This window comes from Helicoverpa zea, chromosome 11, assembly GCF_022581195.2.
Source record: "Helicoverpa zea isolate HzStark_Cry1AcR chromosome 11, ilHelZeax1.1, whole genome shotgun sequence".
Lineage (NCBI taxonomy): Eukaryota > Metazoa > Arthropoda > Insecta > Lepidoptera > Noctuidae > Helicoverpa > Helicoverpa zea.
The window spans coordinates 8,919,807-8,991,895 of NC_061462.1; the positions used below are offsets into that span (position 1 = coordinate 8,919,807).

The 72,089-nt window shown below is 36.9% G+C and overlaps 5 protein-coding genes, 1 long non-coding RNA gene and 1 pseudogene across 6 annotated transcripts; 5 read left to right on the forward strand and 2 right to left on the reverse strand.

Annotated features, from left to right (window-relative positions):
• The first annotated feature begins 4,130 nt into the window (after nucleotides 1–4,130).
• Nucleotides 4,131–5,128, forward strand: LOC124634509. The gene is made up of 3 exons (XR_006984877.1): nucleotides 4,131–4,714; nucleotides 4,922–4,984; nucleotides 5,071–5,128. It is a non-coding gene; the product is annotated as an uncharacterized LOC124634509 (long non-coding RNA).
• A 4,227-nt stretch (nucleotides 5,129–9,355) lies between these two features.
• Nucleotides 9,356–24,024, forward strand: LOC124634739 (trypsin-1-like). The gene is made up of 8 exons (XM_047170399.1): nucleotides 9,356–9,534; nucleotides 15,686–15,818; nucleotides 16,501–16,536; nucleotides 18,857–19,019; nucleotides 21,915–22,123; nucleotides 22,653–22,813; nucleotides 23,127–23,217; nucleotides 23,739–24,024. The coding sequence occupies exons 1-8, from the start codon at nucleotides 9,391–9,393 to the stop codon at nucleotides 23,858–23,860; spliced, it is 1,059 nt and encodes a 352-aa protein (XP_047026355.1). The 5' UTR covers nucleotides 9,356–9,390; the 3' UTR covers nucleotides 23,861–24,024.
• Nucleotides 24,025–28,268: 4,244 nt separating this feature from the next.
• On the forward strand, nucleotides 28,269–45,164 carry LOC124634704 (transmembrane protease serine 9-like). The gene is made up of 14 exons (XM_047170364.1): nucleotides 28,269–28,527; nucleotides 29,945–30,059; nucleotides 31,195–31,357; nucleotides 33,593–33,798; nucleotides 36,374–36,579; nucleotides 36,867–36,927; nucleotides 37,921–38,041; nucleotides 40,310–40,385; nucleotides 40,918–40,999; nucleotides 42,266–42,428; nucleotides 43,121–43,326; nucleotides 44,191–44,396; nucleotides 44,573–44,630; nucleotides 44,865–45,164. The coding sequence occupies exons 1-14, from the start codon at nucleotides 28,471–28,473 to the stop codon at nucleotides 44,984–44,986; spliced, it is 1,842 nt and encodes a 613-aa protein (XP_047026320.1). The 5' UTR covers nucleotides 28,269–28,470; the 3' UTR covers nucleotides 44,987–45,164.
• An 839-nt stretch (nucleotides 45,165–46,003) lies between these two features.
• LOC124634705 (trypsin-1-like) lies at nucleotides 46,004–49,189 on the forward strand. The gene is given in 7 exon segments (XM_047170365.1): nucleotides 46,004–46,082; nucleotides 46,533–46,695; nucleotides 46,932–47,137; nucleotides 47,351–47,556; nucleotides 47,760–47,779; nucleotides 48,034–48,056; nucleotides 49,044–49,189. Coding segments are annotated over 7 exon segments (843 nt in total).
• A 1,299-nt stretch (nucleotides 49,190–50,488) lies between these two features.
• On the reverse strand, nucleotides 50,489–52,380 carry LOC124634706 (acyl-CoA Delta-9 desaturase-like). Its single transcript, XM_047170366.1, has 6 exons — nucleotides 52,140–52,380; nucleotides 51,930–52,060; nucleotides 51,649–51,854; nucleotides 51,375–51,560; nucleotides 51,091–51,286; nucleotides 50,489–50,916 (listed from the first exon to the last, which is right to left on the reverse strand). The coding sequence occupies exons 1-6, from the start codon at nucleotides 52,378–52,380 to the stop codon at nucleotides 50,689–50,691; spliced, it is 1,188 nt and encodes a 395-aa protein (XP_047026322.1). The 3' UTR covers nucleotides 50,489–50,688.
• Nucleotides 52,381–56,507: 4,127 nt separating this feature from the next.
• LOC124634735 (acyl-CoA Delta-9 desaturase-like) lies at nucleotides 56,508–64,416 on the forward strand. Its single transcript, XM_047170395.1, has 6 exons — nucleotides 56,508–56,669; nucleotides 62,722–62,852; nucleotides 63,207–63,412; nucleotides 63,510–63,695; nucleotides 63,808–64,003; nucleotides 64,084–64,416. The coding sequence occupies exons 3-6, from the start codon at nucleotides 63,213–63,215 to the stop codon at nucleotides 64,237–64,239; spliced, it is 738 nt and encodes a 245-aa protein (XP_047026351.1). The 5' UTR covers nucleotides 56,508–56,669; nucleotides 62,722–62,852; nucleotides 63,207–63,212; the 3' UTR covers nucleotides 64,240–64,416.
• Nucleotides 56,851–61,099, reverse strand: LOC124634734 (annotated as a pseudogene).
• Nucleotides 64,417–72,089: the final 7,673 nt, after the last annotated feature.

The window sequence follows — 72,089 nt, forward strand, 5'->3', positions numbered from 1 at the left end:
CTTCGTCTTAGCTCTATCTTCAAGGTTTGTTTAAGCGGATTCTTATTATATTTTGTACACAGTGCCGGTTTTAACTCTATCAGCGCCCTGGGCGAGATTTCTACGGCGCCCTCCAACTGCAATTCAGATCCATACGAAAAGCAGAGACATTTGTAGTTACCGATTGCGCGAGCGAAGCGAGCGCCAATTTTTTGTTTTATAGTTGACAAGTCAAAGTAAAAATTACGTAAAATATAGCCCAACCGTACATAAGTTATTGCTGGTTGGTGAATGCAACCCACGAGAACAGAGCTTCTGATTGCGCGAGCGAAGCGAGCGCGAAATTTTTTGTTATATTTTGGAATTCAAAACAAAAATTACTTAAAATGTAGCCCAAACGTACATAACTCTTTGCTGGTGTTGGCGCCTATGTATTAAAATTTTGGGACTTCAAGTAGTACCGTAAATAAGAAAGTTCATATGGGAACTAGAATTTACTTTCTTATTAATAAAAGGACTTAAAAACGACGCTACCTTTTTGCTAGGGTAGACTAAAAAAATTTGAAAAATAAAAACAACTGTAAAATGAAGCAAGCCCGAAAATGTTTGACTTCTGGACCAGTAAAAGTCCTAAACATATAATAAAAGGCAACCGTGAAGTAAAGAAATCGCGAGCGGAGCGAGCGCGAAAATTTTTGAGTTTTGGGACATAATAGTAGTGTTTGTTCGAGAATTTCTCAAATTTAACGCGAAATTAAACACAAATTAAAAGAAACCGTGACTGGATTGACAGTCAGCTGTATGTGTTTGTTTCTTCGGTGCTCCAACTTTTTGTTAAATTGAGAACTTTAAAGTAAACGCAGAAGAAATTAGAAATAAAGAAGAAACCGCGAGCGAAGTGAGCGTTTTTTTTTCTTCGAAGTCTGCAGCAAAGCTTGTCTATTTGACATTTTACAAGGCAAAACTTCCATATAACGCAAGCAATCTCACTTTTATTATTTTTACTGGCTAGGAATTGCCTTGGTTGGTGGTTTTAAAGATTGTTATTGAAAAACCTATTTGACTTCTAATCCTCTCAAGTTGAGTGATCGTCTTATGGAATCTAATGTCCTAGGCCTGTATGGCCTTTGGACAAATCTAACGCGCCCGGCATTATACGACAATACATTAATGTAATTTAAATTTCTTGGTCCAGGAGCATACCGCGGCGCGGGCGCCCCTGAGCCCGCGGCGCTCGGTTTAATCGCACACTCTGCACCATAGGTTTAGACGGCCCTGATGCTATCCATACATTTGGATACAGTTCTTGTAGGTTGCGATCTTTGATGAAATAAAAATAAAAATAGGAGTAACATTCTGATCAAGGATTGGTTAGGGCGCTTGTGGCGCCCACTGTGGCGCCCCTTACATCCGGCGCCCTGGGCCGTCGCCCAACCGCGCCCTACCCTAAAGCCGCTACATGTCATGTCATGTTTGTACATGACTTCCTAGGACTTAGTTTAAATTTGTTCGGCAATAATAAAACCAAAATAATGCATATTGGTCCCAGCACTCTCAATAAGAAGTCTAAAGACTTACTTTAAACGTTATTTTAAAGCTTGTAACTGCCTTCAAATGTATGTCAAGTATCCTGTAAGTATTTAACAAGTTATGATGATATTCAGTTCTTCACGAGCACGGTCTTGATGCGCCCGGTATTATTTGGCCACTGGATATATGAACTGAATGTTATGTCAATAATTAGTTATATAGATCAGTCGTATGTCAGTAAAATTCCAGCTCAGTACATTGGATAATTAATGAGATAATACGATTAAAGTCATTAGGAAGTGAATGACCGTGGTAACCCGACCAAGTTTAGGTGGTTACGAAAAAGCGAAAACGCAGAACATTATACTATCTTTTGAAATGTTTAGTATAATACACCTTACAATTTCGGTACAGACGCGTACACTGTTAAATACATAATAATATAATATTATTGTTAACTGAAAAAAAACATGTATATTATTTATTGTCTGTGATCATTACACATTCCAATATGTGTATATTTAAATAAAAACTGTAACTGTAACTGTGTATCGATACCTCCTACGTATATTATCGTAACCAACAAAATGAAGATTTTGCTTTTTTTACATAAAACGACTTATTTTTATTTCCATTTATTTATTTTTAAAAATATATTTTACATTTCAGTTCTTATTTGTGAAAAAAAAAACAAGTGTTTTTGACTGTTGTCGATTTTGAGCAATGAAAAATTTCACAACTACCAGATCTATTTACGAAATAGTATACCAAAATATATCCACATTAAAAAAATATGTCCATCAGGATTGAGGAGCCAGTTTTTGTATCTTAATGAAATTTTGTACTTATTTAGTAGAAAGTTAAAAAGTATTGTAGGCTCAATCTTGGAATTTGTAGTATAATAGTTCAAAAGTTATATGAACATAAAGGTGGCTCCTCAATCTAAATATTTGGACTGAGGAGCCACGTTGGAACACAGAAAGTATACGATGTACATTCTTGAAAATTTTGTATGATTTAGTAGTAATTGAGCGCAATGCGTACTAATAATTTAATTCCAGTACCTTTAATATTTAAGAAGATACAATACTTTTAATGTGGCACCTTAACCCATACAATGAAAGTGTGAATTCCCATGAATCGTAAGTGGCAAATTCAAATTACACCCCATAAACATTTAGTAGTAAGTGTGTCTGAATTTGTAGTACATAAACAAAGTAGTAAAACAGTGAATTTTGTAAAAATACGTATTTTAAGTGGCTCCTCAATCCTGACGTTTCTGAAATGAGAAAATGCTTGGGTTACCTGAAATCGGAATGGAATTAAAAAAATAAAGACACTAACATTTAGTATAAACTACTAAATATACATGCACAAATGAAAATTGTATGTATTCAATATCTGATAAAAAATCATCTTTTCCATTTTCCTTAGGACGTCGCCATTAAGGGTGACCATGTAATGTGAATAAAAATCAGGATAAATAGGTAGTTCTTAGCTTTGACGCCAATTTTTTATGAAACCTCTGTAGACAAACGCATTTATGGCTATTCCGCAAAGTATTTAATAACGTGATTTTTATTCACATTACATGGTCACCCTTAATGGCGACGTCCTAAGGAAAATGGAAAAGATGATTTTTTATCAGATATTGAATACATACAATTTTCATTTGTGCATGTATATTTAGTAGAAATTTATACTAAATGTTAGTGTCTTTATTTTTTTAATTCCATTCCGATTTCAGGTAACCCAAGCATTTTCTCATTTCAGAAACGTCAGGATTGAGGAGCCACTTAAAATACGTATTTTTACAAAATTCACTCAATTTTACTACTTTGTTTATGTACTACAAATTCAGACACACTTACTACTAAATGTTTATGGGGTGTAATTTGAATTTGCCACTTACGATTCATGGGAATTCACACTTTCATTGTATGGGTTAAGGTGCCACATTAAAAGTATTGTATCTTCTTAAATATTAAAGGTACTGGAATTAAATTTTTAGTACTCATTGCGCTCAATTACTACTAAATCATACAAAATTTTCAAGAATGTACATCGTATACTTTCTGTGTTCCAACGTGGCTCCTCAGTCCAAATATTTAGATTGAGGAGCCACCTTTGTGTTCATATAACTTTTGAACTATTATACTACAAATTCCAAGATTGAGCCTACAATACTTTTTAACTAACTACTAAATAAGTACAAAATTTCATTAAGATACAAAAAGTGGCTCCTCAATCCTGATGGACATAAAAAAATATATATTTCAATTCTGTTTCTAGGATGACAATATCAACTGTGACAACAAAAGGGTTGAAAAAACCTAAAATATTGTCAGTAGTACCACGGGTAGTTTTTTCTTGCCCGTGATACTACCAGACCGCTTGGTAGTACTACGGGAAGAAAAATTTACCCGTGGTACTACTGGTAGTACTATTGGTAGTACCACGGGCAACAAACGGAAGTTTCATTAGTATCCTGTAAGTATTTAAGAGGGCTATCACAAATTTTCGCGAATTTAAACGTTTTATACGAGTTTTGATGCTTTGGATATAGTCACAATAAAAAAACAAAAATAAGATTAAGAAAGTTTGATCATTTATCTTGAAGGTGTTTTAAATAAATATTTTAATTTGTCCACGTACATCAGTAAAATCTTTGTCTCTGCAAAGAATGTTTCATAAAATGTTGCTTTTGGGTATCTTTTGATGCTTTGGTACTCCGAGGATATAGCAATTTAACCATTTATAAAAATGTTCAAGATACAACTATATCTTGTACTTTAAAGTGCTTAAATCAGTTTATTACAATTCATACAGTTACACCAAAAATAATTCTATAAAACTGAGAGTTACTGACAATTTTCCGTACGAAACTATATTTTTTATCTATGAAAGTATAATCCAAATTCAAATAAAAAACATTTAATAATTAAGGTGGTATTGTTATTGTTAAGGTGGTATTGTATTAAAGCTTGAAAAAAAAAAATTAGTCTATTTAAAAGTAAAACAATACTTTAAAATAATTTTTGTTTGCAATGCAAAAATCAATATAAATCTTGTGACGCGCGGTGTTCAACTGTAGTCAGCGCCAAGCGCTTACCGAGGAAGGACGTCGCTCGCTGTTGCGCCGCGTAAACTCGCCGGAGGTCGAAAAATATAGCGCAACCTGCGCAACTAACACGTTTTGATACTAGTGAGTTTTTATTTTATTTATTAGTTATAATGATCTGATTGAAATGTAATATACATAAGTATTAGCCCATGATATTCTAATGCGAAAATGTTATAGATAGGCTTCTCTTTTTTTGATGTTGGTTATAAAGAAATATGTACGTAAATGTCATCGTCGTTAGTTTCGCTGTTGCATAATAATGTAATTGGACTTCTTTGATTCTTGCAGGATAATGAAAGCATATTTAATTCAGACTATCAGACTCAATTGAATACCAGTACAAATAATATGGTAAGTATTTTTTGTCACCCGCAAAAGGTATACGTGACATATTTGTTTTAATAAACTATCTACATTCCTAGTTTTCATTGTTGCAGGAAAATGAAGATACAATACATGGAAGACGAATTATAGATTTTAGTTTTTTTATAAATCAATTACTTATAATTGATAAACATGGTGAAAAGTTTGGTTGTCGATTAAATAATTTAAAAATTGTAAACGATTACTTGTTTATTGTAACTCAATCGAGCTATTCTAGGTTATAAAATTCATCGGTACAAATAATATTTCATAAACTATAAAAACAAAAATTATTTCGGAAAAAAGTGGCAAAGTCTCAAGTTTGTTTGTGCCGCGTGGCGGTCCGCAGGTGTGCGTTGCGTATTTCACTAGACGCACACATGCGCAAGTGCTGCCGGCTATCGTCTAATTTACCTACAACTGAGCAATTCGATTTTGTAATAGCGCTCTTAACAAGTTATGATGATATTCAGTTCTTCACGAGCACGGTCTTGATGCGCGCGGTGTTATTTGGCCACTGGATTGGATATGAACTGAATGTTATGACAATTATTAGTTATTTAGACCAGTTGTATATCAGTAAAATTTCAGCTCAGTACATTGGATAATTAATGAGATAATACGATTAAAGTCAAGGAAGTCAGGAAGTGAATGACCGTGGTAACCCGACCAAGTTTAGGTGGTTACGAAAAAGCGAAAACGCAGAACATTATGGTACCTTCTGAAATATGTAGGATAGTGTTACAAATTTAGTACAGACATGTACAAAAGTAAAAAAAAAACTTAAGTACATAATTTTTTAAGATTTTTTATTGGCAGGTAAAATAATCTTTTCAATTGAACTTTTAAAGTATTATTATACTTATACTTAAAAACAATCACAGATAAAAATTACAGATGGTAATTTTCCTTTTTTAAAATTTTCTTTTATTTTTTACTTTTTCAGTATACACAGTACACAGTTACAGTTTTTATTTAAATATAGGTACCACTGACCTCTATAAAAAACGCGGTCAGTAGGTATAGAGGTCAGTGATAGGTACACATTGGAATGTGTTATGATCACAGACAATACATAATGTACAATGTTTTTTTCAGTTAACACTAAACTTACGTATGTCTTATTTAACAGTGTACGCGTCTGTACCGAAATTGTAAGGTGTATTATACTCAACATTTCAAAAGATAGTATAATGTTCTGCGTTTTCGCTTTTTCGTAACCACCTAAACTTGGTCGGGTTACCACGGTCATTGACTTCCTAATGACTTTAATCGTATTATCTCATTAATTATATATCCAATGTACTGAGCTGAAATTTTACTGATATACAACTGATCTAAATAACTACTAATTGACATAACATTCAGTTCATATGTCCAATCCAGTGGCCAAATAACACCGCGCGCATCAAGACCGTGCTCGTGAAGAACTGGGGCCCGATTCTCCTAATTTTACTTAAGCGACATACGATTCACGTTCGACTCGATTCGACTGCGATCCGATCCCGACTCGATTACGATTGAAGCGTATGTGGCATTCCGCTATTTTTTCTTTGAAATAAACGTTTTTATCCTTTTCTGTCATTCAATAATGAATCATTTTGTCTGCAAATGATTTATGATTGCAAAATGATTGTAGAACAAACTACCGTATAGACCAAAATTACCAAAATAGCAGACCAATCGCACACCAATCAAATGTCAATCGAATACGATTGGTCTTTTATTAGTAGCAGAATGCCCGATATGGTTAAAACTGGTATTGCGATCATATTGCGATTCGATTTCTATTCGATTTTGACAATATTAACTTAGGAGTATCGGGCCCCGGAATATCATCATAACTTGTTAAATACTTACAGGATACTAATGAAACTTCACATACATTTGAAGGCACTTACAAGCTTTAAAATAACGTTTAAAGTTAGTCTTTAGACTTCTTATTGAGAGTGCTGGGACCAATATGCATTATTTTGGTTTTATTATTGCCGAACAAATTTAAACTAATTCCTAGGAAGTCATGTACAAAATATAATAAGAATCCGCTTAAGCATTTCAGAGATCTAGCAAAACCAAAAACGTTACCCCAGCAAAATCTCGAATAACTTCGCAACCGAAGAAAGAACAAATACAAAATATGGCACAACATTTACTTTATCTAGACAACTAATTTTATAGGTAATATTTATTTAAATATTCCCATTAGAAAGAAAAAGGTCTGGTTGGCGTAACGTTACGCCAGCAGGAAATTTTTTAGTGAAATAATTAAAAAACTATAAGCGCAACAAATTTAAAAATGTGCGCAACAATTACAGAAGCCGCACAACTAATTATCTATAAGATTAAAATGACCATTTTCGACAACATCTGGCCTGGGTAAACCACAGTGTAGAATTCAGATATCTAGAGATATTGTGTAAGTAATAGGAAGATCTAACCAAACCAGCGAATCACAGATCAATGTAAAGAAATCAAACACTAGGTAGGTACGGTCAGCATCAAAAGTAGCTGAACAAATCAACATATTCAAAACTGTCTAACAATTTAGAGTTAATAATTATATATAATAATTACATAGAGATAATTTTTTAGTAACACAGACGACACTTGCTTAACGTCATAAGCTTTTAATAATGTACAAAGATTTGTTCAGCTAGTTTTGAAGCTGACTGTGCATAAAGAATGAATGCTTATTATTATACAATATAAGAGAGTAGAGGTTCATAATCAGAAATGCTACTTGTATGGCTACTGACAAAAACAACAATTTTTACACAGTCTGAAACTTGATCTCGAAAATATAGGAGCAAGACTACCAGCCTCGATGAGAAGGGATATTCACTAGTACCTAAGTACTTAGGTAAATCTGCTATTAAGTGCTACCTACTGTTTTTTTATATATTTGGTTGGCTGTTTGGGGTTATTCCCGCTCGGTAACACCCTTTCGTCGACACTGTGGACGATCGGGAGAAAAAAGTTTCGTTCGTTCACAGTGTTGACGAATGCTACTTATTATTTCGGGTAATTCCCGTTCGGTAACACCTTTCGTTCCTGTCGTCAACACTGTTGACGATCGGGAAAAAGAAGTTTCGTTCGTTCACAGTGTCCATGAATGCTGGTTTTTATTTTTAAAATATAGAAATAAAAATAAAACATGTCATGGATTTTTAAAGTGTAAAATGGTTATTATGAACATGATAAGGCCATTTTTTTATTTTCTAGTTAATTGTGTTTTAAAAGTTCTAACATAATCCATTAAAACATTTTAAAAATTCAAACAAATAAAAACCAGCATTCATGGACACTGTGAACGAACGAAACTTTTTCCCGATCGTCAACAGTATTGACGACAGGAACGAAAGGTGTTACCGAACGGGAATTACCCGAAATAATAAGTTGCGTTCGTCAACACTGTGAACGAACGAAACTTTTTTTTCCCGATGGTCAACAGTGTTCACGAAAGGGTGTTACCGAACGGGAATAACCCGCTGTTTGATGCCTGTAATACCTGCATGACGAACGTTCTTTTTTTTAGAAAAATGGCTCCCTATTCTATAATAAAGACATTGGAGGTAGCAATGAAACTTCTCAGCGTCCTGTAGCATTGTAGCGGTTGTATAAACATCACGATTACGTGTCGGTGGAAGGCACGCTTGCGGTGCGGAAACGGCGCGACCGTTGATTTCACTTTCATTTTATCAGTGTGGAAAATCCAGCGCTATCCGCTGTTGATTCCCACAGCCGTAACTTTTTTATTTTAATTGTATCTGTTGCGTTTTTGTTAGTTTATGGTGGGTTGTGGTGGTACAAGTAGGTACTAGGAGCTACCTACTCATTGAACTACCAACCGTCTGGTTGTTCTACAGTTCCAAGGTCTATAAAGAATACCAAATTAATTCTAACAAATAGCAATGTGGGCCTAAAGAACAGCGTAGCTTTTAGTTATCTGGTATTTCTCTTACCTTTACACATTCAGATCAAACTTCAGTTTCTCTATCGATAACTAAAGTTGATTGTAAATTAGTTACCAAATAATTATTTCTGCCAAGATGAACAGCATCTTCCTTCTAATAACTATGGATAGGACTGTCAACACGGCTGCCTTGAACACAGCAAAGTGCACGTGCTATAGCATCGCTGCAGCTGAGGTTGGCGCGAGTGGGGGTTGGATCTCGGCAATAGGTTTTTGGTGCGGAGAGAAAGTACGGTTGGTGGTGGCCGAAGACCCCTGCTCGGCGGCACTCGGTGGACTCCGCGCGGCCGCGGCCGACACTCGGCCGGCGTTTCATGGGCAGTCTGTTTGCGAAATAATGCCATTGAATCGCTGACGCCGAATTTGCCAGTGAACGCGCCGAGCGCGGAGATGCCGCGCAAATAAATAGTGGTGCGCACCAATGATAACGACAAGCTCTCGACCCAGGATACCCACTAAAATGTGCCAATGGAGTATTGTGACTATAACTTACGTGGTCCTTGCGTTACAATCGTACGATGCCAGGGAGATAAGTTCGCCGGATGCTGCTACTCTCGACAATCATGTGAGTACGAGGCTGATTATCATAGTAACGTCACTATCAGACCGTGAACGGTATCGGTCACAGCTGCATGTGCTTCGGTGCAATGACTTTGAATATGCACTTTTACTTTCATTAGTAGTCGTTTGCTTCGAACGTTTTGCCTGTTTATCAACAATCGGCGGTTTCATCTAAAGGCGCTTTTCCGCATTTTTCTTAATCGTACTGTTTCCAACTTAAATAAGCATTTATATAAAAGTCTATCTATTTTGAAAATACTGTTAAGATACCTCGTAATGATGATGCCTTTATAAGTTTTTAGGTCTTAGACCATTCTCCCAGTTATCGAGTTAGGTACTGCAGTTAGGAAGCAGGGCGAAAATTTGGGTTCTGATGGAATTGTTAGTGATTTTGTTAATCTCCTGATCAGAAAACATTACAACTCGGTTAACACGATAGTAAACAGCTCAGCTCTGAAAAATATTGTTTTGATAAGACGTAAGAAACTAAGAAGATTCCAATAGTTATTATGCCTTCACTGATATGTTGTCCACTTCTTGTGTTGTCGTTTCTGAAAATCTGAAGATTTGTTGTCATCGGATATCTATCTACAGTGTTAGGTGTTGAAAAAGATTGATGACCCTTAAAATGAAGGTACTTCTGAAGTGAGTCATGAAAAGGAATGAATTTCATACTCTGGTGCTAAGTACGAATGTGGATGGATGGAGATTAATCTATATAGAATAATTGCTTAAGTAGGTACTCTTTTGTAACACAAGTATTACCTACTAATAAGGTACTTACTGGGGTTATCTTATTTACAAATTGTGACTTCTTTGAGACGAACAAACGATGAAGAGGTATTATACTTCCTTAATAATTATTAAAGGTAATTGTTAAAGCTCTTATAAGAAGAACAATTTACACAATTCTATCATGTAACTTATAATGCTTCGTCATTAAAGTTATTGAATTATGTTGGTTACAACTGAGTAATAAAACATGTGTTGTGTGTAAAGCATACATGGATACCTATACTATGGTCAGCATGTGGTCGCATATAATATAATAGTTGTCATTTTCGTCCGATTGTCACTGGTGGCATTCAACTGTTTATTTTGAAAAGTAATAAAAAAGTGATTTGTTATTTTTTAAAAACATCAGATAAGATAGCGAAGTCAGATAGGTACGTTCCGACTGCTCAACGGTACCCCTTATAATGGCCCTTGTCCTAATTTCTTATTCACTTCTTCCATGCTTCTCTGTCATTTCACAAGCAACACTCAATCCAGCCATACCTATCGTATTTATGTCTTGTCACTCAATCGATCGTTTCTTTGGTCGTTCCCTTTCTCTGTATCCATCTATACTCATGCTTAATACCTTGCTCACAACATGCCCCTCATTCTTCCGCATCACATGCACTCCCATGACAGTTGTCCATCAGCTCTGTTGCCGATGGTTCCTTGGAAACTTCCTCTACACATGTATAAGTTCTCCACTTATTTCTTATTTTATCTATTCTTGTAACACCTTAGATTCTTCTTAACATTTTCGTCTCCACTTCGTACAGTTGTCTTTCATTGAATTCTTGTTGGGCTCAGCACAAACCTGCACAGGACAACAGATCAAAACATGGTATGAGACGCGTTAATTCTGGTAATGTTATCATGTAGTTACTACCTAGCTACAATGTGTATAGGTTCCTAAATATGTTCATCCAGAAGACATGATACTTAAATGAAATGTCAAAGGACCGTGTTGTCTGAATGAATGTAAAAATTTTATTGATGATTTACCAGTAATTTCTGCCTGCAGAACATAATTAACACTCGCCGTTGATCCGTTCTAGGTAATATCATTATGTAAAATATAATACCTTTCTGCGAAGATAGCTAATTAATTAACCGATGATGCGGATGTGCACTGCTTTCGCCGATTACGCTTGCCTTTCTTACATCATACTTAATTTGATTGCCATTTGCGGTAATTTGGGGTTGCCATTCAGACCATCTTTGCCTAGAGAACAATGGTAATTATGCCTAAGCTGAAAATAATTGCATAGAAATAGAAACTTACATCCCGGAAGCTTATCTTCTACAGAGAAAGCATTGCAAACGCTATTGGGTGATTTAGGTGCACCAGCCAATTTTAGCAACAAGCAATTAAGTATCTGCTAATCTATACAATATTGTGATTAGCAATGCAATGTAGGTTCGATTTTAGTTTGTTAAGTTCACGGGGGTACGTTAGAGGTATTGATAGATCTATACCTCTAACGTACCCCCATACATGTTTTATGTTTGCTTCTGCCAGAACGATTCTGTCCAGGGGCCCGATTCTCCTAAGTTAATAATGTCAAAATTGAATAGAAATCGAATCGCAATATGATCGAGTCGGGATTGGATCTCAGTCGAACCGAGTCGAACGTGAATCGTATGTCGCTTAAGTAAAATTAGGAGAATCGGGGCCCAGCATGCAACATCTTATACAATTTGGCAAATTGTAAAACCCCACGCGAAATTCCCCACGTCTTTCAGTTGTTTGTTTGTTTCATAATCTGTTGCGAAGATGGATGCTATGAATGGATATGACTAATGAAGTATGTTGATGAAATAGTGAAGCGACGGGATGTCGTGTGCAATCCGGAGACAACCATTTTAGGAATGTTAAGATTGTATATTGCTTTATTATTTTTTATTAGCTGCCTTTGTCACGGATGTGATGGATTAGCTTTTTTAAGCAACGTGTTACTAACGAAGTTATGGATATGTTACTCACTTCCTTGTTTTTGAATACTGAGGTCATTAGGTTTAAGCATAAGTCTATCATTGTTGTTTGTATCTTATTTTACTTAAAGATATTTAAGCGAACTAGGTACCTACATTATGTATTAGGTTGCACAATTTGGGAGTTGCTGTAGGTATAATTATTTAATTTAATTATACTGGTTATTTGGTGTTTAGATGTCTATATTTTTGTTTTGCATTTTGACTAATCGTTTGTTATGTTCTAGATATGTGTTTGGTGTCTAGAGCTTACCCTACCTAATCTCGTAGCTGGCTAGATTAGACAATAATGTATAAGAGAACCAAATTTTAGGATCTTGAAATTCGTTGTGAATTCTTAAACTCGCTCAGAATGTCTATACCTAATTAACGATAGGTTTATTCACGACTTAAACACTCTAAGACCCAACACTAACATAGTTAGTACATAATCCTGCTTCAGTATGTAGGTACACTAGATAGATACTTACTGAGACTGTATAGAACCACACTCCAAGCCCATAATCAACATAAATCGGTATCATTAACTAAAGGCGCTCATTGTTGGGCTACTAAATACAAAATCGCAATATCGATACAATGGACAAAGGTATTTCCATTTTCCTTATTATTAACAGCCAGCATATAAATCCTGTTCGCTGGAAATATATCGGCGTGACTACTTACTTTCTTACATTTGATAAACGGCTGCGGATAACAAAAACGAGAGCACTACAACAATTACCTCGTGAAAGGCGCCTCGCAATCATACTTTGGAAAGTAGTCTACTTGCTGACCTTACGAATTCACGGGTATCACACAATAAAAGCGAATGCGGTGAAAATCACGCCAATCAGCCGTAACCACCTATTTTGCTGACTTTGATTGTGTCAAACCAGTTGTTTTGGTTTAGATAACATTCTAAGAGCCGTTTTATTTTCAATGGCATGTAATAAATTGAATTCGGAAAAGTTTTTGTACTTCTCGTTTTGTTGCGTTCTTTTCTCCGCATCCGTCCCAAGCTTGCAAAGTTGTTTATCCACTCCTCAGTTTACAGAGTTGTCTGGAGAAAACGGATTATTATAGTGTTCTCTGATATTATGAATATTCTCGGCGATGAGACCTTTGGAAGTCTTCAAGATGTACAATGACCTTACGTTGGTGCAGCCTCTCTAGACGTAATAGTTCCGAGGGCATAGTACAATGAACTGAGACTGCTAGGCAAAAAGGAAAGCCATATCATAATGTTAAACGATGATGATATATGCATCTATGTTACCTAAACCAGTTACATAAAAACCGTGTTAAGATTTTCAAATAATAGCAAAGTTCAAAATTATGTAACACCAAACTTTAAATCTATGACTTTTCAGTTGATAGTAGGTTGTAGAATGGTTTGAGGTAGCTGGCTCTAAACTTCTAAAATAAGAAACAACTGACGTTCTTATTTCTGTTCGGCAATCTCAACGAATTTCCGCACACTTTAATTAGAAGAGTGATTTGTTTATGTATCCTTATCATGACTAATCACCGGTTACTTGTTGACTGCTTCTAGTATCTTGTTTAATTTGGCGTGCAGTATTAGGCAACACGTCATTGTCTCAGTCCCATTGTCCGCGGCCCTCGCTACCGACATTGAACTTCAGCCGTCAAGTAGACCAGTAATCGCAGCCATGGTCAATTACAAAACCTATTCATCACTAATAGGGTCACGGAACAGTATTTCAGGCGAGTGTGTAGTGGTTTCTAGATTTTATTCATTTTCAATTCACACCTTGACATTATTCGGTTATTTAATAGTTTTTTCGATTGTATGTACAAAGTTTCTGTTTGGTTCTGTTCATGTTATCAGGAATTGTGACTTGCTTTAAATCTGATCTAGTTATGTCTGAGATTATTTTCTCATTTTATAATTTTCCACGATTAATATCTTTACCTTGGCAGTTGCAATATTTATAAAGCGTCCGACCTCATCTTATCTGTTCCTTGTGGTTTACATTGAAATTCTTATAGTGACTTTGCTCTAGTTTATATCATTCGCAGCAATCGATACTTAATCCTACTTACAACTACGATGTAACTTCCTACTCAGTGGCACGGATGGCCTTATTAGTGACAATGTCCTCATGGTATATCGACAACCTTAGCCTCATAAGTTGTTATTATGTCACGATATATAGTTAGCTAATGCTGGCGACAAACAACGCTATCAGTTTCGTCATATGATTACATGAGTGGGTCAATAGAGGGAAAGTAAGTAGGCACATCATTGTGCATTCCTCACTCGACTACATGCAGTCGTGTAGGCATGCTATTCGTACTAACGCGAGAGATACCCTTTTTGGCAAATGACACAGTTCTGCTGCGTATGGCAACGGGTATTTCCAATTTGGAATTTTGTTAAAACCAAATTATTATCCATTTTGGGAAGGTTACGAAAGCCTGCGGACTTTGGAGTAACCAAATCTCCAATTACATCTTTGGAGTTAGGCGAGTATTCAAGTATGTTTCTAGGTCTCGATTTCTTTTCCAAATTAAATACTTATACCACTGTAAGGTATAATTTATTCAGCCAGACATTCAAATACATTCGTCAGAACTAACGATTTCCTAATGTACTTCAAATTACCTGCCATCGTGAGTCGTGAGATCGGCGAAAGTTTAAGTGCGTCTGAAATTAAAATGGAATAAAAAAAGGATAATAACGTACCGGAACATGGCTGTTAAGATTGTGAAAGCAACATTGACATTAGTCGCCAATTAACATCAGCGATTGCGTAACTATGGCGTGCCAGCCATCCGCGAAAGTAAACCGCGCTACCAGCATTAAAATGGTAAACAAAACTTATGTAAGTGCATTTCCGACGGAACAATCTGATAGGTACCAGTTTTATTATTATGTAATGTGCACAAAAGTCAACATTAATTTACATGAATCTTTACGAAATTTAGCACGATTACCTACTTCCGACTGCAGTGACACGCAACGATGATAGATGGTTTAAAAGCTTAGCATGTTACGACGTAACGTCATGCTATATTGTGAGCGTCATAGGTTGAGTAGAATGTGTTATAATCGCATCGTCGGCTAGCTCGTTACATTAGCTTCTTTTGCCATCATTGCTATTTACGTAGACATGTCACCAGTTGTCAGTAGCTTATTGAGGTAGGTAATAGATTATGGTCTTTATGCCGCAAGGCATCATTTATCAATCAGGTAAAGCCTAGTGATTTAGCTCGAATAATCTTTGGTCTGGATTGGAGAAATGAATTTTGCAAACAAATCTCATACCTGGTTTAGAACAATTGATGTCAATTAACTCAACAGTCCAATACGAGTATACGAGTGTACCTGTATATAAATTGCATAGAAGGGGTCAATTAAGAAGTTCTGCCAATGTTTCCAGGTACGGGTGTCATCAGGTAACAGGACGCAGCGGTTCCTGTTCGACGCCATATTCGGGCTGGAGGTGCCGATCCTGGAGGAGCAGAGCGTCGAAGATGAAGAGGAGGATAACCAGATAAAAAACTGCTCCTGTGGTATGTAGACAAAATATTAGTACATAAATGTAGATCAATTAAGTCACTTATAGAATAGCCATTTGAAAATATGGGTTCCTTCACCACCTATCAAATTTTCGCCAATCTTCAGCCTGAAAGCATCCCCTTGGGAGCAATAAAACATTGTATGAGAGAAATTTCAAACTAGTTCGTGTAAAAGCAATGAAAGGCTTTTCTTACGTTTATGCGTGTACACCCGATGTAAAGCAGGCATAATTAATTAGAATAATTTAGCACACTAGATAGCTGCAGTTTCTAGTTTTCCAATCTCAGTCTTCTAGTTAGCACTGCATTACCTATTAGACACCCTGAGGGCCTGAGGTGACGATCGAATAAGCTTAATGGGCACATCATACCGTCCTACATGATTTACAGGACCTGTTGTGGATAATTGGCAGGATAACATAATATACAGAACCACAATATTTTGGTTTCTATGTTTGATGTCTAGATATGACCAAAACAATGACATAGAACCAAAATATTGGAGTAAGATTTAGGGCATTCTCAACGTAGGATTCACTTTCATTCCACGGTGGTCCTATTGCAATGATACACATAAATCATCTACATAAAATAGTTGCCCAAAAATTCGATCGTGTGCCTATGCCTTTCTAATTTCTAGCAATTCTAATGTTCAACATACACATTTACGTTTTAGAGTGCGGCAGGGCAAACCCACTCCCTAGAAAGATGGGTAAGTTTCATCTGTGTACAGCACCTGATATCTATGTGCACCTGTAGATAGTACAAGTAGAGAGCACTTTATGTAGATCTATGTATCTTAGTTCCTAGATTTAGTTTGCACGTTTTACACGTTGGCGATTATTTACCAAATTATTGCCATCAAGTATTTTATCATCTGCATTGTTGTAGTGCTACCGTGTTTCAGCTTTTCTTAAGGGACCTGTAGTATCATACCGTGGAAGAATTTGAAGATCCTTAATTACATTTTTGTACAATTGGCTACTATTAAAGATCGCTGATGTGTATTTGAAACCTTTAATTAATATGTTTACTTTAGTTTATGTTTCCCAATTACCTAACATTTCTTGTAGTTATTATATTTTATCTTCCTTTGCGTGTATTTTTGTTACCCTGACCTTTTACCCGTGAATATCTACGCCAACTACTACTTATATGTATACAAGCTGTTGATTTGCATCCGTGCCATATTCAAGGACGTAATTATGCTAATGATTCTCGACCCAAATCAACAAAAAAATTGGTACGTCATTTTTTTTTAATCTTTTTTTTCGGAATTCCATCAATGTCATCTAGCCGTATTTAAACTTGGCGCGTGTGTTACTGGCCTTAAAACCGTGCTGCGCCCTCACACAAACGCAAACACAAAGCATACGCAACGATTATTCATAAATTTCATTCATAAAATTGGATTACTTCTGAAATACTACGACATTACAATGACAAAAAAAGCAGCGCATATTAGCCATTTCCCGTCTACTGTAATTCCAATCGATTATTTACGTATTTTATGTCCTCCTCCTGAAGTATGGCACAAATGCAAATCAACACCTTGTATATGCATTTATTTAACCAATGTTATTTGTTAATATCGTACAATTTCTTGTACCTGGAGCTTATTTTATCCATAGACTGTTCTCAGTTCCTCGGTCGATTGTGTCGTCCAACCTAACGCCTGATTCTGATCAATGAGACATTAGTGTACCTAATATCTTAGGTCTTTTATGTAGCTTTTATGCACCGCACCCACTACATTTACTACATTGAAATCTGTAAATCATTTATCTATCTATTCAAAGATTTTATCTGGCTTTGATATAGCATCTATTGAAATCGATCTGTGTTTGCAAACAATAGGCCTTCTATCTAATCATTATGAATTGATGAAAACGCCCATAATATGATCGATAGACTTTTGAAATTAAAAAATGGAACTTTGAAGTTTCATTTATGGCTTGAGTTTACGTATTGACCTGTAGCTACCTACAAGAAACTAAGCTAAAATTAGATAGGAAAGCTAGAATTAAAATATGATGATTAATAAAAGCGTTTCAAGTTACACAATACCCTAAGTCTCACCCATAACTTATTGCATAAATACTTTAGACAGCCTTTCTTCCTGTTCACAAGTGCATAGATAAGTAAAGTACGTTTAAAGCCGCCATTAGAAGCATTAGTGTTAGTATTTACACGTAAACAGCTGTTGTGTGGTAGCTGTGAGCGTTGAACCGTCGTTCATCACAGTGAAAGTGTAATGGACTCGATCTGCGCCCGCGCCGGATCGCGACCAACTCGCTATTAACTGCTATAACTTGTTATTTATACACTATTATTTCCCGTTCCTGTCAGTGTACAGGCGGGAATAAAATAGCTTTAGAAGATTGATTGTAGAATGTGTGTATAGTAGGGTGGGTCGTGGACCTCTGTTTAGCATAGATCCTCATTTGCTTAACGTATATCCGAGTTTATACGAATGGCCTCCTCTTTCCAGGAAGAATAATACCTACCTTACCTGCCTATTTATGATTTTCCTCTTCCGAAGTAATTGCAAATTTTCTTTACAACATTTCTAAGGTGATTCGCTAGATAATCCCAAGTCGTAAATTATAGTTTAGTGTAGCTTGTTGTAATTAACTTAATTGCACCTCGTAGATCATTAACTTCACGCTTGTCTAATTCACACTTGAGTATACCTACTGACCAACCATATTGATATAATTTATTATGACATTGAATTTGATATTTTGTAAATTGTATACTTTTATGTAGATTTTAATCAGCTTTGAGAAAGTAGATTTTATTTTAACGATTCGAGTAACTTTGTAAGTATTTTCAATACGATAGTTACTGTAATTTAAATTGCATATTTCACTACGAAAATATAAATTCTCCATCAAGGCGAAATCCTCAACAAATATTATGTAAAACAGACCGTATTGAAAACATAAACAAACAATCATTTAGCATGAGTTAACAGGAAAACTGTATCGTGTACCGCCAAGCCAGTTCAACAAACTGCGTTCACTTTCTAGAGTGTGGCGGGTCCAATCAGGAGAACCGCATCGTCGGCGGGATGCCGGCCGGCGCCAACCGGTACCCGTGGATGGCTAGGATCGTGTACGACGGACAGTTCCACTGCGGAGCCTCACTCCTCACCAAGGAGTATGTGCTCACCGCTGCTCATTGCGTCAGGAAGTAAGTGCTCATTTTCGTTGTTTTTTTTCCCCTCAGTTTTAAGAGCAGATAAATCAGGCGTTTGCAGGGATGTCTAATGTTATAATACCAGGAATTACTATCCTATTTGTATCGGAAACAAATGCCTTCTTCTAGATAAAACTGAAAGTAAAACGTGTGTATGTTTTTGAATGGATTAGGGAAGCCATGGGAAGTCCTATGCATTCATTTTATTGAAAGATGAGTGATTTCCTGGAGAAGCTTTTCACTATAACATTGTATCTACAACTACATTGTCATTACCAAGGTTCCGTTTCCAAGGAATTGGATAGCTTGCACAACGCCATTTATGATAGGTAGTCTTAAAGGTTAAACTTCTAGTTCAACCAGGAAGTTTATAGGAAGCATGTAATCGAAATGATAGGTTTGTTGCAACCAACTACGGTTTAGAAATCGAAGCGATAAGCAATGTGATTCTGTAAGGTATAAACTTTGTTATTTGTAAACCTTCAATTTAAGTAAACTACTGAAGTTAACTTCTAAAAAGTATGTACCTACTGCTGCTTTAGCGATTGAATTATTGATAGACCATACTGAACGAAGGAATTGGTAAATGAAAATAATTTTATTCTGTCTCCCAGATTTTTTAGCCTCTTCCTAGCCATGTGAAATAAGTACCTAGGTATCCTTCTATAAATGGCTGTTGCAACAACAATTTTTGCGTGTCATGACATTTTTATGCTATGCTATTTTTATAAATGACAGCATCTTTATTTAGCTAAGTACCGAGGCTCCTTACTGTGGGGCCTTTTCCCAACTTATCTTCCAGTCTAAACCAGCGGTTTACACGATACGACAACCTATCTGACCTCTTCAAGTCCGGGCAGCCCAACAGACTGTCTGTCTTCTGACTACCTGTAATGAGCCAGGATCCACCAGCTTCTTTGTTACACTTTAAACCATGCTGCATCATTCGTCATGTAACCTCACTGGTGGGAAATGAAATGAAATGCAATATTAGTTATATAATGTTGTTATATCGTCGCTGCGTGGAACGCGAAGTGAGCTCGTGGTCACACGCAATGTTGCATTACCTACGATAATTTACATTGGGCCTATTTGCTATTTAAAACACTTCTATTTTTCCGGTTGATATTTCGCCTATTCGTGTATTTTTACGTAATTTTTTAAATGGGTAAGTCTATAAAATGGAATAAATAAATTACAGTTTTCATAAATCTCCCGTGTAAAATGTGAAGTGCGTTTAATTAATGAGACATTTCCATTCAATTTGATCTGTATCTATTTTAAATATCTTACGTGTTAGCCACATTATTTGATCTTTAACATTCGACGTTGTATGAATTTCTACCTGATTTAAATGTTATTATCATGCGAAAAACTACATTAATAACATTCAATAAATCATATTGTATAATGGCGTGTTAGGTAGATAACGATGTAAGTTAAGTCATAAAATATAACGTGTGTTAAATGATAATATATTTAGGTAATCTTTAATAAAAAATAGTTACGATTCAATTATTATTGTTGCTTACACAATTTTTCCTTATACATATTTATTATAAGCACCAACCGATATATTTAGGATAATACATAGTTATTTGTTATACAAGAGTGCAAAGTTGCTTTTTAACGGCTTATGTTTAACTGATCACCAGATATAGTAACAAATAGCAGACATAAATAGTAAATGATCACCAAAATGAAACTCGCATTTTAATGCAAAACTATAACCAAAGTTTTAACACTTTGCTATCCTATTTAAGTGAAATTACTCCAAAATAAATCATGCGAAAGCCAAAAATAGTAAATGATCACCAAAATTAGACCACCATTTTAAAGTAAGATTAATTTAAGCAAAATGAGTCGAAATAAATCATTGTTATCCCAAAAGTAGTAAATGATCACCAAAAGAAGTAAATGATCATCAAAATTATACCAGCGTTTTAATATAAAATGATAATCAAAGTTTTTACATCTTGCTATCCTGTTTTAGTAAACTGACTCCAAAAAAATAAGTTCGGCCCTTTTCCTGCACTAGGGTGGAAAATTGTCTATTGCATGCCTCTAAACAGTACGATAAGAGTGTGTTGTCGAGGAAGTGTATTGAGAAACACATTCTTCTTCTTCTTTCTCCAGCCCTGTTCCCAATTTTACTTGGGGTCGGCGCAATATGTCATTTTCTTCCATTTTCCCCTGTCACTCGTCATACTGACACTCACGCATGCATTGCAAGCCGGACACATAACTTAATATGGCACCATAATACTTTATTTGGTAATAAGCCTACATTTTATGGCAATCACAGTGACTTATTTAGGAAAAAATAATACATTAATTTGGTCGTCAAGAGTTGGTGATCATTTACTAAATTTGGTGGTCGAATACAATTTAAAGTGAAGTCGTGACTAAAATAGCTGGTACTATTACATTTTTAGACTTTATTTTTCTGGTGTTCAGTAATTATTTCTGGTTACAAAACTAAGGGTATCAAAGCATTTTATGGTGGTCATTATATTTGTTCCCCTTTTTAACCGCGGGCTCAATTTTGATGACCGTTGTTTCAAGAATTAGAATCCTAATCCGAAATTATTTTAAGCAGTATTTTATTTGTTTAATATGTATTTGTTTGAAAAGTCTTATTAAGATTGTCACAAATGGAGTATTGCACACGATGTTCTAAATTCAAATCACATTGCCGCTCTAGAGGATAAAAACGGCTTTTGCGCTCAGATATCAAAGGGTAAAACTACTCTTTCCGAGATGGTGGGATGAAATATATATTTTTTTCTGAATTATGTATTTAATGTTCATACATTACCAACACAATACAGTAAATATAAACTTATTATCTGCAATGAAATAAAAATAATATTTTCTTAAAAATTCCAGATTAAAACGCTCAAAGATCCGCGTGATCCTGGGCGACCACGACCAGACGATCACGACCGAGAGCGCAGCCATCATGCGCGCTGTCACAGCCATCGTGCGCCATCGCAGCTTCGACCCTGACTCCTACAACAACGACATAGCACTCCTCAAGCTGCGCAAGCCGGTGAACTTCTCCAGGATCATCAAGCCTGTTTGTTTGCCGCCTTCTGGTGAGTTATGGACATAGTTGCATAACTGAGAACGTAGATCTGTAGGTTACCCAATATTCTGTAAAAAATCCTTTAAAAGAGGCGAAATGTATAAAAATAATAAAAAAAAATCTTCATCTTCCATTTCTATCATAAAGTTGGTTCTAGTTATTTTATGATATGGTAGTAAGTATTAGAAAAAGTTGAAGGAAGGTGGATCAATGAAGAACCCATCAAGTGGCTATGCTGATTAGTGTAATTCTCGTGAGAATAGAGACTAGTCTTATCACAGCATTGTTTCAGTTAGGTAAGGTCGACGATAAGTTTTAGGCACACTCCTAGACTGAAATACTGAAATTACTAAACTCTTCGACCCAGTTACCTGGACGACCCAATATCCCTAGTAATACTAGTTGTCTACTGGCTTCAGACTACCCGTAACTACTGCCAAAGATGTTCAAATAACAGTCGGGACCTACAGTTGAAAAAACATAACGATACAAAACAAAATGGAAGTCTATGTAACAATGAATGTAATACTCCCTTCCAGGCATAGATCCATCAGGCAAGGAAGGCGTGGTGGTGGGCTGGGGCCGAACATCGGAGGGAGGACAGCTGCCTGCCATCGTGCAGGAGGTACGGGTGCCGATCCTCTCGCTCAACCAGTGCCGGGGGATGAAGTATAGGGCCTCGCGTATTACTAACAACATGGTGAGTTCAAATTTATCTATTGTAGGCTGTTGACTTGGATAATTAAAAAAAGTCGCACTAGAAAAGATAATGGTCAGAGTTATGAAATCCCTCTTTGTGGTAATAAAAAAATTAGGAAAGATGTACGCCAAAGAAAGATCATACTTAGTTCCTGACGGCATTTTTTAAGTTTTACACGAATACCTAAGTACCATTTCTAAGGTCACACTCATACTGATTGCATAGGTAAAATGTCTTTTCTGGAAAAATGCTACGACTAATGTATCTAATTAAGTGGTCAAGTTATGTATAAAGTCTGCTGTTTGATTTTCAGTTATGTGCTGGCCGAGCATCGACAGATTCGTGTCAGGGCGACAGTGGTGGTCCCCTGCTCCTGCAACAGGGAGATAAATTCCAAATTGTTGGTACGTATCAATTGTGTTCCAGTTCTACCAATCCCGTTATCTTGGACACCGCATTTATAAATATGTATGACCAATGTTTTGTCATTCAAGAGAGATTTTCCACTTATCCCTAAATCTGCTTTCCACATTTTAATGATTGTTCATTAAAATTATTCTTCAGTCCAGTTTGGAGAAGTCAGTAGCAGTGCCATCTCTTAAAGTTTACTTACTACGTCAACATACCTACTTTGGTATTCCTATGTATTTGAGTGCCGCAACTTAGACAGATGGCGCTTGTGTACATTCAAGTTATTTTCAGGTTTTCATCGATCGATTATTAATTTAGCTTAAATAATTATTTCTGCCTGTAAGCCTTTTTTGATTTTTTTTTAAGGGGATATACTCCCGAAAATCTTAAAGTTCCTCATCTCAAGATATTGTATGAGGATGTGACGTGAAGCATCAACATTTTATTCTTAAGTGTATTTTATATAGTATCTAAATATTACTTAGGTATTATCTCGTTTTGTCCTTTTTTACAGGTATCGTGTCATGGGGTGTAGGATGCGGTCGACCCGGCTACCCGGGAGTATACACGAGGATCACTCGATACTTACCCTGGCTTAGAGCTAACTTACGAGACACCTGTCTTTGCGGCAACTAATTAATGTCACAAGCAAAAGAACACGCTGAACAATGTCCTTTTACTGGAATACAAATCGAATAACTGATATTTCCAAATTATTAGGCTACATATTTTTTATTTATTTAACACGCAAATAATGATTAGATCTTAACCGTCTTACCACAAAAACTTTTAAACGTCAGTTTAAGCCTTGTCTAAAAAAATGTCAAATTATGACGTTGACATGATGATGATGATGATGATGTCCTCCTAGCCGATTATCGGCTACGGCGGCTGTTCTCATGTAAGGAGATTAGCCAACTACGCAGGACATATTATAGTGCACGAGCATTTGCGCAGACACAGGTGCACTCACTATTCCTTAACTCTCATAGCCCGATGGGACGGTAATCCGACACGACCGGAGAGAGATCAGGCGCAGGACCGACATTTACGTGCTCTCCGATGCACGGGTGTATCAATCACCAGCTTCCAGGCTCCGGGCTGCTTTGTGAAAGTCTTCTAAAACCCACAAAGCGATTTCGGCCCGACTCGGGAATCGAACCCGAGACCTCATGCTCAGCAGCCGCACTAGCGACAGCTAGACCAACGAGGCAGACGAGACGTTGACATATGGCTCATTTTGCAGCCACAATTTTTTTAGACAGGTGTAAATCAGGTGTTTAAGTTTTTGTAGTAAGGCCATAATAGTTTAGGAATGTTTATTGTACATACACAAATCGACATTTAATTTATAAGTCTAAATAGCTAGACTAACGTTATTTTATTAATGCTATTTGTACATATTGTACCTATAAATAATAATTTAAGTGCCAAGTTATTATAATTAAGTTATTATAATTATGTTCAAATGTAATGAGTACCTAACATTCACTAATAAATATAATTTAGTGTCAACAAGAGCCAAATCTGAAATAATACTCTTAGTTTAGAAGTTCCATATAGATGTTACAAGATTTTAGATACGATAGAATAGTTTCGATATCAAAACTTTGCTGTCGTAATAATCATATAGGCACTTATTATTCACAATGAAAATGCAAAATTCATATCTAAAAATAGAATTGTAACAAATAATGGAGTATGTAATTTAATTCTCATGGAAAAAATGAGGATTATTTCATGATCGATATTAGATTGCCAGTAGGCTGTAGCAAATTAGAGAAAATAATATCATTCAATTGAGTCCTTGGTCTCAATTGATTCCGAGATAATTAAGATCCCAAAATAAGTGTTTCAAAATAGCCTTCTCATTTAAAAATACCTCTGTTTCATGTTCTTTAGTCTATAGCTCTTTATGTTAGAACTTTTTTATACCTCCTATAGCTAAACTTAGGTAGTACCCATATTCAGTAAATAATGGTTCTCATCTTTAATCATTTATTAACAAATCATTTTCTGTTTTCATTAGGCTATAAACTTATGTTAAAAAATGATATTTAATACATCGCGTGCCAAACGTAAGTGTATCAAAATATCGCATTTTGTGACAAAGTCATGACATTTATTAACACTATTTTTAATTACTTTAAGGCCCAAATACATGGCAACATAAACTTCAGTTTTCTTAAAACAACTGTTTACTATGAATTTTCACGTTCAGTTTTCAAAGTAGTAAACATTTGTTTTAAGAGAAACAGGCGTTTATGTAGTTGATGAAAAGGGACCTAAATTAACTTGTTTTATTAATCGTAAGTTAAATTACTTCGGACAGGCCGGTGGTGCAGATTACCATTAGAAATTAAGACGTTATTGCTTTAGTGTTTATTGTACTTTTTTGTACATAATGTTCTATTTTTATGAATAATTTAATTTTGTAATAATCGATTTGTTAAAAATAATTATTAGTCCTAAAGTGTTATCTTTACTTTGTTCCCAGAAAAAGACAAAATATTACCAATTTAGTTTTTGTTCTGACTTGGTTTCCATTCAATTGCAAAAATTCTTGTTTTTTTTTTCATTCTGAAAGATATTGTATTTCACCATACTTAACGCCAGAAAAAAAATCACGCGTAGCTATACTCTGAGACAAAAAACGCAGTTTATTTTTAATTTTTGTTGGAAACTTTCGTATTCACATGTTTCGTTCGAACTCTGCTCAAATCCGTGATGTGAATGTGTCAAGTGAACAGTGAAAGGATAACATCGAAGGAGATGAATGTTTTTGTTTTTAAAGATTTATTTCTAGTTGTCTTTCGAAAACGTGTTACACCTACTTTTGTTTTTGGAGAGGCGCCAGTGATTTTGCGTCTTAATTTTTCCTCCTTGATAATTTCTAAACTGCCAGCATTAGAAGCCAACTGTATGATTCACATTTAATAGATGACATATTTGTTTTTTTTTTGCAGAAGTGTTTTTTCTTACTTATTAATGTTATTATAGTTCTTAGGAATCAATGCTCTTTAGGCTACATCTGTGATCGCTATCACGATAAAATTGTTGTTGTTATAAATAATTTATTTTAACGTTATAATCCCTACTTTAAGTTAGTTAATAAAACATCTAAAATACAAATTATTTCTTAATTACTAATTTAATTAACTTATTAATAACTTGTGACATGTGATTTTAAATTTTGCAAAGATGTTACTACACTTTAATTGTTATCGAGGTGCTCTTATACATTAAACAGATTTAAAAAATGTTTATGACTTTATTTTTGACCGTCATCTTTTTACTGTAGGGTCCAAAATTTTATTACAAAGTCGTGATATTTATGTGATGAGGTGAAGATCTTAAAGGTTGTATTAAGGAAAAACACGAGCTTTTGGGGATTTATACCTTCATATAAGCGGTTTGAGAGACAAACAACAATTATAAATTCTTCGCTTGATTCTTAAATTCGCGTATCCCTAATTTCACAGATAATCTTAACCGCAAAAGCTTTTTAGCTCTTGTGATTCATCACAACAAGAAATACAGGTGCCCTCTAGGTACGAGTATGTAGGTACATAATACATTGATTCGGAGAATCTGCTCAGATGACAAGCTTTATTTCTCTCTACAAACTCGTTGTCATAAAAGCTAAAACAAGAAGCCTAAATCATGTTTCAAGGGGTGTTCTCGAAAGCAACTTTTTAGAACTGCGTTAAAATCCAACTCATTGGCATAATTAAGCCTCTTTAGATGTACGCCTTGCCGGTGAATGTGCAAAAAGACAGCGGACCATTGTGACGCGGTTCGAAAGTGACACTTTCGCTGCAAGCCAACCCGTCGGCGCCGAAACCGTCTCATGTGTCCATCTCCTTTATCACTTGCTGAATGTCTTGATTACCTACTGATATTGTTTTTATAAGACTTTATACAGAAGGGAATGTGTTATGGCTTTGGTCATATTGCAAGTATTTTATATCTACACCTTCGCTCAAAATAAATATTGGACGGAAGACGATCTAATCTTCAAAATTTCGGAACGTAGATCTTGACTGATGCAAAGTGTTGTATTTTCGAATTAGGGACTTAATAGAAAACTAAAATTTTCTTTCAGGTACTTTTATTTACCGCTGAAGCTGCTACATACAGTTTTGATAAGCTGAAGAGAGCCAAGATTTTTTTTTCTGACGACAAATGTACCTACCTAATTAAAATGGCACTATTTCTAAATTGTTCATTCAAAAAAGCGCTCTGGTAACAAATATACCCGTTTACCATTAAAGTCTCGATGCCTGAAGGTAATTGATTGAACTTTGCATTCGTTAACAAGTGTGGAATAATAAGAATGAACATTAGCAAAATGCTACCTCCTTTGATTAGAAACTTCTTTTGGATCCTGGTACAGACAGGTAACAATTTTTGAGCACGACATTTAAGTTACAGGCTGTGAAGACTAGAAATAGAAGAAAGCTAAATAAATAAATAAATTCACGATTGAAAAATAAATGTTTTTTTAATTATAGATAAATGGTTTACTCCCAGAACGCCCATCCCACAGTTATGGGTAGGTAGTTTTGCGGGAAGACTTGGCGCTGAAAGATCCAGTCATAAAAATTGTGTAAATGTTTGAACATATTATAATAATATAACATACATTATTAATTACTTTTGTTTAAGCATTACCAGTTAATTAGAGCACGTAGGTTTTTCCCAAGTCACTTAGGACCATCTACGCTTGACGCGAAACAAACGAGTAGGTAGGTGTGTCATAAAGTGTCAGTCATCCCTTAAATGAATTTGAATTATGGATTCCATTAACACTTAAAATAAGATTTATCAAAACACATCGTGACAAGACAATAAAAGGTGGGAGACCTTACTGCCCAGGATATATTTACAATCTTAAGTTGATTTTCCACACAGTTCTACGTAGTTTCAAGTTGGAGCGCTACAGGCTTTTTGTAACTGGCAGGTTCTGTTCCAAATTGCGTTATCGTTCTGACATTGCCTGATTTGTTTGCTATCGTGTGAAATAAGCATAATGATGCTATTGGACTAGTGGGGTATGAGTTGACGTATCCAAAACACGTCCGTTGTTTGACCACGACCGTGGACGCATCTCAGTGTGTGTCCGTAGTGAGCGCGCGCGACAACTTCACCAACCCAATACCATGCGCCAGCTGAGCGCCAAAATCTGAATTCGAATTTAGAATTTTTTCTTTTTTTTCTGTTTATTTTTTAAAACCAGATTCAGAATGTGGAAGTGTTTATTTATTGTGGTGATTGTGGCATTGACTTTCACTTGCTCTGAGGTTGGTAGCATTTTTTACTTTCGTTTGAATCTTGATCATAAAAATGTCCTGAGACTTTTATCCTTTGGTATCTGTTAACGACCAATTAGTGGTCCAAAAAATGATCCATATTACTGTCTTGTTGGCCAAAATTAATTAATTCTGAATTTACATGCTTTCTTTCCTGCATATTTATAGCTTGTATAAGTAGATTAAGCAAGATTTTGGCTATTCTAGACACGACACCAATATAAATGCTTAATTATAAAACCTGTTGTAAAATGTTTGTTTACAACTGTAAATATAAAGATAGACATGTATTAAGGCTTGTTAGTAGATTTCCGTCATTCGCAAATACCTAACTGTTATTGAGTGAAAGGTTAGCAAAAACTATCTCCGAAGTAGTAAGAAGCTATCTTTTTGAAAGTCTGATTCTTCATTCTTCTCATTCATGGATTCTACACGAATGAAAAAAGAAAGTTTGATGATGCTGAAAGCGTTTTCCCGCCAATAGTAACTAGATCATAGCAAAATTCATTTCGACCTTCTAATCTAAAACGTCCTTTGCTTTGCGATTTTCTCATAAAGTAATTAGTTTAATTAATTATCCAGTGGCTATTTATCTGACATGTGAAACTACTTTTCATGACAATTTAATTTTAAATTACTGTACTTACAGTTTCTCTTAGGTGCATTACAGTAATAATGGGTAAACAAATAGTTCAAGTATAGACTGTAAACAAATTAGAACAGTGTTGTAACAACTCGTAAGTAGACTATAATTATGACTGGACCTATTTTCCAATGAAAATATCGCAATAACAAGTTGTTTTGAAAACTGTTCACGAAAGTAGGTAAATTATCCAACATAGAATTAGCTAAGTTTAGGAATCGTAAGACACACCTCATTTTTCAGTCGTTGATTGAAGAATATTGTTGTCTCCTGATATAATATCTATTGCAAGACCTGTTCGTAAACAGGGGCCCGATTCTCCTAATTTTACTTAAGCGGCATTCGATTCACATTCGACTGCGATCCAATCACGACTCGATTACGATTGAAGCGTATGTGGCATTCCGCTATTTTTTCTTTGAAATAAACGTTTTTATCCTTTTCTGTCATTCAATAATGAATCATTTTGTCTGCAAATGATTTACGATTGCAATATGATTGTAGAACAAACTAACGTTTAGACCAAAATCACCAAAACAGCAGACCAATCGCAAACCAATCGAATATCGTTGGAATGCGATTGGTCTTATATTAGTAGCAGAATGCCCGATATGGTTAAAACTACTATTGCGATCATATTGCGATTCGATTTCTATTCAATTTTGACATTATTAACTTAGGAGAATCGGGCCCCAGTACTCCCTAAAGGTAGAAACAAACCTCCATTCCTGGAAATATTAATGAATCTCTTTATCTTTAACACAGGGCGATGTAGTCCAGGATACGAGAGGATTGTACACGAAGAATGTCTTCGGCGGCTTATGGGGCAACCGGCCGCCGCTGATAGAAGCCAACCAACCCAGGACCACGTGTTCTTGCAGTTAGTATGCACATCATATTATGGAGTGACTAATTTAGCAGGAATATGGAGTACATAGTTGGAACAAAATGATAAACACTAAGTTATTAACTCAATTTTTTTTTATTACAATGGTCATTCGTGGTGGCCTAGTGGGTAAAGGACCAACCTCTCAAGTAGGAGGGCGCGGGTTCGATCCCAGGTCAGGCAAGTACCAATGCAACTTTTCTAAGTTTGTATGTACTTTCTAAATATATCTTAGACACCATTGACTGTGTTTCGGATGGCACGTTAAACTGTAGGTCCCGGCTGTCATTGAACATCCTTGGCAGTCGTTACGGGTAGTCAGTAGCCAGTAAGTCTGACACCAGTCTAACCAAGGGGTATCGAGTTGCCCGGGTAACTGGGTTGAGGAGGTCAGATAGGCAGTCGCTTCTTGTAAAGCACTGGTACTCAGCTGAATCCGGTTAGACTGGAAGCCGACCCCAATATGATTGGGAAAAAGGCTCGGAGGATGGTCATTCGCAACTTTTCAGTATAAATAGCTTCTACCCTAGCTAACTAGCTAAGCCTAAGATATGATATTACTGAAAATTTAAGGTTTTGTATACCTGATGATTTTCTGCTGCACTCATGACAAACCCCAGTCGGAATAAAATTTATTAGATTATATTAGCGTCGATATTAGATTTAGAATTGACTAATACCTTGGGCAATGTAGGTTAATAAGTGAACAGTTCAAGGAAGCATTGAAAGTACATAAATAAGTTTAACAAATGGGTCAATGTTTTGATTAGGGGGAAATGGGTATTTTGCTGTGACTCACAACGAGAAAGGATACCTGCATTGGCATACCTAAATGCATACAAAATAAACAATGAATACATTGAAGGACGAAAGGATTTCAAGTTAGATGAAGCATCTTTGAAAATAATCGATTAGTAATTCTAGTATCCTTGCTTATGAAGACCATGCCTTAGCCATAGCATGGCGCAAAATTATGTTTCGTCTTGTGCCCATGAAACGAGAATAAGATCATGTTCTAGGTCGTAGATCATTCTATGTATGTTTTCTATGATTGTTGGTCATTATTTCATTGATCTTGAATCCTCTGAGAATTTTTAGTTCTAAAGTCCTCCCTAATGAATATTTACAGAATGTGGCGAAAGGAATGAGGTGTCGCGTATCGTGGGCGGTGATGAGGCTGGCATCAACGAGTTCCCCTGGATGGCTCGTCTGTCCTACTTCAAGCGGTTCTACTGCGGGGGGATGCTCATCAATGATAGATATGTGCTCACAGCCGCACATTGTGTTAAAGGGTAAGGAGGTTTTACTTTAAACATTAAGATGGGCGTTTAGGCAGGTGAACCCGGTTGTCATTTGTTGTTTAACAGTACCTATAGAAGATTTGACAGTGGCAACCAGGGTATGCAGATGATTTTAGGTTTCTACCTGCTTAGAAAAGAAACGAGCTCTCGTGTATGAAATGGTAACAGGAATGAGATCAACGCATAGGTAATACCTCTTCTTAGTAGTTGATTTTCTTTCAGAAAAATGTATTTATCTGGCTCAATAATTTCCTGCACGGGCTAAAATTATAAAAGGAAATCGAAATGGAGTTGTTATTAAAATCCTATTAAACGTTATTAATAGAAATAAACTTTATAATTTTTCCATTCTAAGCCTAGCAGTTTATAGAAATAGCTAATTTTTATGTGCCATGTGTCTATAGTTGGCGCGGAAGCGTGAAAATAAGTGTTTGTTCAACAAACCACTTCACAGGGTGTTGACTCCAAACACTACCTACGAGATCAATCTTCTATGCGCAAATAAGTAAATCCATGAAAAATTATAAAAACTCCGATGCCTATTGGGAAGTTCCTGTAATTAAGGCTAATAGAAGCAATATCGTGACGTAAATAATGACAAACAAATCAACAAAGGAATTATTTAAAAGGCTATTGGCATATAAAGAAGTAGGTTAATGACACTATAACGATAATGAACGATATTAACAAAATATTAGCAGGTACCATTCCAGAACATTTTGTCTTTGTTTATGAACTGGATCTAATTTACGAAGTTTAATACCTGCTAATAAAAATAAGATCATGTCTTTCCGAAGTTCTAATTGCTCTGAGTATGTTTTATGACTAATAACGACGTATCAAACTGCAGATGACATCGTTAATCATTAAATACGAGTCCGATAACCTAAGAATTGGCAAACAAGTCCAAAATAAATTCATGCCACAAAATTGTGAATACCAATCAGTATCGATAAGTACGTTCACCTTGAAACCGGCCCAGGAGCAGGCTCCAAACTCAAAGTTCATTATCCTCGATAAATGACCATTTTAGGCGGTTTGTGGACTTTTTGTTTAGCTCTCGTCGGCTTCATCTCTTCAGGTATGGAACGCGTTTGAAATCCGAAATCGCAGTATCGGGGAGTTCAAAAGGTGTCCACTTGTCTCGGTGGTTGTATTGTTCTATGACAGTAGCGGAGTCTAATGTACGCAAGTGAAAGCGTTATTGAGGGACATTAATAGTATTCATGACCGTGGCCCGCCAAAACACTGAGCGTCACTTTCGCTCAACGTGGACACAAACTTCACTTGCTAGTGTTGGTCGAACAATTGACATCGAAAAGAAACAATTGATTACACAATAGATGCTTGTCAACTGAATTAATTAACTGTCATGGTTACAGAACTTTTGAGTTTTTATGAGAATCTATGCGAAAGTTGGAAGAACGTGCTCGTGAAAGTAGAGATCTCTATTGACTTGATGGCAAAATAGAGAGTTCTTTTGCGACTTGTCAAAGTACTTAGGTACTCTCGTCTGTTGCATGATAAAAATAATATATAGGTAATCCGGACATAAAGGAAAAAAATGTAGAACCCTTGTTCTTAGTCTTCTAAAATTCCATTCCTGAAAGAATGAGTAGGTAGTAATTGCGATGAACAAAAGAAGCACCCAAATCACGAGATCGTGAACTCTCAAAACTTAAATCACTGAATCATTGTTGTTAAGGCATCATTGTCAACCTACAATGTTTTTAATCTTGGGATTGAGTGAGTCATTTTTGTTTTTTGGCTTAAAAACTCAGGATCCTAATTTGCAACCAATTTATGGCTTTGTTTATTTAAAATGCAAATTATGCGAACTAAATCATAAAATGTGATCTACATATTCATTCGTTGATTGTTGACGCTACAGGGAATTACTAGTATTAGGTACTATTGCAAGTGAACAAAAAGCAAACTTTTGAATGATGAAACTGTGATAAATATGCAGAAAACACCAACTGCAATTTTGCAACAGTGGGGGTTAAAATTGAATGACAGCACAACATAGGTTTAATAGAGCACTACGCTAATCTCGATCTGAAGCTGTGTCACGAGATAGTCGAACAACAATGGGAACTCAATGAAACATGATTTCCCAAATCCAGCCAGATGATAAAACTGAGACGATGAAGGCAAAATCCCAAATAAGCTTTGATCCTCACTAATTCCTTATGTTTTCTATCATTTTATTATTAAATGTTTCAGATTCATGTGGTTCATGATCAAAGTGACCTTCGGAGAGCATAACCGGTGCAACGCCACTTCTCGGCCCGAGACTCGGTTTGTGCTGCGAGCCATCGCCAACAAGTTCAGCCTCACCAACTTCGACAATGATATAGCTCTGCTCCGCCTGAACGAGAGAGTTCCCATTTCGGAGACCATCAAGCCGATCTGTTTGCCTACGAACAACCGTAAGTTTTCAATGTACACGGAATTTTTGAGATTGCTCATTTTACTACTCCAATCCGGGATTCAGGATCAAAGAAAATAGGGTCTAGGATTTGTTTTTGATTTCTTTCGTGGTGGAAGGTGTAGAGTCAGGAGTTCATTTATTTTTAGTCATTTTGTGTATGAGCTGAAATTCACTTTATCTCTTCTTAGAACTTTTGGGAGTTTTAAATTGAGAACTTGAACTCGGTAATATCTGCAAAACATATTGATTTCTGACACTTACGCGAATATTAGACATTTAAATAAAACTACTTTTACGGATTTTATCGCGTTATATTAATATTATTTAATCCCGACGTTTCGGATCCTTTACAGCATCCATGGTCACGGGCAGACTAAGGTGTTGGTCGTCTTGATATATTAGTTACAAACAGCTACCCTACATTTTGTTGATTATTATTGACAATCCGATTCACGCAAAACGAGCTCACTGTATCCATAGGTCGAGCAGTTGTAGGCTTGGATTTTGATTTAATAGTTTCTATGATGGGATTCCAAGCAGGTGGTATGCACCAGCCATCTTCTCTATTGAAATTTGGATGTTTTTTAATTTCAATAGCCTCGCGAATCATCCTAGGTAGGAATCGGTTTTCTCTTGCAAGGACTTGTGGTTTATCAAATCTGATGTAATGCTGGGCCATGTCTAGTGTGTGTTCACAAACTGCTGACTGTCTGGAACGGCGGTGTTTGACATCGGCGATGTGTTCTTTTACGCGGGTCCCTATGCTTCTTTTAGTTTGGCCTATGTAAGAGAGACCACAATCACATTCAAGCTTGTATACACCCGCATCTTGTAGAGGTATGTGACACTTGACAGGTGGTAAGAATTGACTGATCTTCTTCAGCGGCTTGAAGTAGGTTTTGATTGAAGCTCGCTTCAAGATGTAGCCAATCTTGTCTGTGACTCCTCTTATGTATGGAAGAACAGCAGGTAGACGCTCAACTGTGGCTGGTTTCACGCGGGTTCTGCGACGAGGGCACGGTACTCGGAGCTTGTTGTCGTGCAGTACTTGCTTGACATGTTGAAGCTCAGCACCCAGGTGTTGTTCATCGCAGATCCCACGTGCTCTCTGAAACAATGATTTACCAACGGTAGATAACTGTGTTGGGTGGTGGTGGGACTCACCATGAAGGTATTTGTCTGTATGGGTTTTCTTCCGATACACAGTGTGACTCAAGGTGTTATTAGGGTTACGGATAACCAAAACATCTAAGAAAGCTAAGGAGTTGTTTGCCTCTGACTCCATAGTGAATTGAATTTTGGGGTTTATGGAGTTAAGATGATTTAAAAATGCTGTGACTTTGTCAGATGGTAGTATTGTGAAAGTATCATCTACGTACCGCTTGTAGAATTTGGGTGTTACGGGTGCAGATTGCAGGGCTCTACAACTGCTCGACCTATGGATACAGTGAGCTCGTTTTGCGTGAATCGGATTGTCAATAATAATCAACAAAATGTAGGGTAGCTGTTTGTAACTAATATATCAAGACGACCAACACCTTAGTCTGCCCGTGACCATGGATGCTGTAAAGGATCCGAAACGTCGGGATTAAATAATATTAATATAACGCGATAAAATCCGTAAAAGTAGTTTTATTTAAATCTGCAAAACATTCAAAGAGAGTCTAAAATTTAATAAAATATTAATAATTATAGATAGTTCAACTCAGATTTGCGCGCGGCCCTATGTGTGCGTCGGCTTGTAAATATACAACTTTCATTCGTGTGACAGTGACGTCGTCCGAGCATGACGTGTTCTCGTCGCTTTTTGTTATGGGTACAGTCGTTTACGAAAATGTCTAGTTCTTCACGGAGAAAATGTTTTAAGGAGTCAGGTAGCGTTTCAAAAAAATGAAACAACATTCAAAGCTTTTTATTATTACATTTTACAGTTTATCATTATTTTCTCATACGGCTTTTCAAATTGACATTGACAGTATCTAAGAAATAAATGAAGTGAAATATCTAAGATGAATTAAATACTCCTTACATATTTTCTAGCTCGGGGTACGCGGACAATAAATAAATGTGTGGACTAAGAATGTAAAAGACCTATAATTTAGTATAATAATGGAAACAAAATGTGTGGGGAATTTTAAAAAATTATATTGCTTCGCATAATGTCGACCAAAATAAGACGGAAATAATGAAACTCATAAATGAACGTTTAGGTCAAATTGATGAAGGGATGTTGGGTAATACTTGTCGACATGTACAAAAGAAAAAAGAAGAATACTATAGACATTTTGACATGGAGTCAGAATTTATAATTAACATTGGTGAAAGTAGCGAATCCGAAAATTCATCATTTGATTTTTCAAGTAGCGATACAGAATCATTATAAATAAATAAACTAAATTACGTAATAACTGTACTTTAAACAGCCGTATACAACCCCTAAATAACTGTATTTGTACCCGACTGTACCTCTTGTCACGCACACAAAGTCACTGTATATGTACAAGGGTTACCCACACATAGGGCCGCGCGCACGACTGAGTTGAACTTACTATATGTACATATATTTTCCCCAGAAAACCTCTATGTGGGCGTGAAAGCCGTCGCATCAGGTTGGGGTACCCTCACCGAGGAGGGCAAGGTATCATGCACGCTGCAAGAAGTAGAAGTACCAGTCATCAGCAACCAGGAGTGCCGGAACACCAAGTATACCGCCTCTATGATCACGGACAACATGCTGTGTGCTGGTTATCCGAAGACGGGACAAAAGGATTCTTGCCAGGTAAGGCTTCTGCTAAATAATAAATTGTATGATTAAGTTCAAAGTAAATATATAATTCGAAAGATTTCAAGTCATCCTTATACTTAGTTGCCTTACTTAGCCTTAACTTCATAACTTACTGAAGGAGACAGTAATCTACCCACCGAGTACAAGTGACTACCTAATTCATCAAGTTTTGGGCTTGCCAAAGAAAATTGCATAGGCCGTCCCTAAAAATGGATGGCCCATATTTCAAGGACACATACCTACACGTGCGTATATAACGTTCGAAATGATTAATGTTTCAGGGCGACAGCGGTGGACCACTGATAGCCGAGAGGAAACACGACAAGCGCTACGAGCTGATCGGTAATTTATCTAGATTTATTCTTATATTCTTAGCTTATGACACCGCCATTGCTACGTAATGGGGACTATAGACGTGATTCACATAAAAACATTGTACACTTTTTTATTTGCCCCCATTGACTAATTCATCGGTCATCTGGCTACCTGTACATAGGGCTGCCATCCGTCCAGGTTTCCCCGGATTTGTCCTCGTTAGGAGGCCGTCCGGGGACCGTCCGGGCGAGGTTTCAAGAAGTGTCCGGGGAAAACCCGGACACTTGTCATGTAAGGAAGCACTGGGGCCCGATTCTCCTAAGTTAATAATGTCAAAATCGAATCGCAATATGATCGCAATAGCAGTTTTAACCATATCGGGCATTCTGCTACTAATAAAAGACCAATCGTATTCGATTGACATTTGATTGGTGTGCGATTGGTCTGCTATTTTGGTGATTTTGGTCTATGCGGTAGTTTGCTCTACAATCATATTGCAATCGTAAATCATTTGCAGACAAAATGATTCATTATTGAATGATAGAAAAGGATAAAAACGTTTATTTCAAAGAAAAAATAGCGGAATGCCACATACGCTTCAATCGTAATCGAGTCGGGATTGGATCTCATTCGAATCGAGTCGAACGTGAATCGTATGCCGCTTAAGTAAAATTAGGAGAATCGGGCCCCTGGAAGCCGATCCCAACATAGTTGGGAAAAAGGCTCGGAGGATGATGTCCGGGTTTTTTTTAATGTTTGTCCGGGTTTGGCGAAATTCGAAATGGCAGCCCTACCTGTACAGTAACTATTATATAATCTGTGCCTGTACGTTGCATAATGATCGCGGTTTTCTTTCAAAGTACCCAAGTCCCAAAGTACCTACTTAAAAAAGCGAAAGTTCTTCAGCCATCAATGTACTGTTATTTTGGAAAACTCTTTCGAACAAAGCTGCTTATGTATTATTTATTTTAATCTTAACACAGTTCAGAATACACTTTCTAAAGAAAACGAAATTTGCAGGCGTAGTGTCATGGGGCAACGGTTGCGCAAGAGTTGGTTACCCGGGCGTTTACACTCGAGTTACTAACTACATCGACTGGATACGTGAGAACACGCAGGATGGCTGCTACTGCACCGATTAGTCTCCACAGAACACATTGGTATAGCATTAGCAGTGTAAAAATATAAATAAATATCTACATGCATTTATTTAGGATAGTTGAAATAGCGCCATCTATGTTGACTGTGATGAAAGTAATCTTCCTTTCGTGGGGATAGATGGCGCCACCATATAGTTTTGCGTCACCATATATAGTTTGCGTCAATACTGTCCTTTAGTCCTTATGAAGTAAATAATAATATAATGTAATTTATAACCAAATATTTGGAGAAAATTGCACGAATTATTTAGATATTATGTGTATTTATTAAAAAATAATAAGTCTAGGAAAAAATATTTATATTAATATACGATTTTATGCTTAATTTTGTGTACTATTAAATTGTACAAAATATATATTAGTAGATAGGTAATAAGTCAGCAAGGATGTAACAAATGAGCATGATGAATAACATCATGGAATTGCCATAAAATTTTCTACAGGTAACTTACATAAATAATAATAGTATCTTAGATTAGTGATATTCTTTCATGATTTTGTACGTATTTTTAAACAATAAAGTACCTCAAATAAATAATAATTTGCTCCTTATTTAATACCACAAAATGTAGACCTTTTATTATTTTTTTCAGTTTCTTTTCAGACGCCGCCGCCGCACCTACAATAGTTCAAAAGTTAAACAAAGTGAAGTATTAGGACAGTTTGATAGTTAATAAATGGTTTTTGACTATTATCAGCAGTCCACACGATAAGAAGAATCTGTACAAAAATAACGAGAGACTGAACTCTTCGATATATATCGTCTTTAACACAATCCATCTACGATTTCCTTGATCGTCATTTTCCAAAAATTCATTATTCATTTCCCATTCCAATCTTCCGATCGTGAGAGATTGTACAGGCATTTTTGATAGGTTTGCTAAAGTATAATTGAAAATTAACCAAAGGTGTATTATTATCGACACTTATCCTATGTTTAAAAAATCCTACTTTAATAATATTCAACTTCACTCATTGGACATACACGCTATTAAAGAAAATCAAAGGCAATTATTCGCTTTGCTCGTTAAACGTACTTTCACTAGACTCTTGACCTATTAGGCCAGGAACAACTGCAGCAGGTTAGGAGAACACGGCGTTATCCTAGCGCGACTATATCAATATTTAATCGAAATACAGTTAGTTGCTGTTAATGTTTATTTAAAACTGAGACGTTTACTTTATTTTGTGGTGAATGGTGGCTTAACAAAAATTCTGTAACCAGGTATGTGAAAGAAAAACATAAATGGGGAATAATCTTACCTGTGTTTTCCGGAGGTTAAGGCAGTGTACCACTTACCTTTGCACTTGCCTTTACAGGACATGTGAGAGTCAGTACAAAGTGGTCATATCATCAATGCCCTTTCGTTTTGTCAACTGAATACCTACGTAAGTGAAAGGTTTTTGACCAGGGTATAACTTATGTAACTTGTACCTTTATGGAAACGTTAATCGAGTTGATAAGTTAAATGGTTGGTAGGTACCAAATTACGTGCTTCCAATTTTTCACAAACAAATGCAACGAGTCTTTTAAATTATGTAAGGAAGTATAAGAGGTCTTGTAAAGTACAAAATGTTGCAGCCAAATGTCAACGACACAACAGGCCTTATTTCCTTTTAAACAAATAATTAAGGCAACGTAATTTATTCGGGGGTCATTTAATTTCGTCGCGGTAATTAAGACTCGGCCCTCTTTAAGATGCACATAATAATTGAAGCAGTAATATTGATGCGAAGAAACTGATTGCGGCATAATTGCATCCAAAAATTTTACAGGTAATTACGCCCTTGTCGTGCAGTTAATAAGACCGAAATTGAACTCAAACGTGAGTGTTACCGCTGAGCGGTGTGAATGACCGCGGAGGTCATTGCCAAATAAAGCGCTCATTCGCACAGCCCTCGGAACGCTAAAATGACGCATATGATCATTAGAATATTAACGAAAGCTCCAAAGTATTATAACAATTTTACAGAAGACTCGCTACTCGAACATGACGAGTGGCAAGTAACGGACAGCGGTCCAAAGCTTTAGCGCGAGCATTAAAAATTGAACTGTTAGTTTAATTTCGGATGCGTCGCTGCAACATTTTAAAGTCTCTGTACCCATAAAGTGCGTTGAGATCGAAGACATGACTTAGTGTATCAAAACCATTGAACCCTAAGCACATGCAACTTTCTAAAGAGAGTTCAACATTTGAGTTACGGAGTTCAGTTAAATTGTGTTTGTTTTAATTTATATTAAATCGGAGTGTCGCGATGTTGTGGTGTTATATAGTTTGTTTTATAAGTGTATTGTCAAGCAGTTCACCGCTCAGCCTAAATAAGGTAGGTTGACTAACTGTTGTTCACAATATTTATCTTCTTCAAACGGTGTTACGACTTTTTGTAAATAGGTAACAGTCTGCCTTGATTTACATATTTTGCGGTGCGCATGCTAAGTAGCGATAAAGTGATTCATTGTAAATATATCTACATAAATATTTAAATGTGGGAAGTCCTAAACTTGAGACAGATTTTTTATTAAATAGGTCATTACGTAATCTAATTCAATATTTAAATTGCCTATTTATTTTATGAGAATACACCTCTATAGTAAATAGTATTAATTATTTTGATACCGGTACCTCACCGTTTACACGCAGCGAATCATAATAAAAATATAAAACCATGTTAATGAACCGAATTTACCGAAACCCAACTAACCTACTAATTTCTACTACTACTACTTCCTTTTAGACTGAAATATACTAATATATTTTCAGTTTTAGGAACTCCGTTACTAAGGCTGTTTTTTTTTACATAAAAAAATCGTAAAATCAGAAAACCTAGATGTACAGTTACATTATGTTTATATCAGGACGACCTCGTGATTTCCGAGGACTCTTTCCGTGGACCTTCACATTATGTCAAAAGGGAGCTATCCCCGTGCGAAGACTGTGGTAAGTTAAATACTAGATATATTACGTTACGCGGTACTTTTAATATACTACGTTGAGAGGACGAATTGGAAATTTTGGCGCCAAGGATCTCAATTTTTCTCAGTAAATACAAAACGGATCAAAATACAACTTGGTTAGCTGAAAGTTCATGATAAAAACTTTATTTTGTTAGACTTCAAAACATGATTAGGTAAATTTCATAACAGAGAAAAAAATATCAAACATACCTCTTTTTAAAAAGAGATTCACATATTATGGGCAAACGGGACCGATTTAAGCCTCTTAACTTTTTTAGTAGTTGAGTATATACATACTCTTTAAAATTGTAGAAGGAATTTTTATCAAATTATCATTTCTAAATAATAAAATTACAAAACCGCTCCGCTCAGACGCTCCGTCCCCTCTTGGCCCCTTAGATGCGCGTGCCGGTTATGGAATTATTGTTTACCAATTCGTCGCCTTAAGCTCAGTTAATAGAGGGCAAAGTTATACAGCCCAACTGCATAATAATTTGAAATATACTTTAAGACTTCCAATATGCTCTGGAATTAACGAAAAAAAATTTTTATTTTCTTGGAATACGCACATTTTGTCAAAGTGAATCAAATCGCTTTCCTCTATTAAAAGCCGATACATTTTTCTAGGTTCGGAGGAAAATAAATTAAAATATCCTTTACTCATAACCTCGTGTATCATAAGTATTTTCTTAAAAGTCGTATCAAAGTTAACAATCTTCACACTTTAGTATCCCCAGGAGCCGTCAAGTTTAAAGTAAAGATTATCTTACGTTGCAAACACTAAAGTATTAAAGTAAACACTTCAAGTAACCGTTTCGTGTTTGAAGTTGTCACATCTGAAGTGTTGGTACTTCAGACTGATTGTTAAGACAAAAGTTATTGAACTTGTGTACCTATGGACATGATACAGTACATATTAGATTTTCATGAAGTTCATTGTGACTCCAAAAAAATCTAGATAGACGTTGGGGCAGTAGCTCCAATTTAATATTTTAGATTGACAAGCAATTGACACTATTTAATTTATACATCACGACAAAACACTTTTCCGCCATACTTAAAATATACGAAAAAATGGACCTCACATAGTTAGGTTTCTGTACTCAAAAGAAGTATAGTTACGAGTTTGATTTAAAAGTTTCAATGTACAGGTATTAGAAATAGGTATACCATCAGTACGTCCTCGTTTACCCTCTTGTTTGAAACAAGCTTACTATAGATAAATAATGATCTAAAATTTTTCTATAAGCTTGTGGAGAGCGCAACGAGGAGCCCCGAGTGGTGGGCGGTATGGAGTCTGATGTCAACGCGTTCCCGTGGTTGGGACGACTCATATACGAGAAATCATTCGGATGCGCTGCCTCACTCATTAACGACAAGTTCGTCATCTCCGCTGCCCATTGTATGAAAGGGTAAGTTTCGATGTACTCAAGGAGCAAGTAAAGATAGTCTTCTTGCAGTAACGAGATGGTCTTGATTGATTGATAATTTTATTTTGAAAATAATGGGTGGGTTTCAAAGACGTGTAATGGCGGAGCTAGCAACGTTCCTCGCCCCCTGAACATAAGCATCCGAGCTCATTTCTTAGGAAATTTTGCGATATGACATCTCCGCTAGTCATTTGTTCTCCATGGTAGTATATAACTCGTCTAAGTTGAACCGACTTGCCCCACTATCGCATTTACTTTATTTATATATCTGATAATTATTACCTACCGTACTAGTTGACGCGGAAAGTAGATTAGCTTTTGTTTATATTTGTATTATGGAACTGTATCAAAACACTAATTTGATTTGGAACAGTTACACGCGAGATACCGTTATAACATATTGGAAATTAATTCCGATAGCTACTTCTTATGACCATTTAGGAAATCGCATTTATAAAAATAAACAGATGACTTTGTTATGTAGAACACCGACTTCCTTCTGAATATAAAAATCAAAACTTTACAATTCTAACAAGAAATCGATAGTTATCTGCTGTATGTGAAAGATTCTTATAACTTATTCCTGCAACATTATTTTTTGGACCATCTTTATCTAACGTATTTAATGTATTTATTGAAAAATAACGTAAAAAATCTAACGTATTGGCTTTCAGTTTCATGTGGTTCATGTTCCGAGTGAAATTCGGCGAACATGATCGCTGCGACAAAACTAAGTTTGCCGAAACTCGGTACGTCGTAAAGGTGATCGCTCACAGCTTCACACTGACTGATCTGAGCAATGACATAGCTCTGCTGATGCTCAACAAGCGAGTTGAGTATACACACGCTATCAGGCCCGTGTGTTTGCCAAAAACTGATGGTGAGTTGATTAATTTTCTGGTGACTTCTTGATAAGATTGTTATTAATGAAAAAAGCCAGCACAAGCATAGGCCCACTTTTTCTTGAGTCCATATAAGATCTGGCAGGAAGAGGGCTGCTACTGCTGAAAGAATAAAGATTAACCCCCTTACTTATAAAAATCTCTAATCACCCTCTAAGCAACATTTTAACTAATCACTACTTAAAGTCTTAAGTAGTGATTAAATGTTAGTTAAGACATGCTTAAGCAACGTTTATAGGTAAGAATTTTACTAAACAGCCCTTAAGTATTACTTATTATTTAATTCACGTTTATAAGTAAGGCTGATATACTCCTCGGTTACATAAAGACTATTTTTAATTGTGATTGCAATCAGTTTGGCTGATAAATAATTATTATATGCCTACTTCATTTAACTTTCAGTCGGTTAAGAACTCTGACTGATGCTGTTAATTTCAAGAGCCCAGTTTTACGGCTAAAATTTAAGGGTCCAATCCTGATATTTATAGCTTAATACACATTTATTCCACGAAAGCCTTTTCTTCTTTTATGACTTCTTTTTCGAGCACTTTAATAATATTATCCCCTGATTTTACAATGTGTAATAATTGTACAACGGTTAAGGGCATATATAAATTAAGCTTGCAATAAAATGTTGACGTTAATGGAATAATTTGGAATATTCCAAAATTTTACGATGTGTAATCTTTCCACGAAATGGGATTTGGTTGGTCCTTTTTTGTTGAATTTTGCGGTGTAAGAAAGGCTACACTTTTTGCAACCTGTAAGTTTTAAACTTTACACTTTTAACATTCATAAGTATATCTTCTTTCAAGAAATGTATCCTTCATTCCCAATTTCAGATACATTATACACTGGAACAACAGCATTAGTAGCCGGTTGGGGAGCCATGAACGAGACTGGCCAGTGGTCCTGCACCGTCCGGGAGGCAGAGTTACCAGTGCTGAGCAATGAGGCCTGTCGAAACACCAACTATAATGCCTCCAAGATTAAAGAAGTCATGATGTGTGCTGGTTTCCCTGAGACGGCTCATAAAGATGCTTGCACTGTGAGTTTAAAAATCCAAATCAATTAGATCGTACTGATTTTCCACTGAAAGGAATGTATGTCATAGCTAACGTCTGGTCGCCAGCTTCTGAACATTTTATAAGTTCAGCAATAATTGTTTAATTAAATGAACATTTTCGTTCTTCTGGTACTGATAGAAATGACTTTGGTTTTCAGGGTGACAGTGGAGGTCCACTGATTGCAGAAAATGAGGAACACATGTATGATCTAATAGGTAAATTATTTCTCATAAATAGCGATTCTAGACCCGAATGGCCTTACTACAAAAACTTTAACGCCTGTTTTACAACTGTCTAAAAAAATTGTGTCTCCAAAATGAACCATATGTCAACGTCATAATTTGACATTTTTTTAGACAAGGCTTAAACTGACGTTTAAAAGTTTTTGTGGTAAGACGGGAAGTTTCTAAAACAAGTAAATCAATTATTAAAATCCTTTCTCGTTTTAGGAATAGTTTCATGGGGATTTGGATGCGCTAGAAAAGGATATCCGGGAGTTTACACAAGAGTAACAAAATACTTAGATTGGATCAGAGATAACACCCAGGAAGGCTGTTACTGCAAATACTGAGTATTGATTTTCAAATCAAAATGTGTACACAAAAGAAGACGAAAGAATTTTTTATGGAGGATCAAGAAATGATCAAGCGAGAGATAAGTAAACCTATCTCACACCTCGCTGTTTACCTACATTGCTCTCGGTCAGACGATAAGAAAAATGCAATAAACAATTTTATTTTAATTAAAAATGCAGTTTCACTAATATATTAACTTTCTTAATTATCTTCATTAAACTGTTACGGCCATAAATCAGTTTGTTACGCTTTATCAAATGTTTTAGATCGCTAATATTCAAATCCTAGTGGAATATTTACCTACTTAATTATAACTCAGATGTTATGACAACGGTTCTTTATTGACTCTGTTTTTTGTTTCTTTTTGTTCGACCTATTGTATTATGTCTTGATGACGTCATACTTTAGTATGATACGTTTGAGAAAATAACGGGACAGTCTTATTATACTTTGCTTGTATTGATACAATGTTTATATGAAGATATTATCTGACCTGAGATTTTAAATCCAAAAGCTGCTTTAGCGAAAACATTGACTATTTCAAAATCCATTGCATCTTCAATATGATTATTTCTGTAGGTTTTCTGAAGTTACAACGCAATGTATCCGTTATTGTACTGTAACATTTTAGATTGAATCTCTATACCTGCAAAATGTAGATGTTTCGTATACATTGAATGGTGCAAGTTCAAGTTTATGGCGCTAGTTCGATGGAGTGCAACGTCCCCATTCCTGTCCACAGCATCCCGTTGTGGGATCTGCACGTCTAGCCGGCTTTTACAAATATTTGTGCGAAATATAAATTAGGAAATAGTAAATTAATTGATTAGCAATGTGGAAGATTGCAACAGTGATAATCATTTGTGTGTGCATATCATATGCGGTAAGTTTCAACTTCGGAATAATTGTTACTGTGCTAGTAGGTGATTTGATCATAGAAGACTTAAACTTAAATTGAGACATTCAAAGACGCCACAGAAGGTTCAAGTATACGAATATTTAATAATTTTAAGATGGGAGCAGAGAATGACACAGAATCTATAACGGAGCCAGTGCCTGAAGCCGTCGAGTATGTACAGAAGTGTAACTGTCGTAAGTACTGATTTATAATTATAATACTTTACTCATTTCATTAAGCTTCTAGGCAATGACAAATAACTTATATGAACATATATGAATTGCAGTGGTATACCTATTAATGGTAGTGGGCACCGGAGGCACGCTCTCATTTAATCGTGTCGTCACACATTTTTTATCTTTTTATGTAGGCACTCCCCCTGGATACAACCTTATATATTCCCTCATATGTATGCTCGCCTTATGCACCAGTATGTACTCTCTTTTATCTAACCTCTATGTACTCCTTTTTTGAGAGCTAGATCCGCCCCTGATGAACTGATTGGGTCGGGACAATATGCCAAGCATGCTATCATAGTTCTCGGAGTTCCAGTAAAGTCTTAAATAATGGTCTTCGAATCAATACCTAGTTATAGTACAGGTAGTGAGAGATAGAGAAATATTCTGCTTAGTTAATGTTGGTAGGTTGTGGTGAACGCAACGAGGCTTCCCGGATCGTGGGCGGGGTGGAGACTGCAGTGAACGAGTTCCCCTGGGTGGCGCGTCTATCACTGCATAACAAGTTCTATTGTGGAGGTTCGCTCATCAATGACAGATTTGTGCTCACCGCCGCGCATTGTGTTACATCGTAAGTAGATGGTTGATAACTTCTTTTCATCTTATGAAATACAATTTGTATAATCAATCAACTGCATTATCGATAAAAAAATAAGAAAGATCATTTGTAATGAAAGAAACGATCCTACATTTTCTAATCTTGTCGTTGTGAAATTATCCTTAACTCCCTTTACGCTAACGCAACATAACAAGGGACATAATCGGTCTCATTAGAAACACAAATAAATGGTAAGCTTAATATTCCAGGTTCATGTGGTTCATGATCAAAGTGACTCTTGGGGAGCACGACCGCTGCAACACGACTCATCCCCCGGTGATCCGTTACGTCATCAAGATGGTGGCTCATAACTTTAGCTTCTCTAACTTCAAGGATGATGTTGCTGTGCTGAGACTGCACAGGCCAGTGGTTATTACTGATACCGTGAAACCAGTCTGCTTGCCGAAAAATGATGGTAGGTGACGCTAACACTCTTGACTTGCCGATTTTTTTCTGTATTTCTTTTCCCCACAAGTCTCCAACATTATCCGTTACGCAGTGACTGAGTCACACGTTTATATCACGCTTTCGGCCTGTGAATTCTTTGTCTTTAATGGTGACTGACACGGTGTTTCTCCTCGAAGTGAACATCTAAAATGACCATGACATGTAACTAATATTTTTTCAGATGCAACATATGCTGGTGTGAATGCGATAGCAGCTGGTTGGGGCACCGTGGGTGAGGGAAAGAACCACTCTTGCTTCCTGCAGGAAGTGGAACTCCCGATTCTTAGTAACGAGGCTTGCAAGAAGGCGAACTATACTCCGAGCATGATTGGAGATGGTATGCTCTGCGCAGGAGACCCAAAAACAGGAATGAAGGATACTTGTCAGGTTATAAGATCAACTTAGCTTTATTCTTTAATGCCAAAATAACGTAGATGATTTTTTGTTCTAAAGTCACAGTTGAGTGTAAGCATCTGCAACCACCAGATATCTATGGAGGGTGAAAATGTACACAATAATGTTCGACAGGAAGCCGACCCCAACATAGTTGGGAAAAAGGCTCGTAAGATGATGATCCTTTTGTTTTTCAGGGTGATAGTGGGGGCCCTCTGTCAGCTGAGAGAAATGACAAACGACATGAACAATTAGGTAAGTACGTAAAATGCACTTTATTTTATGATGTATTAGTTACCTTTTAGATTCCACAACATTTACTTACATTTCTAAGTTTACACCCTTGCTCGATAGATGGCGTTGTTACCTTCTGAATCGCGCTATGGTTTCGTTACACGAAATATTATAAGAGGTTAGCCTAACAGTAGTACATACTGAACACCATTTTATGGTGAAGGAAAACATCTTAAGTATTTTTGAAGAATAGTCACATGGTGATCACACCTGTCTGACTTCATGAAGAATGATTAACAGGATTTTATAAGTGAACGCACCGCACGTCATGTCGGAACAATTTTTAGAACTTATAATAAAATCGTTCCGAACCTGGGCGAGGTCTTCCTATAATTCAGTTTCTTTGCCAAGCCTCAATATTAAATAACTTTATAGTTTAAATTAGTTTAATAGTTTAAATAAAAAAACACTGTCCAAGTCCATTACAATACCTATCTAACAAGTCCAAACTCGGCTATGATACGAAATTCCATCATAGAATGCCCATGCCTATCTTCCGGCTTCATCATCAGGTTAGTTCGACAGTTCCATATTATAGCTTATTGGCATTAAACCACACAAGCATTTGTCAATTTTCATGAAGTTACGACACTTTGATGATGGTTAAATTAGTTACTTTAGATTCCATTAGGTACAAAAGTTACTATTTTCTAAGTTTACACACTGGCTCGATAGATGGCGTTGTTACCCTCTGAATCGCGCTATGGTTTCGTTACATGCCATTTCTTAAGTTGATACGTCTAACATCATTCTTCATCCGCCTATCGGGCGTAAATGAGAGTGAAGGAAAACATTTTAAGTATTTTTGATGAAAAGTCGCATGGTGTTTATGCACCCTGTCTGACTTCATAACAACAAAAAAACTGAAAACCAATACATACCCATACATACAAACCCAAAACATGTATATTGATGATTCGGGGAATAAAAATAATATATTAGAAATTCACTCTGATTTTCATGTTTCGCCACTTTGTATTATTTTAAAAACCAGTCTGTTAATAATTAAGTAATTAGAATTATGAGTTATTTATTCCATAAAATAGTGTGCTAGCATTTAATCACAATTGCCGCCTTTGTGTACCAGCCGACACACTTTTTCGTAATGGCAGAATTCCACACTATTCATATGCAGTATATAATTAATTCAACATTTATGGGTTTATGATTTGCTTAAAGTCAGTAAGTAATATGGTGTTTTTTTATTTCAGGTGTGGTGTCATGGGGCATAGGCTGTGGTCGGCCAGGCTATCCCGGTGTTTACACCAGGGTGACCAAGTATCTTGACTGGATACGGAAGTTTGCTAACACTGGATGCTTTTGTGCTGCCTAAACAAGATAGTATATTTGCCAGAACGAATATGTTTTGAGGATTTTTTATTTAATAAATATTTATATTTTGGTACAGTTTTTATACAAATATGCAGGCTGTCCAATATTTTTTTCGTATCCTACATACTACATTAGGTACATTACATTATTGAAATCGTAAACTTCATGTAAAATTTTAAGTTAATATTTATGATTTTGATACCGTAAAGTAAAAATTGAAATTTAAAAAATTAAAAATACTTATTTTACTCAACCTTTAAAAATCTTTTTTCAAGGAGGAAGTTGAGATAATTATTTTTATTATTTTTGGTGGGTTATTATAATAATACAATACGCCCCGCAGGACATCTGAGGCGGATGACGGGGAGTAGCGACCCCGCGGGGCTATATATCCGAGTGCTCCAGGGAGAGTATACTGTCCTCCATCTCCGGCCTGCCGGAGTGAAGCATGACGGGGGATAGGTCTCCCGCCTCTTGGCTTGCCTTCATCGGCCGGTCAGAGTGGAGTCGCTAGAGTAGGGCTAGCAGCCCGCTCGGAGGGTAGGTGCCTCGTGGTAAGTGGCGAGTGGGCCGGTGATGCTGGACCCACAGGGAGCGCGTGATCTGCGTTTAAAGTCCGCCGAGGTATCCTCACCCTTCAGCCCCTCATGTACCTGTTGCCCCCTTGTTGCTATTCAGTGACTGATTCCCGGGGGCCCAGTAAGTGAGGTGGCGAGTCTCCACCTGCCATTTTTACATGTATTTAATACATTGTCATCGGCAGGTGCCATAGTTCCCGTAGTTTCCCCATTCCTAGTCCATTAGCATCCCATCACAATAGCCCAAGTAGTTTTCATCCACAGTTAGCAATAGTTTAGCACAGAACCGGGGATTGTCCTTGGGTACATTTATATAGTGTATACAAGGATAATCGTCGGTTTTGTGTCACCATTTCATTAAAGTTGTCTCAAAAGGGATTCAGCGTGTTGGCTTCGGCCCCACGTTCGCCTTCCAAAAGTCCGTGACTCTGTAGTCCCGAGTGCATGGCAGAGCAATACAAATAATTATGTCATAAACTCCAGTTCATCAACATCCACATTTTGTAAGTCACTGAACTTGGTTGAATTTCGATTGAGTGCATTATGCTCTTCATTTCAATAACAGCGTAATTAAGTTAATTATAAAAGATTTTAAAGGAAAAAAAATATCATAAAGAAACAACCACTTATGAAGATTAAGGTATATTTATTGAGATTAATTTCTTTACACACATCTATCATTCGGCATAACTACATTAATAAAAGCGAATTCTGTCCTATTATCTAATCTTAGAAACTAAACTTAAGCTCCGAAAGACATATGTAATCTCCTGTCCTTCTGAGCTGATTCTTCAGCATAAAGAAAATATAAAGAAAACTTCTGAGACGAAGTCAACAGTTGTTTTCTAAAATCACTTCATCTAATACTCTATTGACTAAGGAAAACACGAATTGTGCAATACGATTCAATTACTCTAACAGTTTAACCACGTCTAGAGTTTTCTTTTGTGACATTAAGGTTAAGAACGTCTTTCTCATGGAAGAGCGGCAGTCCCTCAGGTTTGAGCACGGCGCTCGGCGGCTGAAGCGTGGTGGTGTAAGTGGGGTTGAGCGGGTGTAGCGGCCCCCATGCCGTCACCGCCTTGCGTGTCTCTTCGTCACCCAGCCTGTAGTGACTGCCGTCACCTATTCTTATGATTCTGTTGTCCACCTGTAGATGATACAAATAAGAGATGAAGTACATGATGCGTATTCCAATAACTTTTTCACTGGGTGTTTTTAATAAAGCGTCAGGTTCCATAAAGAAGTAAAGCGACAAAAAAAACATTACTCAATTTAAAATCAAAACACAATAATTATTGATGTATGTGCAAATACAGCTTACCACTTCAGGTGATGCAGTTTTCAAATCGTATGCTAAGCCGATCTTTTCAAAAAACCGTATGATACTCGCCGACTGGTTGAAATGCATCGTCAGTTCGGCGGCTTTATAGTCCCAGGGGAAAGCGTGGTGGTAGTTGTGCCATCCTTCCCCTAGACTTATCATCGATACAAACCACGATTCGACAGGCTGCAAAGTTCTGTAAATTATAAAAAAAAACACATTCAGTATTTTGTCATTCGACAGTACCTAATGAGATAAAATGATAAAAGCAAAGTTATACTAACTGGTCGTAAGGCCTTGTCCCATACAGGTGAGCGAAACTGTTAACAGTCCAGGTTCCATTCAGTTGTAAAATGTATCGAGAAAAATAACAGAGTAATATCGCTTCAAATAGGGGTTCCCCGAAGTAATACACTGGAACCGCCACAGGCAATAAAAAGGCAAATATAAAGTAGAGGTAATAATAGTATCTGAAAAATAAACAATTGTTACACATTATAGATAGACCGTTGAATGAATCAATAGGAATGAAAATTGTAAGTGAAAAAAATAATTTACTTTTTCTGAAACATGACCATCCAGTCGGCCTGTAAATCACTCATGTCGATTCTTCTGCCGAGCTCGATGACGTAGGGATGTTTCTTGTGCATGAGCCAGCCAATATGACAGAAGAAGAAGCCGCGCTTGGAGTTGTGCGGGTCTCCGTCAGTATCCGCGTAGCGGTGATGCAGTCGGTGATCACGACACCATATGAACATCGAATTCTGATGATAACAAAATCAAACATGAATATCAATTTGGCGTACAAGTCTTATGCATCAAGATCAGATAATATTTACCTGTCCAGCCATGGTCTGTGCAATAAGTAATACAGCCCTTAGAAATGGAGTTGCTTTAAAAGATTTATGAGTGTAATAACGGTGTGCTCCAATTGTGACTCCTTCCGTAGCTGTATAAGCCATAATAATAGCTGAAAACATTGAAAGACTCGATTACATAATTATTCCTAAATTGCCAATAAAAAGTTATTATCAAGGATATTTACTTACTCCATAGTATAGTCCGCCATTGAAAAAAGCCTGTAAAGGCAAGGATAACACCCCAAAGTGCAAGAAGATGCATTATCAGAAAACCGATGGCATTTTTCCAAACAATTGTATGTTTGTACGAGTAATCTGTTCCTATTACTTTAGGTATATGAAACTCCCTTGAGTTTTCAGTCTTACTGAAGCCTTTAAAGTCTTTGGCTTTCCTGGTAGGAGTTTTGGTCTCCATATTTGCTGCAGTCATTTTAGGTTCACTCGAGCTCTCTAATCTAATACTGATAAAACATGTAAAGAATCGACCCTTATAAGAGAACAGATAAAACAATAACAATGATGCTTGAGCAACCAAATGTCTTTGTATGCAAAATCAAATTAACATTTCTAGGGTTCTATGATGGAATAGTGAATAACGAATTAATTCGGTCTTTGTTATTTTCAGAAGCATTTTATTCCTTTGGAACATTATGCATGTTAAGCTTCGGTCCGTCCGTGGATGGTTGACCATCCTATCATGATGAGTTCTTCGGTGTCTCTCAAGGCGATATACTGGTATCAACAGACAAAAAATAAAAGGTAGAAAGTCTGACAACCAGTCTTACTTAGGGGCATCGGGTTGCCCGGGTTAGTTGAGGAGGTCAGACAGGCTGTCGTTTAATGTAAGACACTGGTACGAGAGATGGACAGACAGACAGAGTTATTAATATACATAGGAAGGATAATAATGAACGTATTATTGACAAGTTGTATTTTTCTTTATTGTGTTTTTAGTTTAAAAAATACAATAATAAGTATAACGAACAAGTTTACAAACTTAAGTAACAACTAGCTGTTGCCCGCAACTTCGTCTGCGTGGGCAATATAGAATAGTCAAAATACTACTTATCCCGTAGGTGCATTCTTTCACGTGACAGTATAATTAGGATTAGCACTTAGCAGTCGCATAGATTCATTGATCAAGGTTGTGTTGTGGATGTGACCATTTATCTAAACAAAAGAAGTAAAGTTTGTGACGTTGTGAATATCTCTGGATCTAGTCAGCCAATTTGGAAAATTATTACGTATGGTGCGTAAGTAATTTTCACAGGAAACGGCTAATCTATGTCTACATGCTTTGAGTCTGACAAAGCTGTCATTTGTACATTTTCTGCAGCTGCTGCGACTAATCAGAAGCCAGAAAGTCTGTCAGTCTTACCATGGATATCGTCTTGTGTAGTTGACTGGATTGAAGATAGGTAGATAGGTAGTCGCTCCAAGCAAAATATTGGTACTCAAACAGATTCGGTGACTGGAAGCCAACACCAACATAGTTGGGGAATAGCTGGATGGATGATAAAATGAGTCATCATCATCAGCAGGCGCATAGGGTAGGATAGTTTCACTACTGGGGAGAAACACTTGTATGACGGGGATTTTCTGTGCACTTACTCACTATGGTAAGGCTGACCCCACATTAGGCGAGCGTGATCCTCGGGCGTGTGAGTAGCGCGGGCGTCGCGAGCGCGCTGCGTGAACGTCGCGTTTTGCTGCCCTGCGGCATGTGTGAAGAGTGCAAGCGATGCGCTCGCGGCGCTCGAGTTGCGTTCTTACCCCTTCGCCCGCTATCCCCGCCGCCCGCTAAACGCCTTAGCAGTTAAACGTTAAGGAGAGCGGCGCGTGCGCGCCGCGAGCGCGCTGCAAATGCCGCAGGGCAGCAAAACGCGACGCTCACGCAACGCGCTCGCGACGCACGCGCGGCGCCCGCGCTACTCACACGCCCGAGGATCGCGCACGCCTAATGTGGTGGCCTAAGCCGGGACTCCACCGAAATGTTTGCATTAGTTCATCATCATCATCATCATCATCATCAGCCTATCGCAGTCCACTGCTGGACATAGGCCTCTCCAAGTGCACGCCACTGAGATCGATTTAGTTCATTATAGCATTAGTTCACGAATAGGCAAAATGTACGTATCTGTGCGAGTCCACTTCATGTGTTCGTACTTGAAACCTGCAGTTTTGCCAAGATTTTCAAAATGTACGCTCGCAATTTGCCATTTCTTGGTGGAGCCAGCAAATCAAAAGAAACATAAGTGTTGTATACTGTGCGTCACTACCGCACACCGGGAAAATTTCGCTATTGCGGAGGACGTTTATATACCATATTTTGTGTCACACGTAAACAGGACGACAGTAAGTATCCACCGAAACACTTTCAAAGATCTGATGAACAAACAAATCAGACCTGACTTGGTCACCTGGGGCCAATCAGAGCTCTATGAAGCGATCATACGCTTTGGCTCCTACTGTTATTGTGGTTTCTGAAAATTTAATCACCTCATTCAACGATGAATGTAATTCTGATGGTACTATTAAGAACACTTGCTTAGCGCAGAAGCTGACGTTAGCAGGTCAACTCTTTTGACTTCTCGAATAGTTATAGTACCATTGGTTTTTGTGCAATGCACACCTGCAATGCATTCTGGATTAGGATAGGATATAGGTGGATAGGATTTGCAACAGAGAACAATTCTGTCTTTGTGATTAAATGACATCAAACGTAGTTTTATATAAAAGGTGTTTTTTTAGACTTGGCTCGGGCCTTACTGAGACTGTTCGTAATCGTGAACAGTGTATTTGCGATCAGAAGTTGAAAGTAAACATGTCTCTGGTATGCGGCGCGTAATTTGTACGTTTTCAGACGCATAAAGCATTTTACGTGTGTATGGTATTAAATCGAGAAAGCTCCCATTTCTTATCTGCACTTTGTATCTGGGCTTGTTTTTAAAGCTACAGAATCCTTCATTACCTACCTCACGCTTAGCAGCGCTTGCGAGAGATAGATCCTCATTTCTTCTAGGATTAAGTTTACATATTTTGCATCAGAAAAAATAATTAAGGTCTACATAATACTACTCACCCAAAGTAATTTGTTTTAAGGCCACCAAATTAGTGGAAGATAAGCTAAACTATGTTTATGAAAAAATCCTGATATGAACTCCATCTGTAACTTTAAATGATAATTAATTGTTCCACTAAAGTCATCATTTTTGACATAATGTTCAAAAAATAATTTAGATGGCACCGTTTTAAATTTGGCCGAGAACTATTAATTTTCCTTTCATCAAGGTAATCATTATAGTTGAATTTTGATGTGGCACGGCAAACTGACAAACACTATTGAAATGTCTATCGAAAAATTAGACTTCGTGTTAAAATATGGTGAATTAGGCGATTATCACACTGCCCCGCATGATGCAGCGTAGTGCGTGGATGCGTTTTTTTTCGTTGTATGGAAATATCTCCGTTTGTATGGAAAACACGCATAGTCCAACACACTGAAAATGCATCCACGCGCGTTCATGCGGATCACGCACATACATGCGGAGAAACACGCACCCCCGCGCGTAGGTGCGGGGCGAGACGCAAGGTATGACACACTGAATCCCGCAATGCCGCGCGTGATTTTGAATGGGCGTGACGTGTATATTTGAAAATGGAACTCGCTGTGCGTGAATTTACAAAACGCACCTACGCGCGTGAATGCGTGAAAAACCCGCACGATGATGCAGATCTGCACTCCCGCAGGAACGCGCGTAGGTGCGTCGACACGCAAGATGCAGCGTGATGCGGGGCAGTGTGAAGAGCACCTTACGGAAAATACACAACTCCATCTGTTGAAATAATAATCCTCTATAAAGAATGTATGGTTATATTGTCATTTACCACCTCGCTCCTTTGACAAATTGATGATGTATTTTATTTACCACAGATGGAGCTACTTTAACCTTGGCTAAACAAAATTTTCATATTTTTTTTTCTTCCGCTGTTACTTATAAAGGTGTGATTTTCTGTGTAAAGATTAATAATAGGCCGATCAACTAATATAAGTACAACATTCAAATGTACAGTTTTGACAAATAGATTGCGTGTCGTAATATTTTACATCTTGAATTCACAAAATTAATCATATCTTTTGATAGAGTGAATCGATTTCGATGAAACAAAAACTAAGTAATACCCCAAGTTACGTAGAGTTTTTGTATATAAGCATTGTCTGCATTTAATTCGTAGATTTTACGTGAATCGCGAACAAACAAACAGATAAACAGACAAACAGACAAACAGACAAACAGACAAACAGACAAAAATGACAAAAATGATGGAAATGGGTTCTGTTAGTTATCCTTTAACATGCTGGCTATTTTTTTTGTCAATTTCTTCAATGTACAAAAATTACTTTTCTACAGATTTATTATATGTATAGATTAGTTTTACCTGACATATTTTTCTTTATTCAGGTGACGTTAGGTGTGAAACATTTGAGCACGAGTTTGACCCAAACTTGAACTTGATCAGTGGTTGTTCTATTGTTATTAATTGAACAAGAGTTGGTACATAGATGTTATTCAGATCTCTTTGATTAATGATTGTGTGTACTCGTAATATCAGCTGTTGTTTTGTGTTTATCTAGTACAAGTTTAATTTCAATCGTTCTCTTCTGCTTACGGTGAACTTAATAGTTCTTTGTGTCAGTACCGTTTTCTAGAAAAACAGGTAAGGAACCAATGATCATAAAACTTATTCAAGACCTATATCTTAGCAATTGATTTACATATTTAGATAAAATAGTTATACAAGAGATAAGAATTCTGTTTTGCAATAAACTGTGGAGAAACTCATACATATTTTCCAAGTTTCAAACATATACATAAAATTTCGAATTTAAAGGCATCATAAAGATTTTTGACTAGACATAGGGTTAATATCTCCACTCCATAATTTTATAGAAAGTTGCTAGATTTTAAGGTTTGCGCTCGACCTCGGGTGGTTTGAGCGTGGAGTTGTAAGTGGGGTTGAGCGGGTGTAGCGGCCCCCACGCCGTCACCGCCTTGCGTGTCTCTTCGTCACCCAGCAAGTAGTGACTGCCGTCACCTGTCCTCACTATTCGATTAGCTACCTGTAAGTGAACATTATGTTTACTTTTTAACCGACTTCCCAAAAAGAAGGAGGTTCTCAATTCATCGGGATCTTTTTTGTTCACCGATTACTCGAAGACGCCTGGACCGATTTGCAAACTTTTTTGTTTGTTTGATAGGGTTTACCTTCCAGGTGGTCCCATAATCGTTAGGTCAGGGTCTAATGATGGAAACCCTGAGAAACTTTTGAAAATTGTACGCATACGTAGGGTAAAAAGGCGTATGTCTTATAACACTATGCAATGGTGAAGATTTGGAGCTGACCTGATGATGGAGACCAGAGAAGGTCGAGGGAACTCGACAACTGAATGTGTAAACTGCCTCGTGTTTGGGCTTATATTATTCGTATTGACGAGACCTTTGCAACAGTAAAGGTTTGGAGCTGACCTGATGATGGAGACCAGAGAAGATCGAGGGAACTCGACAACTAAATACGTAAACTATCTCGTGTTTGGGCTTCCATTATTCGTAATGATGAGAACATTCCAATATCAAAAGCTTTTTACAAAAAAATAAAACCGACTCCCAAAACACTGAAAAGCAATAAAACTATTCTTAGGTGCATCGGTCTAGAAGTCGGTGGCATATAAACTCAGGTTCATCCATTAGACACTGACTTCTAGGCCGATGCACCTAAGAATAGTTTTTAGAGTTTCGTCCCCAAAGGGTAAAACGGGACCCTATTGTTTTCGCTCCTCCGTCCGTCCGTCTGTCACCAGGCTGTATCACATGAACCGTGATAGTTAGAGAGCTGAAATTTTCACAGATGATGTATTTTTGAACAACAAATGCTGAATACTAGAATTAAATAAATATTTTGAGGGGCTCTTATACAACAAACGTGATTTTTTTGACCGTTTTATAAATAATGGTACGGAACCCTTCGTGCGCGAGTCTGACTCGCACTTGGCCGATTTTTTGCTTTTCAGTGTTTTTGGGAGTCGGTTTTATTTTTTTGTAAAAAGTTGTTTCTATCACTGACATGATCTAATATATTATTCTTTATAGGTACAACTAACCATTTCAGGCGAAGCGGTCTTCAAATCATATGCAAGCCCGATCTTTTCAAGAAATTCGATGAAAGTGGCTGAATGGTTAATGAAGTTACTCAGTTCTGCAGCCTTGTAGTCCCAAGGGAAAGCGTGATGGTAGTTGTGCCACCCCTCACCAAATGTAATCACAGAAACGAACCACGACTCCACTGGGTGCAGGTTCCTGAACAAAAATAATGCAAAAAGATATGTTGAATTCCTTCAAGAAGGGCATAGATATACGAATACGTTATTTGACTCAAAATGTCATTCTGATTTAATACATATCTTCAGTAGCTTTTCAATTCAATTCAAATTCATTTAACTTTCAATTAACAATAGAACTCATATTAAGTATGTGCATAGATTTAACACATTGAATACATTAGAATTTAAACTTAAAAACAATTAAAAAAGTCAAAAATGGAGGAAAAATAAAAATCTAATAAAAATCACAATAATAATGAAAATAGGCCCCGCAGGGCATCTGAGGCGGATGACGGGGAGTAGCGACCCCGCGGGGCTATATATCCGAGTGCTCCAGGGAGAGTATACTGTCCCCCATCTCCGGCTTGCCGGAGTGAAGCATGACGGGGGATAGGTCTCCCGCCTCTTGGCTTGCCTTCATCGGCCGGTCAGAGTGGAGTCGCTAGAGCAGGGTTAATAGCCCACTCGGAGGGTAGGTGCCTCGTGGTAAGTGGCGAGTGGGCCGGTGATGCTGGACCCACAGGGAGCGCGTGATCTGCGTTTAAAGTCCGCCGAGGTATCCTCACCCTTCAGCCCCTCATGTACCTGTTGCCCCCTTGTTGCGATTTAGCGACTGATTCCCGGGGGCCCAGTAAGTGAGGTGGCGAGTCTCCACCTGCCATTTTTACATGTATTTAATACATTGTCATCGGCAGGTGCCATAGTTCCCGTAGTTTCCCCATTCCTAGTCCATTAGCATCCCATCACAATAGCCCAAGTAGTTTTCATCCACAGTTAGCAATAGTTTAGCACAGAACCGGGGATTGTCCTTGGGTACATTTCTATAGTGTATACAGGGATAATCGTCGGCTTTGTGTCACCATTTCATTAAAGTTGTCTCAAAAGGGCTTCAGCGTGTTGGCTTCGGCCCCACGTTCGCCTCCCAAAAATCCGGGATTCTGTAGTCCCGAGGTCTGGTAGAGACATACAAAAAAAAAATGAAAATAGCCCGCAGAACATCTGAGAATTTCCGAAATCCGTAATGACGGGGTATAGGTCTAACGCCTCTGGCTTGCCTTTATTGGCCGTCTAGAGTAAGGTCTCTAGAGCAGGGTTAGTAGGTATCCTCAACCTTCAGCTGCTTATGTACCGGTTGCCCTCTTGTTGCGATTTTTTGGGTAAGTGAGGAGGCGAATCTCCACCTGCCATTTTTACGTGTGTATATCATCAGATACATTGTTATCAGGTCAGGTCGAGAGTTTACTTTTGTCGTGTTCCGCCAAAATCCACAGAAGTCACCTTTTGAGTATTGTTCAGGGAGAGCATCCATCCGTATCTGGTTCTGATTAATTTGGCATTCATTAAATCTTAGCCTGCCCGCCTGAGCCTCTCCCATGTGTTTATTCCATCTCGCTAAGTGTGCCCCACAACCGCGCCCCCGCGCACTTCTCCCACTCTTCACAGCCGCATCCTAAAGGGCGGTCACAATGTCGGAGTAGAGCCTGTCCAGGACACGCGCATGGTTTTACTTACTTGTCATATGGTCTAGTCCCATAAAGATGTGCCACACTGTTCACAAGCCAAGTGCCGTGGAGTGAATACACGTAACGCAAGAAGTAACAAATGAGCAGGTTCCAGTTCCACCAGTGTTCTCCGAAGAAATATACCGGTACATAAATAGGTATTAATATTGCCAGCAGAAGGTATAAAGGATAAACAAGGTACCTGAAACCAAATACATTTCATCAAGGGTACAAACAACAAAAAATTGTGAGTTCATGATAAACCCTAAAGATTTTACAGATACATAAAAAAAAAATACTTCTTTTGGAACATGACCATCCAATCCGCTTGTAAGTCACTCATGTCGATCGTCCTGCCGAGTTCGATGACATAGGGATGCTTCTTGTGCATGAGCCAGCCCATGTGACAGAAGAAGAAGCCGCGCTTGGAGTTGTGCGGGTCAGCGTCAGTGTCTGAGTAGCGGTGGTGCAGCCGGTGATCACGACACCATATGAACATCGAATTCTATCAATGTAATGTGGGTAAAAAACATATAAATAGAGAATCAAATCAAAATCTACTAATTCGAGGGTTCAAGTCCATAAATAAATTAAGCTGTGATTTTTTAATTGAAATTCTATGCGAAGAATTCAGAAGTATCTTTAAGGTGCAATATAATTCCAAGTCCAGGTGTCAAACAGAACCTAACTTATTGTCGGGTTCTATAATATGTAGAGTAGCTTGAACATTACATGTAGGTAATTTTAACATTGTGCAATGAATTTGCAGTCGATAGGATATACTTATCTATTTCTTGTTGTTTCAAGGGAATCACTATACATATTAAGTTGAAATAAATTTTAAAGTACAAATAACTATTTACCTGTCCTGCTAGAGTGTGCATGGCGAGTAGGAGAGCTTTACAAAGCGGAGTAGCTTTGTATGTTCTATGAGTGAAGAGCCTAGGGCACCAGCAGTAACGCCTTCCCCCATAATGTACACTAAAAAACAACCTGGAAGTATTTACATTAATTGTTTGAATGATAAACGTGTATATAACAGATGGATAATAAATTGAAATATCGTTGCTGTACTCACTCCAAATGAACGTTTTTATTCCAATTCCTCCAGTCAGAAGCACTATAAAACCCCACAATGCAAATAAATGTAAAATAATAAATCCTATCACATTCTTCCACACTATTTGGTGTTTGTACGAGTAATCGGTTCCTATGTTCCTCGCTATCGTGGGTACTTGCTGATCTTGTTGATTATGAGACATTGCCATCACGATTTAAATACTAAATGTATTTTCATTAAGCAGGATTAGAAGTGTCCTGTTGCTTTGCTACCTAGCCACTGTCTTTATCAAACTGTTGTTCACACACACATAACTAGACTCGTAAGCAATACGTGGAAACTGAATATTTAAAAGACAAAAAAAAATACCTAATGACGTTCTTGATTAGTTTTTCACTGGTTGACGAAACGATACCCATTTATTTAACATAATTATGATAAATAATGATTTCTTACCATTAGCGAATTTACATTTTTATACACTACTACTTGATGTAGATTCGGTGAGAAATAAAACTGAAGCAATACGTTTGAAATTGATATTAGATCTTCATTCTACGGAAAGATAAATCATGTGAACATGACTTTTGATGCTGATGATGTTGATGTATTTTTTCCGCACCCGATTTTATCATTTTTCAAGCAATTTCTGGCAATCTTTTTTTGAGTCCACTTTGAGAATTAAATATTTTTTTGCATTCCTATTTTCTCACCTCCTTAAAAACTTCAAATGAAATTAATTAGTTGTTAGTTAATTAATTAATTGACCGACTAGCAGCAATCTGTATAGTTTGATGGTCTGCGGCAGCTTTGTAGAACGGGCATCCACGGTAGAACCGCCCGGGTGTAGCCATGATGGTTTTTCGTTTTACAGCCGGATTTTTTTTTGTGTTTTACAGCCAAACAAAGTAAGATTTTAAAAAACAACAAGCTGTTTCAGAGCAGACTAAAGGTCTTTTAAAAGAGGCACTAAGTATGACTTTATATCACAAGATTGCGTGATGGGAATCACATCGGACGTTCTTGCGATGCATTCGTGCGATTTTGCTTATATTTGCGATGCGATGCGAATTCGCAGTTTTGCCAGTCAGTTTTCAATAATTCAAATTAATTAACATACAAGTGAGAAAGTCCAATAACACAACACTTCATATAACTAATTATTCATCACAAACAATAGGCGGTAATGCATTTTATTTAAATTGGTTTATATTTTTGAGTATGAGTATCAATAGTGCCTGTGCATCGGGATAGTGATGATCTTGAGCTCTAACAAATATAAACAGTGAAGATTTAAAAATGTTGGAAACTGGTCCTAAGACGGAAAGTTTCCAATGTAAAAATAATCAACAACAAGGAGTAATCTTAGCAAAGAATATAGGGACGGATTACTCGTACAAGCACACAGTTGTGTGGCAGAATGTGATAGGATTTGTCATATTGCACGTGCTTGCACTATGGGGTTTGCTCATATTGGTGACTGGAGGAATCGGAATTTACACCTACATTTGGAGTGAGTAAAGCACACAATTTAGAAAAGTGTTTTTTCTAAACATTAATCGAGACATGGAATTATTGTGTTTCGAAAGTCGAGTTAAATCATCAGCGGTGACCATCTTCGTTTGTCGTTATTGGTTGCCAAAAGCGAGAAATTCTGCCAAGGAATGTCAGGTATCCTAGGCAACTGAGTGGCGGAGGTCAGATAGGCGGTCGCCCCATGTGAAAATACTCGTACTCAGCTGCAACCACTGGAAGACCCCAAAATGGTTGGGAACGCGCCATACAAGTGATGATGATAATAAATATCACTTATTATCTAATTATTTCCAGCTGTTTTTGTGGCATACATCGTAGCAGAAGGCATTACAACGGGAGCTCACAGATACTTCACTCACCGAACATTCAAAGCAACTCCACTCTGCAGAGCTATACTGCTCACTCTGCAGACTTTAGCTGGACAGGTAACATGAACACATGGCTGTTTACTTCTATAGATTAATTATACCTATACATGGTAATTATGGCAGTCGGCTTGATGGCTAAAAACAATCAATTATATTATCTGTGAAAACGCCGAACTATTGTGGTTCTCCACTGCAATTCCGAGTTAAATTCTAACAGTCGTGCCACAAAAACTTATAAACGTCTGTTGAACACTTGCCTAAAAAAATTTCAGATTATGACGTTTAAATAAGGTCCGTTTTGCAGTTACACTGTTTTAGACAAATGTTCAACAGATGTTTTTGTAGTAAGGCTGTCTATGTTTTAATTCTGCGATTTGCCTCCAACTACAGAGGTACTATTTCATTTTACAGAACTGCATGTTCATATGGTGTCGTGATCACCGGCTGCATCACCGCTACTCGGACACTGACGGCGACCCGCACAACTCCAAGCGCGGCTTCTTCTTCTGTCATATGGGCTGGCTCATGCACAAGAAGCATCCATATGTCATTGAACTCGGACGGAGGATTGACATGAGTGACTTGCAGGCTGACTGGATGGTCATGTTCCAAAAGAAGTACATTATAATACCTGCTTTTTATGTACCTGCGAAGTCTCTAGTTACTTAATAATGTGAGTCCTGAGAAAACTTCTGAACACACATTTTGTTTCAGGTACTACTATCCTTTATATCTTCTAGTAGCAATATTAATACCGACGTATGTACCAGTATTTTTCTTCGGAGAACATTGGTGGGACTCGATGCTCGTTTGCTATTTCTTGCGCTACGTACTTTCACTACACAGCACTTGGTTTGTAAACAGTATTGCTCATCTTTATGGGACCCGACCATATGATAAGTAAGTAAAAACTATTGAAAATAAAAATTCAATTCAAATAAGATTACGACTAACTATTTTGTACTCGGTATTTTTGGTTTTACAACTTATTTTCTGCATTATTTTTGTTGAGGAACCTGCAACCAGTGGAGTCGTGGTTCGTATCTATAGTGACATTAGGTGAGGGGTGGCACAATTACCATCACGCCTTCCCCTGGGACTATAAGGCTGCAGAACTGAGTGACTACATTAACCATTCAGCCACTTTCATTAAATTTCTTGAAAACATCGGGCTTGCATACGATTTAAAAACCGCTTCCCCTGAAATGGTAAGTTGTGAAACGAATGTCTCTTTCCCTTAAGAATAAGTCATTGATATAAAAGGAAACTTATAATTGTTGACTTACAGGTATTAAATAGAATAGTGAGGACAGGTGACGGCAGTCACTACTTGCTGGACAACGAAATGTCGCGCGCGGCGGTGACGGCGTGCGGGCCACTGCATCCGCTCAACCCCACTTACAAATCCACACTCAAGCCGCCAAGGCGGCAAGGTGGCCGATAAAATCGCTCGCCTTTCAATAAAAAATAATATTTATTTTTTTTCGGTAGATTTTGAGTGTGCAAACAAATTAATGTGTATTTATAAGTATAAAATATGTATGTAATAGTAGGGGAGGCAAGAGTGCTAAACCGGGAGTGACTCGAGCGTCAATGAGACCTATTAGATTGCGAAGCTTAGATGATAAGAAGAAAAAAATGTCCTGACATACACACACTTTCATCGGTGGGTGGAGCGGCTATAAACTTTCAAAAATGTAAAAAAAACAGTTGCATGGACATACTCGAGCGCGTCAGATATTAATAGCATGCACGTCGTACGTCATTTTTTAAACATACGTATATTAATATGACTGTTTCCATGGTGGGGGTGGTCGTAGGCAAGGGTTAAAAATGGGAAAAAAAATAATTTTATCGAGCGCGACAGATTTTCAAAAGGGGTGTTAAGTGAACCAAAACGAAGTCTCTTATGCAATAATCTGACGATTTAGACGTGACCTAAACTCGTGGTCATTATTTAAAATTGCAAAAAAAAATCGCCATTTTGAAATACTTGAGCGCGTCAAATTAAGATATATATGGTTCATTTATGTACCCTTAACGTAATCATCTTATAATCTGACGATTATCTGGAGAGACTCGCTTAATCTGACAATGGAAAGTTTTTAAAACTAATAATAACACTGGTCAACAGCATTTTTGGTGCAAAGGTGAAATATATCATTTCTTATAGATTATTTGATACGTAATCGAAGTCCAGAACATAAAGTTGCACTAGCACGTAGGGATTTAGAGATATACCCCTCCTAAAGTACCAAAAACGCGTTTTTTACCGATATTTGACGATTTTTTTGAAGGATAGCAAAATTGTTTTTTAGTTTCTATCTATAGCATTATATAGTACTACTCTTCCCGATTGAAATTCATTTTTATTTCGAACGCTAAGAGTTTAAATTTTCATGAAATATGTATACAGCTACGATAGTTCGATCTTCCCTATATTTTATTTGGCCAGTTAGTATGAAAAAACTCCACTTTATATTTAAAATGGTATATATTGAGAAAGAAAACTTGCAAAAATATATACTAAAATGGGGTTAATGCGGAGAAAGTAGTACTATATAATGCTTTAGTTAGAAATTACTAGAAAATTCTGCTGTCCCCAAAAAATTACATCAAATATCATAAAAAAAACGCGTTTTTGGTACTTTAGGAGGGGTATATCTCTAAATCCCTACGTGCTAGTGCAACTTTATGTTCTGGACTTCGATTACGTATCAAATATTCTACAAGAAATTGTATATTTCACCTTTGCACCAAAATAATAATAATAATTTGTTGACCAGTGTAATCAATACTGTAACCTAATTTTCTTTGAAAAATTAACACCAATGTCGTTGTTTTTTAATTTTGTTATAATCATTATCTAAGTCTTGTGGCCTAGTGAGTAAAGAACCAACCTCTCAAGTATGTGGATTCGATTCCAGGTCAGGCAAGTACCAATGCAACTTTTCTAAGTTTGTATTTACTGTCTAAGTTTATCTTGGACACCAATGTCTGCACAGCAAGTACTTAGTACTTACAAGACACACACGATGTAGCACTTTGGTATTCCTTTAAAACTTGAGATATCAATAGATTATTTAGTTTTAACTTTTACACACTTTTTGATCTATATCCCAGAACGGACAAACATTTCAACAAAGCTGTCATAATAAAGGTTGTTCTAGATAAAAAGGCCTATCCAATGATATGTATGAAATTGCTATTGGCGGAGTGTACCAATCTGCTCATACATTACATACATTTCTATAATAATTACATTGAATTATAATGACATTGATAAATATACATGTGACATAAACAATACAATTGAATCTATAATAACATGGCTTGACGGAAATAATCTACGCGTAAATCTTACAAAAACTAATTTTATTCAATTTAATACATATAGATAAAAAATAAGGCTCATCATCATCTGCCTAGCCTTTTTCCCAACTATGTTGGGGTCGGCTTCCAGTCTAACCGGATGACTAGGCCACCACGACTGTATAAAAAGAAGACTATAAGTAAAGAGTAATTATAGAGGACATAAATTACAAGAAGTATACGAAATGGCATTTCTCGGTATCACGATAGACAAGCAATGCAACTGGAAGGAACACGTATTTAACGAAAGTAGCCAATAAAATGAATCGTCTTCGTTAAAAACAGTATATCTGCATACTAGGTATGACTTCCTGAGATTAGCGAGTTCAAACAAAAAAACTCTTCAGCTTTATAATATTAGTGTAGATTATTTAAGACCCAAAATGTACCAACACTTATTGCAAATGAATTGAATTGAAAAAAGAGAGAGAGGAATAGAAACCTGGTGGAGAATACCGGCATCACGTAGCTGCACGCTTTAAACTTTATCGATTAATTTTCCTTACTTCGGCTTACGGGAATCGTCAGATTATATATTTTTCGTGAACGTTGAATTATTCCCTTCAAAATAAAAAAAAATTAGCCGCGCTCGAGAAAGTCAAGATGAAGTTTTTTTTTTACAAGTTTGTAACCTTCCTACTTCTTATCGTCAATCGCAAATTGTCAGATTAGTGGAATATACACTTTTAAGCATATAACTAACTTACCCTCTCTTAATCTGACGCGCTGGAGAATGTCAGATGATATTTTTTTTTTTACTAATCTGATCCTTTATTCTAGACACGCGGCTACATATACAGGGCTTATATTTGGTGGAGGTGTTAAATGGGGTAATAGGTACCTCCCTATATACTAATCTGCCGCGCTTGAGTAAATCCCAAAATCCCTTCTAGGCCTCCCCTACTATAATTTAACAGTTGTGTTAGCACCCATACCACAAGCTAATAAATGACTTAGCATGGGGCTCACCGACCGTGGGTGAAGGTGTAGCTATATTATAAATATTATACAAGCTGTTGATTTGCATCCGTGCCATATTCAAGGACGTAATTATGCTAATGATTCTCGACCCAAAACAACAAAAAAATTGGTACGTTTTTTTTTTTTTTGGAATTCCTTCAATGTCATCTAGCCGTATTTAAACTTGGCGCGTTTGTTACTGGCCTTAAAACCGTGTTGCGCCCTCACACAAACGCAAACACAAAGCATACACAACGATTATTCATAAATTTCATTCATAAAATTGGATTACTTCTGAAATACTACGACATTACAATGACAAAAAAAGCAGTGCGTATTAGCTATTTCCCGTCTACTGTAATTTCAATCGATTATTTACGTATTTTATGTCCTCCTGAAATATGGCACAAATGCAAATCAACACCGTGTATATGTTACTGGAAATGTATGAAGTCTAGGAATTGTATACAGCTCCCAGGAAATGTAGAGAATTCCGAAGCTATGTAGGAAATGTATAAAATATTATTACAATAATTATTTTATACATGCATATCCTGGAAATGTATACATGTCCTAGACATTGTATAAAATTGTATTAAGAAACGTTGTATTAAAAATTGAAGTTAATGACGAAAATGAATCGCTGCAAAACGGACACCACGTAGTCTTGTTTGCCCCTGGAGTGCAATTCAAAACCGCATAGGCGCGGAGAGCCTGGTGAGCGTGAAAACCTAGATTTCCTAGGAAATGTGTCTAATGTAATTTATTTTACACATTTCCAGGCGGTTTTAGGAATTACAAAGATTTCCTATTAATTGCATACAATGACGGATTACATACATTTCCGTTAACATATTGGATTTGGGCATTTTAATAAACGGCTTTGTTCAATTTCAATGTATTGAAATGGTTTTTTTCCTCATAAAACCTTTCGTTCCTATTGCGTCAAAGTGAAACTTTCAGGGGTTGGTTTTCGGACCTACCGTTAAAAAGTCAGGGACAGTCCCGTTAAAAAGTTATGGGTTAAACAAAAATGCTTTCATTTTTCATCCTTCATATTTACGCACTTAAATGACACTTACATCTTATCTAGTAAGTACGTATTCCAATATTATGTTTAGTTTTCACCTAAAATACTTATCGAAATAAGTACAAGGAAATAGGCACAGGAATACATTATAGTCTTTGTTGCTGTTTCGTGATCATATAATGATTTCAGGTTATTTTTTACTGAGTGTGATAGGTGTTCCGTGTCACAGATTTCATAAAACGATACTAAGTACAATGCTACACACACAAAAAAAAAATATATTCACTTAATCTACATTTCGAAGAATAAATGGATTTTAAATTACTCCTTTGAACGGTCCTATTGTTATTTAATTTCGTAATCTAACAAAGGCGCAATTAGCGCAAATAAACTCACAAATACCGACCGTACACCTTGCGTTGACCCATGAAAGTTTGTTGAGCTTTATTCAAGGTACGACATGCACATGCTGTACATATTGACTTCATTCAAGGTGCTGACATTATAGAGCACAACAACTTCAACCCTATCGGAAAATTGACAGAAGAGGCATTTGAAGCGTGTTCAAATACTTTAAGCATTTTCGGTTTTTCCGCTCAAGAAAGATTAGCCGACTAGCGACAAATGAAGGTATCATTTATGAAAACAATAGACTATTGTGTTGGTTTCATCTGATGTTCTATCGTTCTGTTTTAGACCTAAAATAAAACAATTTAAACATCAAGTTTCAGAAGAAGTTAAATTACTGTTGTCACAAACTTGGAGTCCACATAAAGAAAATGTCGTATTCGTTAAGTGTCGGTGACTGTTCTGATCATGAATGATATATTTCTTCTTTATAATGCATACAATTAGAAAATGTCTGTCGATATTTACTTTTAATATTTATTTACATAAGGTAAGCCGCTTATGTATCTAGTTCCAATTCAGTTATGATTCCCTAGTACTTGTATGTTTATGACACCCGAGCATTAATGTGTTTGACTGTACTTTAAATGGTTAAAATGCGAACGGTCCAGTGTTTCAGTTCAGTTGACGAATTGATATGTGGTCCAAATTGTCAGTCTCACCAACTGGACACACGCGCGTTCAGTTGAATAATCAATTTTGTAAATAGTTTACTAGAGACTGTGAATCTATTGGTTTTAACTATTTCCTTATTTTGTATCTGCAAGTCGTCATACCCCTTTAGACAGTATTGCTTATTGTCAGGGTCAGGGTCTCATCTACTTAACGTGTTTTTATAACAGGCACTTCGAAAAAGCCAACTTCGAAAAAAGACAGTAGTTACATGTAAAATGTTTGAACTTTTGTCAAATCAGTTTACGATTATGTACTCGTAGTATGACTCCATATAATAAAATGTACTCTAAACAATGTCAGATGTATATTAACGGAGTTTAAAATTATTACACTGACGACATATTCCTCTCTAAGGTGATCTTCACACTGCCCCGCATCACGCTGCATCTTGCGTGTCGACGCACCTACGCGCGTTCCTGCGGGAGTGCAGATCTGCATCATCGTGTGGGTTTTTCACGCACTCACGCGCGTAGGTGCGTTTTGTAAATTCACGCACAGCGAGTTCCATTTTCAAATATACACGTCACGCCCATTCAAAATCACGCGCGGCATTGCGGGATTCAGTGTGCCATACCTTGCGTCTCGCCCCGCACCTACGCGCGGGGGTGCGTGTTTCTCCGCATGTATGTGCGTGATCCGCATGAACGCGCGTGGATGCATTTTCAGTGTGTTGGACTATGCGTGTTTTCCATACAAACGGAGATATTTCCATACAACGGAAAAAAAACGCATCCACGCACTACGCTGCATCATGCGGGGCAGTGTGATAATCGCCTTAATGAATTTGGGTATGACAGAGATATTTTTATGTCTTCACGTAAATACCGTTATAATGATACGGTCATACGTTTCTGTTGGAGCGGGTACAAAATCCCATACAACTTGTCCATTGTCTTTTCAAGTCTCATCGTTCAGTGGTGCAGGTTGTGCGTTGAACCGTCTGTCAGTCAGGGCAAAGGATTTTATTTATACAGATTAGTGAAGAGCCTATGGGCGACAGTAGTAATGCCTTCCCCCATAAAGTATATCAAAAAACCACCTGGAAATATTTATGTTAATTGTTTGAATAATAAACGTGTGCCTATGTAAAAAATGGATAAGAAATTAAAATATCGTTGCTTTACTCACTCCAAATGAAAGTTTTTATTCTAATTCCTCCAGTCAGACGCACTATCAAACATGGTGGCGTTAAATAAATGTAAAATAATGAATCTTATCACATAATTCCACACTATTTGGTGTTTGTACGAGTAATAGGTTCCTATGTTCTTCGCTATCGTGGGTACTTGCTGATCTTGTTGATTGTGAGACATTGCCATCACGATTTAAATCCTACATGTATTTTCATTATGCAGGATTAGAAATGTCCTGTTGCTTTGCCTACCTAGCCACTGTCTATATCCAACTGTTGTTACATTTTCACATAACTAGACTCGTAAGCAATTAAATGGCATCTGGTGGAAATTGAATATTTAAAAGACAGAAAAATACCTAATGACGTTCTTAGTTTTTCATTGGTTGACGAAACGATACCCATTTATTTAACATAATTATGATGAATAATGATTTCTTGTCATTAGCAGAATTTTCATTTTTGTATACTACTTTATATAACTGACTGATTTATACAATTGGTATTATAATAGACGTAACATGTTTGAAAGGAATGTTCCAGTTTCAGTAGGATAGTCAGAAGCCAGACTAACTAGTCTTGAGGTATTGGGTATTGGGTTGGCCAGGTAACTGGATTGAGGATCGCTTCTAAGACTGAATGTCTTAAGTTCTGTTTGCTTAACGTCACCGCGGTTAAAACTAATATAATGCTTGATAAGAGCAAATTAGAGTTAATTAACAGTACAGTATTTCTGATCGGAGTGTTGGGCATTGAAAAAGAGGGATGAGAAGAGAGTGCATGTAGCAGAAATGAGAATGTGAGATGGATGTGTGGTGTTACAAGAATGGATAAAGTGATGAATGATTACATTAGAGGAAGTCTGAGAGTAGTGCCAGTTACAGAAAAGATGAGGAGTAGAAGATTGTCATGGTATGGGCATGTAATGAGGAGGGATGATACGCATGCAACAAAGTGTGTGCTAAGTATGAATGTAGATGGGTGGAGAGGAAGAGGAAGACCTAAGAAAAGATGGATGGATTTCCTGAAATATGACATGAATAGGAAGGGAGTGAGTGTCAGTATGACGAGTGACAGGGGAAAATAGAAGAGAATGACATATTGCGCCGACCCCAAGTAAAATTGGGAACAGGGCAGGAGAAAGAAGAAGTATTTCTCGGCATTACCATTGACAGTAAATTGCAATGGGGTGTCCATATATCCTCCCTATCAGGGCGACTTGGTGCTGCTGCCTTTGTAGTCAGAAAAATAAGACAACTGATCTATACGGCCTATATATATAGCTGCTAACTTTCTAAAGCTTGATGTCATATTGCTATGGGGGGCAGCGGCTGATGTTCAATCAATTTTTATTTTGCGAAAAAGGGCGATCCGAGCGATCTATGGCATGGGTTCTCGTGAATCTCTTAGAGAATTTTTAAGGAAATTAATACACTGTACCTTAACTACATTACCTTCCTTGTACATTTTCGAAAATATTATGTTTGTTAAACCTCCCAAGTTTAGGCTAACAAAAACAAATAAGTCGTTCTTAGGAAATTGTGTACGTTTTTATAACAAGCTACCTAAATGTATCCTTGATTTCACTTAAGTATAAAAAGTTATAATATTATATGTATTATAAAATTAGGCGTATTATAAAATTCAGGATTACATTGATGACAGTGATGCCTGGCGTTAAATTAATATTGTTTTTTCTTTTTCTCTGCACATGTTT

Coding starts and splice junctions, on each gene's coding strand:
- LOC124634735 (XM_047170395.1), top strand. CDS start 63,213: ATGTTCATATGGTGTCGTGATCACCGGCTGCATCACCGCTACTCGGAC. Junction 63,413..63,509: donor ATGGTCATGTTCCAAAAGAA/GTACATTATAAT, acceptor ATTTTGTTTCAG/GTACTACTATCCTTTATATC. Junction 64,004..64,083: donor AAACCGCTTCCCCTGAAATG/GTAAGTTGTGAA, acceptor GTTGACTTACAG/GTATTAAATAGAATAGTGAG.
- LOC124634704 (XM_047170364.1), top strand. CDS start 28,471: ATGTGGAAGTGTTTATTTATTGTGGTGATTGTGGCATTGACTTTCACT. Junction 33,799..36,373: donor CTGTTTGCCTACGAACAACC/GTAAGTTTTCAA, acceptor TATTTTCCCCAG/AAAACCTCTATGTGGGCGTG. Junction 36,580..36,866: donor GACAAAAGGATTCTTGCCAG/GTAAGGCTTCTG, acceptor TTAATGTTTCAG/GGCGACAGCGGTGGACCACT.
- LOC124634739 (XM_047170399.1), top strand. CDS start 9,391: ATGATAACGACAAGCTCTCGACCCAGGATACCCACTAAAATGTGCCAA. Junction 15,819..16,500: donor GATAAAAAACTGCTCCTGTG/GTATGTAGACAA, acceptor TTTACGTTTTAG/AGTGCGGCAGGGCAAACCCA. Junction 23,218..23,738: donor AGATAAATTCCAAATTGTTG/GTACGTATCAAT, acceptor CCTTTTTTACAG/GTATCGTGTCATGGGGTGTA.
- LOC124634706 (XM_047170366.1), bottom strand. CDS start 52,380: ATGACTGCAGCAAATATGGAGACCAAAACTCCTACCAGGAAAGCCAAA. Junction 51,855..51,929: donor CACAGACCATGGCTGGACAG/GTAAATATTATC, acceptor TGTTATCATCAG/AATTCGATGTTCATATGGTG. Junction 50,917..51,090: donor AAACTGCATCACCTGAAGTG/GTAAGCTGTATT, acceptor TATCATCTACAG/GTGGACAACAGAATCATAAG.